The 71,895-nt window shown below is 46.6% G+C and overlaps 1 protein-coding gene across 1 annotated transcript; it reads left to right on the plus strand.

Moving 5' to 3' along the window:
- The first annotated feature begins 16,744 nt into the window (after positions 1-16,744).
- LOC132586347 (CCN family member 2-like) lies at positions 16,745-34,828 on the plus strand. Its single transcript, XM_060258381.1, has 5 exons — positions 16,745-16,965; positions 27,638-27,851; positions 29,042-29,293; positions 30,136-30,353; positions 31,373-34,828. Exons 1-5 carry the CDS (start codon positions 16,879-16,881, stop codon positions 31,682-31,684), a joined length of 1,083 nt encoding a protein of 360 aa, XP_060114364.1. The 5' UTR covers positions 16,745-16,878; the 3' UTR covers positions 31,685-34,828.
- The last annotated feature ends 37,067 nt before the right edge of the window (positions 34,829-71,895 follow it).

Raw genomic sequence — 71,895 nt, forward strand, 5'->3', positions numbered from 1 at the left:
ATATAGGAATGCAGGAAAATCAACAGTGTTTAGGCAGAAGGCAGAGAAGTTTTGCGAGTCTAATAAGTGCACAGTACAGTGAGGCAAGCATCCACGTCTCCCTTCATCGAGGGGCGGTTTCTTTAAGCTTTTCCCCATGGCTCCCAATCACCGGCGAACCCACAGCGACCCACACATGTTTGATAATTTCGTTAGTTCGAAGTATCGATATTACGCAGGGAAATAAAGGTTAAAAAGACATTATATATTATGGCTCAGGGGCACTGCATCGCCTGGATACTCACCTGGAGGTGACACAGTGATGTGCGCCCGGAGATCAGCAGCGTTGATTGTTTGGAGGTCAGCGGAAAAGATGTTATCTGATCCTTGAATCGGCAGGTTTTCCTTGTTTGCCTTGTAATACTTCGCCGTCCAGCTTCTCCTCATGTCGGGGGGACGCGCGGACTTATCGTCCTTAAGGATGCGGTGCAGCACATCAAAGTGAGCGCAGTAAAATGGGGATACTCCAGTCTTTGCATTGTGGCTAACGCATCTCCGGTAGTCCGCACGCAAGCCCTTGGTCTTTGTTCGGCACTCAAGCGCCGACCTCTTGTGTCCCATGGCATGCATGGCCTTAGATATAGCCTCGTAGACATAGGTGTTTTTGCGGTTAGAGGCCAGCGCATTCTGGATCTTATCCTCAACCCAAATGGACAACAAGGCTTCTGTTTCGGGCTCCCGCCACGAAACTCCACGAGCCCCCATTGCCCTGCCGCTGGATGCCATTGCACGTAGCTGCTGTGCGGTGGAGGCAGTAAGCTGATCAATGCCGGCCAGCCAAATCTGTCCCTTCTTCCTCCCAATGTCCAGTTCGGCTCATGCAAGTTGTGACGATAGCTGCTACTCGCCTCATGATTCGCCACTAGCATTTGCAGCCTCCAAGCATTGGCTAATTAGCAGTGATGTGGGCGATTCCCTGATCCTCATTCAGCAGTCGCAATTCTCGCGAGACCCTCGCCACAACACCCATGAATTTCTCGCGAGACCAAACACCATTATCAACCATAATGTATAATCCATAATGTATAATGTATACTGGATAATGCAATCACGAAGTAGCGTAATAACGCAACGGCGGAAAGGGGGGGGGAAATCTAGCCGTGAAAGTGTGCCGCATATACAGTTGTATTGACGCATCGCCGCGGCGAAATTACGCAACTGCAGTCAGTAATGTGTGGCAGCTTCTTCCCTTTGCTCCCTCCCGGGTGGCGAAGCTGGGATTTCCTCCGCTCTCCTTCCCCTCTCCGGCTGGCGCTTCCAACGGAGGACCTGACTGATTCCCCCCCCGCCCCATTCTCTCCTTCCCCTTCTGTGGCGGGTGTAAAGAGCGAGCTCCGTCTATTTTCCAACCGAGCATTCCTGCATTCTTCTCCCTGGCTACATTCCCGAGCGGAATGTAGCCAGGGAGAAGAATGCAGGACTCCAACTTCCCATGCAGGTCCAGAAATCCTGGTGGCACAGCTGAGGGAGGCATTCCCTTTTTAAAACACACACACATGAACGCTTCGGCCCGCACCGGCACTAGATCCCCCCCCCCCCAACAATGGTCGTTTTCACATTATCGAGAGTACGCAGCAGCGAAATTACGCAACTAAAGTCAATAATAATAATAATAAAAAATTCCAGCGAAACCAATTGAAGTGGCAATTGAGGCTATTCCAGGGTGTGTGTGTGTGTGTGTTTTTTTTCCCTTCGTTAATTTCGAAATATCGCTATTACGCAAAACTGCGAAGTTTAAAAAAAAAATGGCCGCGCCGGCACTTCGGGGAAGCGCCGCGAAAGGCTGATGATTGGCCAAGGGGGTGGATGGGGTGGGAGGACGGAAAGGGAGAGGGTGCCGCCCACACAGCAGTCGATCCGGCGTGGATGGATTTCCCACTGCAAAGTCCGCGGAGTGGATCCGGCGTGGATCCGGAGGTTTTCAAAAACTCCGGCAGCATGCTGAAAAACATACTCCGGTGTATTTATGTATTTTATTGTATTTTATGTTTTTTTAGGAGGGTATTTTATACTATCTTAGGTATTTTAGGAGGGTTTTATATGATGTGTTATAGTTTTTATATTGGTCATACTCCGGTGTAAAACCCATGAAGCGCCGGAGCAAAGCGCGGCGCCGGAGCAAGAGGTGCGAAATCCAGGGAAAGATCCGGAGGTAAATGGGGCGCTACGCTGGAGCAAAGGCTAGTGCGAAAACGGCCATAATGTTTTACTCATTGCAAACGTGGAACTTGAAAGTCTAGAGACTTTTTAAAAAATTCCAATACAAATTGTGAGGAGCACTGAAACAACAAACTATGAGTCTCCCTACCCCCTTTTGGGATATGTAAACTGCTTTTTAAGACCAGGTTTTCCTCAATCAACAAGTCTGGATAAATACAGAGCAGAGATCCATCAGCGGCTATTAACCATAAGGTATAGATGGAACACTATCTCTGGGGCAATGATGCTTTGTATTCTTGGTGTTTGGGGGAGGGGGCAACAGTGGGAGGGCTTCTGCAGTTCTGGCCCCAGTAGTGGACCTCCTGATGGCACCTGGGTTTTGGCCACTGTGTGAGACAGAGAATGAGAGAATTGGCCTGAGAGTCAGTTTGGTTTAGTTAAGTGCACAGACTCTTATCTGGGAGAAGCGGGTTTGATTCCCCACTCCTCCATTTGCACCTGCTGGAATGGCCTTGGGTCAGCCATAGCTCTCACAGAGCTGTCCTTGAAAGGGCAGCTTCTGAGATAGCTCTCTCCACCCCACCTGCCTCACAAGGTGTTTGTTGTGGGGGAGGAAGGTAAAGGAAATTGTAAGAGACTCTGAGATTCAGACTGAAGGGCAGGGTATAAATCCAATATCTTTTTCAACATGGCTTCTCTTCTGTATGAAGAAATCTGAGTCTTTAAAAAAAAATCTATTGGATAAACTGGGAAATTTAGGGGAACAGTAAAAAAATGCTATGATTTTTTTCCCCTTTTGGAATGAGTGAAATGTACTAAAATGGTATAGGATGCAGCCCTTTACAACTTCCTCTTACTTTAGAATTTGTTATAGTTACAAGTTTGCTTGTAGAATACCTAGGCATTTGTGCTTCAAACTCCACAAATACACCACTAAATACAGTTTTATGTGCTAAGTTATGCAGTGCAGTCTATGTTGTTAAAGCGGCAAAACAGGTTTAGGCTTGATAGGAAAGCAAATATTGCATATATTTAAATTCCTTCCCCAATCACATGAAATTGGGGGAACGGGGGCAAAAATTTGACAGAAGACGTTTCTGCCAAGCATTGAAAAGATTGTGTTCACTCTTAAAGAGTCTCCAGTGTGAGGATTCCTGAGTACAAAATATGCTACATATGAAGTGCATATGTATATGGAGGAGGAAGGATACATGGCTGGACAGTTTGGTGTAGTGCTTAAATGTGCAGACTTTTATCTGGGAGAACCAGGTTTGATTCCCTACTCCTCCACTTGCAGCAGCCATAGCTTTCACAGGAGTTGTCCTTGGAAGGGCAGCTTCTGGGAAAGCTCTATCAGCCCCACCTACTTCATAGGGTGGCTGTTGTGGGGGAGGAAGATAAAGGAGACTGTGAGCTGCTCTGAGATTCAGAGAGTGAAATATAAATTCAATATCATCATCATCATCATCATCATCATCATCATCATCATCATCATCATCATCATCATCATCATCATCGTTCTTATGATAAAGAACTTGGATTGCTGTCAATCACAAGCTGAACCTGAATCGGCAGTGTGATGGGGCTGCAAAAGGTAAATGTGATTTTAGACTGCATTTGTGGAAGCACAGTTTCCATGAGAAGTCACAGTAATACTCCTTGCTTGCCCTGGCTTCATTGGGAGTCTTGTGTCTAGTTCTGGGCACAGAGCCAGCTCAAGGAAGCTCCCAAGCTCCCTCCTCCCTCTGAGAGCCAGTTTGGTGAAGTGGTTGAGTGTGTGGACTCTTATCTGGGAGAACTGGGTTTGGTTCCCCACTCCTCCACTTGCACCTGCTGGAGTGGCCTTGGGTTAGCCATAGCTCTGGCAGAGCTTGTCCTTGAGAGGGCTGCTGCTGTGAGAGTCCTCTCAGCTCCACCCACCTCATAGGGTGTCTGTTGTGGGGAAGGAAGATAGAGGAGATTGTGAGGCGCTCTGAGACTCTGAGATTCGGAGTGGAGGGTGGGATATAAATCCAATGTCATCGTCTTCTTCCTCCTGGAAGCTGGATGATTGCACCTGTCTTCCACGTGTCCTCCACCCACACCCTGCTGGAGCAAGAAGCCACCCCTTCTCTCCCTCTGACTATGGGAAAGTGTCTGTTGTCCTCACAGTGGGAAAAGAGGGAGGATAGGAAGAGAGCTGACCCCCCCCCCCCCACAGGAGGAAGCAGGCTCCCCTCTGGCTGGCCACCGGGGCCAGGGAGGTGCCTTCCAGGGCAGACCCCAATGCCATGGGCAGATGGGCAGGGAACAGTCATCCTGCTTGGCACCCTAGGCAGTCACCCCCTGCCTGGGCCTTGAACTTTAAGAAAGATGTAAACAAATTTGACTGGGTTGAGAGAAGGACAACAAAGATGGTCAAAAGACTGGAAAACAGGTCTTAGGAAGGGCTGAAAGAAATGGCTATGTTTGCCTGGGGAAGAGATGATTGAGGAGACATGATGCCACTCTTGAAATCCTTGAAGGGCTGTCACAGGGAAGAGGGCAAAGACTTGTTCTTCACTAGCTCCAGAGAACAAGACTAGACCTAATGGACTTACAGGGGGTAGTTCTCTATCAAACATTAATACAAAGTTCCTATCGGCTTCCTCGTGTAAGAAAACCAGCGCACCAAGGGGACAGTGCCAACTTCTTGTGTTCAGTGATGATTTTTTACTTGCAGGGACATGCATGTATGTACATATGTGTCATCAAGTCACAACTGACCTATGGCCTACCGTAAGCTCTTGGAGGATTGGCTACATCAGGGATGTGTGGCCTAATATGCAAAGGAGTTCCTGCTACAAAACCCCCCAACAACCCTGGGAGCACTAATAGAAATAGCAGCCCCTTCCCAGTCCAAAGTGATGCATTTTGTTTTTACTTCCTCATTTTGCCACCTGGATTGACAAGGCATAACACTGGATGGTATACGTGGCATTCATTGCGAGTTTATTTGACACTGTTGCCCTTGCTGCCCTCAGGATCTCTGACTGGGCTCTCCATTTAAAATCCCAAAATAGACCTTTTTCGTAATAGAGGAGACAGACACATAACGCATTCAGCAAAGCTCATTAAACTCAAAGTGAACCTCAAGCCCAGCTGATAGCTATGATATTTATGGAGCAAACACTTCCTGGAAAGAAGAATAGGGTCTCTGTGTTGCCCTGCTTCCCCCCGCCTTTCTCTCTAATGCATGTTCTCAAAGTCTTATTCATTCAAGAAAGACGATGGATCAGATCCAACATAATGTACCTGGGAAGAAATGACACCTTCCAACATCCCTTTGACTTGCTTGCACCCTGGGTGACCAAATGACAAACCAGATGATTGGGAAAAGTATTGAAAAGCATTCATCAGTTAATAGTCATAATGTGTATGTTAAGTGCTGTCAAGTTGCATCTGATTTATGGTGACCCTATGAATGAATGGCCTCCAAAGCATCCTGTTGACAACCTTGCTCAATCAAGTCTTGCAAACTGAGGGCCGTGGCTTCCTTGACTGAGTCAATCCTTCTCATGTTCTCATATTCTTTTCCTGCTGCCTTTGACTTTTCCTGGCATTATTGTCTTTTCCAGTGACGTCTTCTTCTCATAATGTGACCAAAGTATGATAGCTTCAGTTTAGTCATTTTAGCTTTCAGGGAGAGATCAGGCTTGAATTGATCTAGAACCCACTTATTTGTCTTTTTTGGCAGTCCATGGTATTGACAAAACTCTCCTCCAACACCACAATTCAAATGAATTTCTTCCTGTCCACATTCTTCATTGTCTAACTTTCACACCTATACATAGTAATGAGGAGAACTAAGGCATGGATTATCTTGACTTTAGTAGCCAGTGATGCAAATTACTGCCCTCAAATCTCCAGGATTTTCCTAAGCCAGAAGTGGTTACCGTAGTCCTAGGTATATGCAGTGCCAACATAGCAAAGCTTATTATGAAAGAGAAAAATTCCTGACATGTGACATTCCCCCCAGCATATGTTATGAATACGGTCCTTTACAAAGGAAAGGAGGGGAGTCCCTTGCACACTCTGAACTCCCAAAATACATGGTAGTCTGATAAGAATGTTTTGTATTGTAGCATAAGGTTGGCAGGCCAGACTCCAGAAATGGCTTTCTGAGATCTCCATATTCACAAGACTTTTTGGAAAATGGATATTAATTAATTGTGAATTAACTAGGAATAAGGTCTGTTGTGGAATAAAATAGAACAGGTTCTAGAAAGAAACTCTGGGCAAGTACCCTGGCTTTAGGCACTTAGCATCAATTTGCTGTGGCACTGATCATGCAGACTCTGAAGCTCAGCATTCCTTTTGTCTGCAGTGCATTGTTGCCATCTTTTTCTGTTGTATTCGGCCTTGCAGCTTTTAGCATCAGCATGTGCTTGTGGTATGAGCTGTCTTTTTTTGCCTGGCATGGTTGTGTTATGGTATACCATAGAGTATGCGCTTCAAGCCATTTTCTGTAGGGGAAGTGATGTGACTTCAGCTTTTCATCTTCTCCCCCCTCCCCGCAGCCTCTACCTAGGAAAAGTACAGTCTTTCTCCACAGTGGGAACCAAAGCAGGAGGGAAGCCACCTCCGCAAGATATAATTACACCATTTTCTCCAGGGGAAGTGATCTCTGCCATCTGGAGAGCAGTTGTAATTCTGAGTGATCTCCAGCCCTCACCTGGAGACTGGCAAAAATAGTTGCCCAGGAGGAAATACCTGGTCTGGAGGGTGGAGTCTATAGCATTGAATCTGTCTGCGTTCCCATCTGTCCTCAAACCCCACCCTCTCCTGGCTCCATCTTTCAAATCTCCAGGAATTCCCCAACTTGGAGTTTATTTATTTAATTTATATTCCAGCCTTTCCCGAAAGGGGCTCAGGGCAGATGACAACATAGATAAAACAATTAAAACTTACAATTAAAATAAAAACAGTATAAGGCAGTACAATAAAACAGTAGGCAAGTTATAGACCTTAGATGGCAGTTTCAATTGGGCATATTCTACAATTCAGTCTAAAAATGGTTTAAAATGGTCTAAAAATACAATGGGTGATAGTATAGCAATAAGATGGTATCACAGCAAAGAAGGCCAGCTGATGGGATAGGACGCCCATTGCCTCAACCAAAGGCCCAGTGGAGTATCGCCTTCCCAACCAACTATCAACCTACCTTTATCTGTCCCTCTGACTTCAGCTTTCCATCTCCTCCACCACCTAGCCTCTACCTAGGAAAATATAGTCATTCTCTGCAGTGAGGACCAACACACCTTACATCATTCTTGTTTCTCTCTGCATAACAACTTTGTGAGGTAAGTTAGGCTGAAAGTCTGTGACTGGTCCAAAACAATCCAGTCAGCTTCCACAGCAAGAACCTAGGTCTGGCAGCCCCTGCTCTGAAGCACTAACTGCTACACCACACTGGCTGTCATAGGGGGACTTCTGCTGAACAGTAGTAAGCAGCCAGGCCTAGTTAAAACATGCCATTCAGGTGGCATCAAGGCACCCAGAGGGTGCTGCCAGGCCTAGGATAGCCAATCTCCTGGTATTACACCTAAACTCTAGACAACAGATCCCTCTCCTGGAGAAAATAACTGCTTTGGAGGCTGGACTCTGTGGCATTATATCCAGCTGGAGTCTCTCCTCTTCCCAAAGTCTGGCTTCCATAGACTGCAGCACAAAAACTCCAGGAATTTTCCAACTTGGAGCTAGAAACCCTAGTCAGGACTGGTCCCAATGAGTTCTCCTTCAACAGCCAAAATAGGCCGGGAAAGGGCCACCCCCCCCCCAACACTTTTACTGACAGAACCAAGCTTGGATTACTATGGTTGCCTAGCAACAGCCACAGAGGGAAAATGGAGGACTCGGCAGGATGGGCCATTAGGGCATGAGGGCAGCTTCCTCAGTGGCCCAATCCTCATCTGTCCTGGGGCTGGAGGAATTGAGTGACACGTGGCTCAGTCAATGGGAGCGTAAGTGAGTTGTCACCAGTACGGCTTGGCTTTTATATCAGGTCTTGGAAGCTGAGGGCCGTGGCTTTCTTAACAAGTCAATCCATCTCATGTTGGGTCTTCCTCTTTTCCTGTAGCCTTCAGCTCTTCCTGTCACTGTTGTCTTCTCCAGTAACTCTTGTCTTCTCATCATATGACCAAAGCACAACAGCCTCAGTTTATAGCTTCTAGGAAGAGTTCAGGCTTGATTTGATGTACAGCATTAATACTTCTGTATATATCTATGATAAAGCTACATTTGGCATATAGCACACTGTTGTTGTTGGCACATCACAAAAAAGAAATTGGGAGAGGTATCTGAAATGGTTGAAGAGTTGGAACACTTTCCTTGCAAGGACAGGCAAAGGAGTATGAGACTTTTCAGTTTAGAAAAAGGTCAGTTGAAGGGGCAGGCTATAATAGAGGCATGCTGCAGGAGAGAGAATTTTGTCTTTCTCCCAACCACCTTGTCTCTACTCTCTCTCATGCCCCTGTTTGTTATGGAAGTAGCACTCATACAGTCCAGGCATGTGGATGGGGAAGTGGAGTGAGCCCATGCCAGCTACATTCCCATTTCCCCTCCAGCATCCTGAAAAAGATTTGCAATCACACTTTTCTAGGTTCTGTTTGAGGGGAGGGGGGCATTGACTCTGGCATCACAGGAAACTCAGCTGTGGTTGGCAGCAGTGCAAGACCAAGTGGCAATGAACTTATAGGCTGCACCTGTCACTTCTGTCCCTGCTGCCAACAAAGCAGGTGGTTCTACCAGTTTTGCAGCTGCTGTAAGTTCTATCCCAGCTGCTGTTAAGTCCAGGTACTCTAAGGTGCTGCCGTCTGCTATTGCGCTGCTAACAAACACAAAGGAACACGGTGTGATGAAGGAAGATGGATGGTGGAAAGTGCTGTCAAGTTGCAGCCAACTTATGGAAACCCTGCAGGGTTTTCAAGGCAAGAGAAGTTCAGAGGTAGTTTGCCATTGCCTTCTTCTACATAGCAACCAGGGTCACAACCAGGATTTTAAAAGTTAGGGGACTTTTTAAAAGGGGGGGCACCCTTTCCTATCCACTGTGGGGCTTGCCACTTCTCAGAAGCTTTCTGGGGTGGAGTAAAAGCTGGAGGCCCTGAAAGTGGCCAAGTCAAGGCAGCCAACCCTAACACTTTGGAGTCAAGAAAGGACTGCACCTTGCATGCAAACAGGGGGTTTCCTTTCACCTCCCTCTCCCCCACCCCAGCGCTTTGCAGCCAGCAGCTCTATCCACCCCCCCCCCAGCCCATTCCACAAGGGTTCCTCTGCCTCCCGCTCCTCCACCGCCCTCCTCTCCACCTGCTGCTTTTGCTGCTGCAGTGCGCTGTGCCCAGCTCAGCTCTCCCAGCTCTGGCTGCTGATGCTGAAAGGGGGGGGGGAAGCAGGCTGTGCCCCAGAGGGCCCCCCTGGAAGTCAGGGGCCCCACATGGAAGTTGGGAACAGTGACCTCACAGGCCCCCCCGCCCCCGCCTCCATGGCTGTGGGCCTGGTAGCAATCCTCGGCTTTCTTGGTGGTCTCTCATTCACAAACTAACCAGAGGCAGCCTTACTTAGCTTCCAAGATCTGATGAGATCAAGCCAGTTTGGGCCTTCCAGGTCAGGGCAAAGCTACCCTACCAAATGCTAATAACCACCATGCTGTAAACAATTAGTGAATGTATTAAACATGGTCTCTGAAAAGGAGCCTCAATAACATAATGTGTAATGCCAAATAATATGTGTTTTAAGAATATATTATTTTAATAAAATTAATATATTCTCCTAACAAAATATATTTAATATCGGTTGTTTCATATATCTGTGTTTATATATGACATATGCAGCTGTTACCTATCTTGCTTTCACTATTATTTTCAGACACACACACATAATAAGGACTCACATTTTAGAGATGCAGACCCTAGCATATAGGAATGAGTTCGCTGTCCTTTTCTCATAGCAACGGAGACAAGCATTTGTTCAGCTTTTGACCTTGCACTCATCTGATGCAGAAAACCACCAAAACAGGGCAAATGCCAGATGATGTACACATGAAAATAGCTGTGGAGGCAAAATATGTGATCTTTGTATGCTTCGTATGTAAATACACATATTTGGCATTACATATTATGTTATTAGGACTCTCCTTTAGATGGAATGAGTTCATCTAGTTAATACATTCACTAATCATTTACAGTGTTCTGCTTATAAGGATTTTTTAATCCTTCTTCCCTGTTGCGCTGCTGGCACCTCGGGAAGGGGGTGAGTTCAGCCTCTGCGCTGCAGGGCCTACAGGGTGTGGGCACCCTTCCTGTTGTGCCTCCCTGAACCATGGTTTTGGTAGTTTGTACAGAGAAGACTTGAGAGTCCCTTGGACTGCAAGAAGATCAAATCAGTCAGTCCTAAGGGAAACCAACCCAGACTGTTCCCTGGAAGGCCAGATGCTGAAGCTGAAGCTCAAATACTTTGGCCACCAAATGAGAAGGGAGCACTCCCTGGAGAAGATCCTGATGCTGGGGAAGACAGAAGGCAAAAGAAGAAGGGGATGGCAAAAGATGAGATGGCTGGACAAAGTTACTGATGTAACAAACACAAATTTAAGCAGACTTTGGAGGATGGTGGAAGACAGGAGGGCCTGGCGTGACTTTGTCCACAGGGTCGCAAAAAATCAGACTTGACTGTCCAGCTGAACAACAACAGACAAGCAGCCCTGTGTGGACTGTTTTTTAAACCAATCCCACTCTCTGGCTTCTGCTTTTCCCTTCTCATCCTGGCTGGCTTAGTATCCTGTTTCTACCTTTGCTTCCTGCAAGTTCTTCTCCCAGCCAGCTGCATTGCCAACTCGCAGGTGAAGCCTGGAGATCCCCTGGAATAACAACTTATCTCCAGACTACAGAGATCAGTTCTCCAGAAGAAGATGGCTGCTTTGGAAGGTGGGCTTTATGGCATTATGTACAGTTAAGATCCTGCCCCTTTCCAAACCTAGAGTTGCCAACCTTAGCCTGGAGATCTCCTGCTATTACAATTGATCTCCACATGACCAAGATATGTTGCCTTGGAGAAAATCTCCTTTCAAGTGTGGACTATACAGCATTATACCTTGATGGGATCCCTCCCCACACTTCACCTCTAAAATTGCCAGGTATTTCCCGACCTGGAGGTGGCAACCCTATCAAAACCCCACCCTCCCCAGGTTCCATTCTTAAATCTCCAGGAATTTCCTGGCCCAGAGTTGGCAACACTATGAGGCAGCCTTGTTCCTCTTCCTCCCTTTGTATAGCCAAGCTCCACCCTCTCCTTCTCTGTTGCCTGCCAGCTCCTGGTCTCCATAGCCATTCCCAGCCTTAAAACACCTGTGCCCAGGTATTTATTGCTCCCTTGCCCAGGCTCACCTGCTACTTCCATGCCTTCTGAGCCACCCTGTGGAAAACTGCTAATGCAGCCCTGTTGCTGAGGCAACCCTGGCTGCACTCCAGGTTTGCAGCTCTGGGTGGGGGCATTCCTGGAGATTTGTGGGTGGAGAGGGTAGGGACTTCTGCTAAGTATAATGCCATAGAGTCCATCTCCCAAAGTGGCCATTTTCTCCAGGTGAACTGATCTCTGCCACCTGGAGATCAGTTGCAATAGTAGGAGATCTCCAGCCAGCTCCTGGAGGTTGGGAACCACAGGTCAGGGGTGGCCAAACTTGCTTAATATAAGAGCCACACAGAATACACATCAGATGTTTAAGAACCGCAATACATGAATGTCAGTTGTTTGAGAGCCGCAAGACAAGAAGGGAGGGAGGGAGGGAAGCTGATAAATGGGGGAAAGATGAGGGAGAGAGAGGTGGAAAGAAAGCAGCTTTAATTTTAAATGCATTCTCCAAGCCACCAACTGGCTTGGCTTGGAGAAGTGATTTAAGCCTTCTCCAGGATGGTGAAGGCTTCAAGAGCCACAGACATGTGTGAAAGAGCCACATGTGGCTCCCAAGCCACAGTTTGGCCATCCTTACCCTAGGTGAACTGGTTAGGGTTGCCAGCTCTGGGTTAGGAAATTCCTGATGATATTGGGAGTGGAGGCTGGGGAGGGTTTGGAGCAGAGAGGGACTTCAGCAAGGTATAATGACAGAGACCAGCATCCAAAGCAGACATTTTCTCCAAGGGAGCTGATATCTGTTCCCCTGACTAGAGCCCAAGAGGTCTCCAGCCGCCACCACCTGACAGCTGGCAACCCTCCTGCTTCATCCACGTGGGGCCCAGGGGTGTGTCCTCCCCACGTACCTTCAGCTTTGGCATGACTTTCCTGGTGGTGGAAAGTGCCGTCAAGTCACAGCTGGCTTATGGTGACCTCATAGGGTTTTCAAGGCAAGAGATGTCCAGAGGTGGTTTGTCATTGCCTGCCGCTGTGTCACAGCTCTGGTCTTCCTTGGTGGTCTCCCATCCAAATACTGTCCAGGGCCGACCTTGTTTAGCTTCTGAGATCTGACAGGATCAGGCTAGCCTGGTTTATCCGGGTTGGGGGGGCGGGAGTTATGATTTTCCTAAAAGCATCAAAGAGTCTGTCTCAGCCGCCCTGTTAGAACCAAAGCCGCAAAGCCTATTAGAACTCCCACTTCTTTGTCTGTTTCCCCCCCACAGAGTGATGCTAAATAATATTTTGCTTTTACCAACAGCTGAAATGGGGCGTGTGTGGAATTTAATAAAGCTGGTTCAGGAGACACTGCTGGCAAGACCCAGGGGAGCATTAAAATGTGAATTAAGCACAGAGCGTTTCTTGCTCCAGGGAGATTGTAAGCAGGTTTGACATCCGTATCTCTTTACCCTCTAAAACCACTCAGGCAAAAAGAATTGAGAGATGCCAATAGCCCCAAACTTGGGTGTTGTCTCTCTTTGATCAATCTGAGTCACTCAGCCTTATTTTTGGCATCTTTTGGCTAGTAACAAGGAAGGGAAGGGCAGTTGATGTGGGACCCTCCCCCCCAATTCACCATGCCAGGCAGGGCTTCCTCTCATGATACCATGGAAGACCTCCAGTCTTCATGGAAACTGTCACTTGTTTGCCCTTTTTTGATGTCCTTTCCCTTCCACCTGTGCCTGCTGGCCTTCTTCCCTCTTTCAGATAGTACAGGTGGCAAAGAAGCTAATTAGGGGTGGCCAAACTGTGGCTCGGGAGTCACATGTGGCTCTTTCACACATATTGTGTGGCTCTCAAAGCCCCCACTGCCCCATCAGCTGACTTGGAGAAAGCATTTCGCTCTTTAAATCATTTCTCCAAGCCAAGCCAGCTGGTGGCTTGGAGAATGCATTTAAAGTTGCTTTCATGCCACCTCTCCCTCCACATCTATTTCCTTCCTTCCAGCTCTCAAACATCTGACATTTATTCTATGTGGCTCTTACATTAAGCAAGTTTGGCCACCTCTGAGCTAAACAGCTTTGTAGGAATGCCACGCAAAAGAACACAGGGGGAGGGTGGAGAGATAGGTGTTCCGCAAACTATGTAAAACTGAATGATCCAAGAGGGGTTTTTGTACAGAATAGTTCACAAAGTTGCTTGGGTAATGGTCAGAGACTGTGCTCTATACTGCTGTGAATAGCTTGTAAGTAGAACCCTGCCACGTAATGTATGTGTCATGTAATGTGTCGTCTTAATACTTATGCATTGCTTTATCTCTGGTTTTACTCAGTGGGTTAATGAAAGATGGCTTAGGTGATTTCTGTTTGGTTCCTGATTTCTGCAGCCCACACCACATCCTATTGTACTGAATGTCCTATCCTGTTGATCGTGATTGACTCGGTTGAGTCCCTTTGAGAAAAGCCGACTATAAATGAGGGACGGTGGCTCAGTGGTAGAGCATCTGCTTGGTAAGCAGAAGGTCCCAGGTTCAATCCCCGGCATCTCCAAAAAAGGGTCCAGGCAAAAAGGTGTGAAAAACCTCAGCTTGAGACCTTGGAGAGCCGCTGCCAGTCTGAGTAGACAATAGTGACTTTGATGGACCCGGGGTCTGGTTCAGTATAAGGCAGCTTCATATATGTTCATAAATGCAATTTTGGAGAAGGCCAAATCACTCTTCCTATATGTTGAACAAGCAGAGAAAACGTCGTTTCTGGAGTATGACCAACTCATGCAGGAACATAACAAGAGTCCTACCAGATCAGAGCAGTGGTCCGTCTAGTCCAGCATCCTGTTTCATGTGGCGGCCAACCAGAGAATCTGTACAGCCAAAACAAGAACAAATAGTTTGGACATCTTCCTAATCTGGGACGTTGGAAGTGGTATCATCACCCATTCCATTCCATGGATTGTGCCGCTGAAGCCCATGCAGTTGCCTATTACTGAATTAGACCATTGGTCCATCAAGCTCACTATTGCCTGGCGGGGGTGTCCAGTGGAGATCTTTTGCATCATCACCTACCTGAGCTTTTTAAGGGGAGATGACAAGAGCTGAACCCTTTGAACCTTTGGACATTCAACGCATGTGCTCTACCACTGAGCCACAGTTACTCTTGGAATGAGTAGATGGACTTCATCACAATAGCTGTCATGTTTCTTGCATGGGACAGATATGCTGGTTCAGCCCTTCTGAAATTCAGCTTAAGAACTGACATCAGCAAAGGACTCAAAGAAGAAACACTGTTTTAAAAAAGAAAAACTGTTTTTAAAAAGTTTCCCAAAAAGTCTTGTGCATATGAAGGTCTCATGAAGCTGTCTCTGGAGTCTGGCCTACCAAACCTTATGCTACAGTGCAGAACACTAGTTTATACCAGACTACTGTGTATTTTGGGAGTTCAGACTGTATGAGGGACTCCCCTCCTTTCCTGTGTAAAAAATTGTATTCATAAGCCCTACTGGGTTGGAATATCACATGTCAGGAATATTTCTCATCTTGTAACATGCCTTTTGGACTGCATTTACCTAGGACTAAGGTAACCAATTCTGGTTTAGGAAAAGTCCTGGAGTTTAGGGGACAGTAATTTGTATCATGGTAGCCAAGGTAATTCATGCCATTGTATTTCCCCATTACTATGTATGGGTGTGAATGTTGGACTGTGAAGAATATGGACAGGAAGAAAGTTGATTGCTTTGAAATGTGGTGGTGGAAGAGAGTTCTATGGATACTGTGGATAGACTACCAAAAAGACAAATAAATAGATTCTAGATCAAATGAAGCCTGAACTCTCCCTAGAAGTTAAAATGACTAAGCTGGGGGGGGACTTGTTTAATGTAAAAGCCATATAGAATAAATATGAGAAATTCGAGAGCCGCAAGACACGAATGTCAGATGTTTGAGAGCTGCAAGACAGGAAAGAAGGAGGGAGGGAGATGTGGAAATAAAGCAACTTTAACTTTAAATGCATTCTCCAAGCTGTCAGCTGGCTTGACTTGGAAAAGTGATTTAAAGAGACAAATGCCTTCTCCAAACGGGAGCAATGGGGGCTTCAAGAGCTACACAATATGTGTGAAAGAGCCACCTGTGGCTTCCAAGCCACAGTTTGGCCACCCCTGCCTGAGATCCTTTGACTTTATTACTAAACTGAGACTATTGTTCTTTGGCCATATCATGAGAAGACAATAATGCTAGGAAAAGGTGAAGGCTGAAAGAAAAGTGGAAGATAAACATGAGATGGATTGGCTCAATCAAGGAAGCCCCAGTCCTCAGTTTGCAAGATCTGAGCAAGGCTGTTATTGACAGGGCGTTTCGGAGGTCACTAATTCACAAGGTCACTGTAAGTTGGAAGCAGCTTGATGACTCTTAACACACACAGTTTGGGGAAGCGAAGGAGCTGTGAGATGGGATGCCATAGAGTCTGTGTTCTGGAAATCCCATTTCCTCCAGGGGAGCTGATCTTGGTAGTCTGGAGATCAGCTGTCAAACTAAGAGAACTCCAGGTGGAGGGACGGTGGCTCAGTGGTAGAGCATCTGCTTGGGAAGCAGAAGGTCCCAGGTTCAATCCCTGGCATCTCCAAAAAAGGGTCCAGGCAAATAGGTGTGAAAAACCTCAGCTTGAGACCCTGGAGAGCCGCTGCCAGTCTGAGAAGACAATACTGACTTTGATGGACCAAAGGTCTGATTCAGTATAAGGCAGCTTCATATGTTCAGGTCTCACCTGGCTGTTGGCAACTCTCCCCAGGACAGGTGATCACACCCTGCAAAAATTTTGGCACCTTTGCAGCTTCACATAGCCCTGGGACACACCACTGCTCTTGGCACCAAATTGCTTCCCTGGCAGCTGATCATCCCATCCCTTTCCTCCTCCTCTGAGACACAGAAGGTCCCTTTGCATTTCTTTAACAGTGCAGCTCAGAGAACCAATAGAAACGAATCGCAGGGGGGGGGGGGGGAGAGGAGGGGAAAGACCTTGCGAAAATCATTCCATGCAACATGCTTTCAAGATGAAAGAAGGAGAGGAGAGTGAGACCCTCCCTACTTCTTCAAAAAGGGCTTGGCTGATGGTATTGATTCCTCCCATGGAGAGGGTTATGTCTGTATCCCAGACTCTACTGCCAGGCCCACAGGAATTCTGAAGGGGGGGGAGTTCCCCCCCTTTCCTCTGGAATCCAGCGCATTTTCTGTTGCACCCACTTTTGGGCTGCATTCCAGGTTGTCACTCATGTCAGGCACACACCCCTTGGAGGAGGCTATTTAAAGATGAGCTGGAGAAAGCTGCACCCTCCCAAAGACGGAGAAGGAAGGATATGCAAGGCAAAAAACTCAGGATGTACGACCGTGCTGGGGCGATCTTAGCGTCCACCTTCTTCCTCGGCCTCCTTGAGCCTGGCTGGGTATGTACAAAGATACCCTCTGCTGGCAGCTGATGACTTGTGTGGAATGAATGGGATCAGGCAGATGCTGAGCAAACTGAGCGAAATGCAGCAGAATTACTGGCCTGGCTTGGAAGGTTGTCACCCCCCCACTCCCCACCAATGAGAATAATTTTGTTTTCTGTATGCATCATCCAGAGAAGCAGCACTGGGTTGAGGGTCCTCTCCTCTCCCCTTCCTTTGGTGCATTTGATCAACACTCAGAGATCAACATTGCAAACCTGAGCAGAGTTGCACCAATGGACTTTGAAGCAGTAACTTTTCTTAAGATGAGTGCTCAGAGCTTTCCTGTCCTTTTTACTGCAGTCCTAAGAACACTTTTCCAGAAATCAGCCCCATGGGGGGAAATAGTGGGACTTCCTTCTGAGTAAATCATCTTAGGGTTATTCCTTCGGTCTCTTGCCTTTTTGTCTTGCATTTCCTCCAAGGGGCTCATGACAGCACCTGTGGTTCTTCCCGCCCCATTTAACTGTCACAACAATCCTGCAAGGTAGGTTAGGCAGAGAGAATGACTGGCTCAAAGTCAGTGAGCTTCGTGGCAAAATGGGGATTTGAACTCAGGTCTCCCCAGCTGTAGCCTGACATTCTAACCCCTGTCCCATATTGCTTCTCTTCCTGGTATGCTGCAGGAGATGAAAACAATCAAGTGGTTAGAGGAGCATTTTTGTTGAAAATTAATAGGCACAGTGACTTACTCACTCTGGAAGGCAGAGATCCAGAGGAGTTAGCAATGTTAGTCTGTTACTACAAAATAGTAAAGAGTCCAGTAGCACCTTTAAGTCTAACAAAATTTATTGTAGCATAAGCTTTTGAGAAACAAAGCTCTCTTCATTATGATGTTAGTCTTTGTTAGTCTTAAAGGTGCTACTGGACTCTTTACTATTCTGGGAGGTACCAGTCAGATCGCTTCCTCTTGGCATATGCTGCGTTTCAGCCCAGGATGTCTCAAAACAGACACACAAATATGTATGACAGAGAAGTGTGAGAAGCATTGTTGTGTATGGGGAGGGTAAAAGAGAACCATTATTGCTGTTTTAGCAAGACTGTCAGACTAAGCCCTGGGAAACCCAGGTCTGAATCCCCCCATTAGAAATATACTAAATAATTTCCATGGAATGGGGTAGGCTGGGGCCACTCACACACACTCAGCCTAGCCTACCTCACAGGGTTGTCATGAGGATAAAAAGAAGGCGAGGAGAATGCTTTGGATGCCCCCTGTGAAGAAAAAGCTGGAATTAAATAGCTACAGTAAATGAATAAATGATAGTCCTGGTGAGCTTGCAAGAGAAGAGATTGCAACAGATATCCCCACTGGATAGTGTGGGTGATAGAAACCAGCAGTTCTGGAGTGACACCTGGTGCTCCTCATTTGGAGATTTAACTTCCTGAGCTCTTGGAGGGGGGGCGGGAGTGGAGCCTTGAAACTCTAGCTGTTCACAGACATTTTGACCAGTTTTTCATCCCTAAAGATGAAGAAAATAGGGACTAATTTTCCAGAAGAGATTCCAAAACTGTCCTGCTCAGTTGGAACAATGGAAGCTTGTTGGCTATTCATGACGAAAATAGCTTCATGCACTGGGAGCAGCTGCTTGCCCTCTTCGCTTCCAAGGGAATCTCTTGACTATCCCCTTTGATTGTCTGAGTGACTCATTGATGAGATGCCTGCAGTGTTTTATCCCCTTTAGAAATTGTTTTCATGTTGGTTCTTTTAATCCATATATTTGGATTCAGCCAACTTTTCTGCTGCATTCTCATCCTATTCCCCTCACTTCACCCCTTCCATCCTACATGGATTTTGTCTGGGCATGTCCTGAATCAGGGTTGCCAGTCTCCAGGTGGTACCTGCAGATCTCCTGTTATTACAGGTGACCTCCAGAGGACCAAGATCAGCTCCCCTGGAGAAAATGGCTGATTTGGAGGGTGGACTCCATAGCATTATACCCTGCTGAGGTAGGATGGCCAGCCTCCAAGGGTGGCCTGGAGATCTCCCACTTTTGCAACTGATCACCAGCTGGCAGAGATCAGTTGCCTGGAGAAAATGGCTGCTTTGAAGGGTGGACTTTGAAGGCATTGGACCATGCCAAGCCTCTCTCCTCCCCAAACCCCACCTTCTGGCTCCACCCCAAAATCTCCAGGTATTTTCCAACTCAGACCCAGCAATCCTAGCTTGCTGTGGTCCCTCCCCTCCCTAAACCTTGCCCTCCCCCAGCTCCGTCCCCAAATCTTCAGGCATTTCCCATCTCAGAGCTGGCAACCCAGGTATAACCTTTCTGGTGTTCCAAAGGACCCTCTCCTTCCTTCTTCATCAGAGGAAAAGTTGACTGGATCCAGCTCAATGTGTTGGCCCTCTCAGCTTGCCATACTAGGCTGTCCTGGAATTTTTCTGCCTTGGAGCAGAATCTGGCTCTTGCAAGCTGCCACTTTGGGTTCAAAGTTTTCTCCTAATGAAGTTCTTTTTGGTCAGGTATGGTACTTTCTGTGCAGCTGCCTCCAAGTGACACTTAGCAGCTTTGATTGTTTTGATACTTTTAATGATATGCTTTTGTTTTTTTGTAAGCTGCCGTGGGTACTTTGGATAGAAGGGCACCACCAAAACCAACTAAACAAAATCTCACTGAATTAACCCTGCTGAGAAGGTGTTCATAGGGGGTTGCAATTTTTCAGGCCTCACTGAAATGAATGGTACAAATAGAAGAAGAGTTGGTTTTATACCCTGCCCTTCTTTACCCAATGGAGTCCCAGAGTGGCTTGCAATTACCTTCCCTTCCTCTCTCCACAACAGATACCCTGTGAGGTAGGTGGGGCTGAGAGAACCATGACTGATCCAAAGTCACCCAGCTGGCTGCATGTGGTGGAGGAGTGGGGAATCAATCCCAGTTCTCCAGATTAGATTCTGCCACTTTTAACCCCTACACCAAACTGACTCTAAGTGTGTAAAGCTGTCTTCTAGAGAGTCAGATCTCTGGTCTGTCATGGTCACTATTGTCTACTCAGACCGGCAAAAGGTCTCAGGCTGAAGTCTTTCACATCACTTGATACCTAATTCTTTTTACTGGCAATATCAGGGGTTGAACCTAGGACCTTCCCCATGCAAAGCATGTGCATTAATATGATGTCCTAAATAAAGCTGTCTTATACAGAGTGAGATGCACCCTTGCTTTCTCTAGGTCAGTGCTGTCTACTCTAACTGGTAGCAGCTCTCCCAAGTTCTCAGTTTGTGGTCTTGTGCATCACCTCCTACCTCCTTCTAAATGGAAATGCCAGGAATTGAGCCCAGGACTTCCTGCATGCCAAGCGGACACCCTGTTCCTAAGCCACAGCTCCTCCCCTAATGATGCCAGCCTTCAGGTGGGACATGGGGATCCTCCAGAACTATAGCTCATCTCCAAACTAATGCTCCCTCTAAATTGTGGTGTCTTGGGAGCAAAAATTCTACTTGGTGAGCTACTGGCATTAAAGTCTGTGAACTACTGCATAAATTAGTTCGCTCTGGGGCCATTATTCCTGAGCCAAAACAAAAATGTGTGAACCAGAGGCTAAAAAAACCATGAACTAGCTCACACTAACAGCTTAGAGGGAACACTGCTAGTCCAGACTACAGAGATCAGATCCCCTAGAGAAAATGCCTGTTCTGGAGAGTGAACTCTACGGTATTGTACTCCACTGAGGTCCCTGTCCCCTCCAGGCTCCACCCCCAAATCTGCAGGAGTTTCCCAGCCTTCATCTGGCAATCCTAGGCTAGGCTTAATTAAGTGCATTTGGCAGAACTTAACTCTTTCTTTCTTTCTTTCTTTCTTTCTTTCTTTCTTTCTTTCTTTCTTTCTTTCTTTCTTTCTTTCTTTCTTTCTTTCTTTCTTTCTTTCTTTCTTTCTTCCTTCCTTCCTTCCTTCCTTCCTTCCTTCCTTCCTTCCTTCCTTCCTTCCTTGTGAAATATAGACCTAGGGTCAGTTGAAAGGATTTTGTGCCCCCCCCCCCCCCTCAAGCAAAGTAAACTTTTGAAAGGGATGGCACCAGGGCCAGACTTTAGGTCCTGCTAATGGGTTCAGCAGGCCATTTGAAGGTTTCCTTACGATCTGAAAGGGGATCCCCTATATTGGGCCAGTCAGATGTAGTCTTGGAAGCTAACAGGGGTCACCTCTGATTGACCTTTGTTGATAGCAGTGAACAGCCAATGTTATCATCAGAGGAATGCTCTTTTGAGCCTTTGCAATGGGTAAAGGTGCAGCACAAACAGAAGCGAGGGGCCAGCTGCTCAGTCCTGAATCTAAAATTATCTGACTGTCTTGTGGCAAAAAGCGTTTTCCATGTGCATCACCTACGGCTGGGCCATGCCACTGAGGGATGGGACAAAGTGACTCTCTGCAAAGTGTAAGCACCATCTGCACAGGGGCTGCTTCTCCAAGCCACTGCTTAGATAGCTTGGCCAGATAGCCAATTCTGTGTAGGTCCAAGGTAGAAAGAAGCCCTGGGTGCTACTGGCTAACAGTAGGCAAAACAATCTGGGATTTTACAGTCTGTGGGCCAGTCCAATGTAGTCTTGGAAGCCAAGCAGGGGTCAGCCCTGGTTAGTACTTGGATGGGAGACCAGCAAGAGATGTTGCACAGAAGAAGGCAATGGCAAGCCACCTCTAAACATCTCTTGGCTTGAAAAGCCTGTGAGAGGTCGCCATGTTCTTGCTGTGCTTTGACCACACTTTACATACACAAATCCAGCTGAGTGAGAGGATTGTGAAAGGCGCCAGCGAATGGCACAGGATTTTGAAACAGTGAGGTAGGTTTTGTTTTTGTTTTTAGCAGTGTCAGACTGGGAACTGTCAGGCATGGGCATAGCGTCTGCTTCCTGCTTTCATGCCAACCTGGATGAATGCAATTCCCTGTAAAATGAAGCATGGCACAGAAGAACCACAAACAAACACTGTGCATTCATGTGCTTCCACCTTTCCGTGTTTATTGGAGAAAGTTGCTCTTATTGCTGGTGTCTGTCCTGGGTAAAACACTGACCCTGTTGTGCCTTTTGAGGACAAAATGTTGACGATAACTGTTTTTTTTTTTTTAAAAAAATTGTTATTGTGGACAAATGTACTAAAGTTCCTCAGATTTCAGCCCCATTTCTTGGGTCTGAGATGTTAAATATCTAATTGGGACTGTTATATCAATTAATATGAGCTATATGAAAGTATTGTGACCACAGAAGCTGACTGGGTGATTTTGGCCAGTGGCAAACCCTCAGCATAGCCTACCATCGTGAGAGAAAATGTTGTAAGCCAGTTTGGGTCCCCATTGGTGAGAAAAGTGGGATATTAAATGAAATAAAATAAATAATAAAATTTTACTTGTGGGGGCACACGCATATAAATAAATGCATGCGCACCAGCAGGGCTTTTCTGTAGAAAATACCCAGCAGGAACTCATTTACATATTAGGCCACACCCCTGATGGCGCCATTGTTTCACATAGGGTTTTTAGTAGAAAAGGCCCAGTGGGAACTCATTTGCATATTAGGCCACACCCCCTGACACCAAGCCAGCTAGAACTGCAATCCTATGCATTCCTGCTCAAAAAAGCCTGCACATCAGCATAAAATGTCAGTTCACCATTTCCCTTCTGGTAGTAGAGGAAAGTGCCATCATCACAGCTGACTTATGGTGACCCCATAGGGCAGGGGGTGCCAGGCTCTTTCATATATGTTGTGTGGCTCTTGAAGCTCCACTGAACCATTGGCCAGCTTGGAGAAGGCAATTCTCTCTTTAAATCACTTCTCCAAACCAGCTGGTAGCTTGGGCAATGCATTTAAAGTTGTTTTCCTTCCACTTCCCACATCTATTTCCTTCCTTCCTTCCTTTAGCTTGGAGAAACGTCGACTGAGGGGTGACATGATAGAGGTTTACAAGATTATGCATGGGGCGGAGAAGGTAGAGAAAGAAGTACTTTTCTCCCTTTCTCACAATACAAGAACTTGTGGGCATTCAATGAAATTGCTGAGCAGTCGGGTTAGAACAGATAAAAGGAGGTACTTCTTCACCCAAAGGGTGATTAACATGTGGGATTTCCCTTCTAGACCCTCATAACTATCTGCTGGCTTGTGCAGCCCATTTTTCCTCACTTCATCTCACCCAGCCCTCTCCGCATTGCAGCCTCATATGGCTTTTTTGCAGGTCCCCTCATCCCCAAAATAGACCTTTTCATAGTTAAAGGGAATTCCCCCGTGTCCCTTAAAAAAAAAAAACAGTGAGAAAGATGGCTGGATGCAGCCCACTGAGATCACACAGTTGCCAAGTTGATGAGCTGGAGCCATTTTTAGAACTAGATTAGCCCTGCAATTAAATGCTCCCTTCCACATTCTTGAAGGGGAGCAGGGAGGAAACTTTTACAGACAGTTTACTAACATCCTGTTTGAGAAAGCAGATGCCAGGACAAGCAGTGTCAATAAATACAGCATGCTGCAGATGGGGGGGTGGGGAGAGGGATTCAGCAAGAGATGCTTTGGTACAAGGTTCATAAACACAATCTTTCCATGTATGAAAGACTGAAGAGAGATGTGGACACGTTCGCTGAACACTGCAGTGCATTCTGATACAAGGGACTCAGCCCTTAAAAATGGGCCAGAGCATAAAGACAAACAATTAAGAAGACAAAATATTAAAAATAGCATCAATATAAAAGACAACCCTGAAGCTAGAAAAGTTTGTGTGGCATAGTGGTTAGATAGAGCACTCGATTAGGAACTGGGAGACTCCAGTTCACACCCCCACTTCTGCCACTCAAGCTAGTTGGGTGACGTTTGGCCAGTCACAGACTTGAAGTTTAAGCTACCTCACATAGTTATTGTAAGGGTAAAAGAAAAGCAAGGAGAATTATGTAAGCCATTTATACCTCTCCTTTCTCCCCACACTGGGGAGAGAAGAGAGGTATAAATGAAGTAAATTAATACATCACTTCGTTAAAAGCCTGGTTAAAAAAGAAATGTTTTGGCTTTGCACCTAGAAAGGACATGGGTAGGCATCGGGTGAGCCTCAAGGGAGACAGCAATAATAAATAGGGCTGTTGCTGCTTTTTGAATTTTTAGATTTGAAATCAGAGCTGGATGACACTGTAGCAGTACACCGAAAAAGCACAGAATCACCAAGAACTTATCAACTTCTAATTCTAAAGGGTCTCATAGTGGGAAGGTGTGCTGCTCATTATATGGAATGTCACAGCTACTGTCCAATACATGCTTGTGATGCTTTTGCAACCTCACTTCCCATGGTTGTCGCAACAGCAATAGATACACTAGGTGGAAGGAGAATTTCCCCCCAAATAACCGTGAAGTTTGAGTGCCAGAGAAATACAAACATCTGTACAAACAGAAAAGGATACTTTGTGAGGATTTATATATTTATTTATAATATGTCAGAGTTACATGCATGAAGTATATAATAATATAAAATATGTAAACAAGTTGATACAACGGGAATTAATATCTACATTATCAATCCACTCAATTGCAGCTGGGGAGAGTTCAAAGAGCTCCATCACATCTCCCTGGAAAGCACGATGCTCACATTCCTGTGACAGATGGAAAATAGTTTGGCGGGCCACGCCACAATTGTATTCTGGCCCTGGTATTTTGCCCCATTTAAACAGGAGGTCTGCACAACTGCCAAAGCTTGTTTGTATTCTATTAGCCATCTGCCATACTTGGTGTAGCAAGTCAAATCCTGTGGGCCTCTCAATGGTGTTTACCAGGCTATGGATATTGGGTGGAATTGATTGCATCCATGCTTGCAACCAGTCAGTCACTAGATCAAAATTTTGTAGGATTTGTGCAGATCTTATTGCTGGGTGTCAGGATCTTAGTCTGGATAGGCCTGCGTCAGCCATGTCTTTGTCAATGGGAAACTCTCTGTTTTCAGTTATCTTTGTGCGGGAAAACATTTTGATAATGCTTGGATAGCCTAGGCTAGCCTGATCTCATCAGATCTTGGAAGCTAAGCAGGGTCAGCCCTGGCTAGTATTTGGCTGGGAGACCACCAAGGAATACCAGGGTCATGATACAGAGGCAGGCAGTAGCAAAACCACCCCTGAACGTCTCTTGCCTTAAAACTTAAGCCTCGTGTGGCTGCCCTAAATCAGCTGTGACTTGATGGCTAAAAGAAAAAACCCAAAGAAATTATTATTTCCTATAGATTTATGGCAATAAACTGATTGTCTGGAAAATCTCCAAGGGGTTTGAAACAATGCTGTTAATGTGTCTTGCTGTAGAGGACATCCAATGATGGTGGCTATAGGAATGCTGCCAGTCATGGTGCATACAAGTTTTTCTGGGCTTACCTCTGGTTATGAGCATCACAGAAAACTTCTGTTGGTCCATCTAGCTGAGTACTCTGCCTGGTAACAGCTCTCCAGGTATTACCTGAGATTGGGGTGGCCAGACTTGCTTAACGCAAGAGCTACATAAATAAATGTCAGATGTTTGAGAGCTGCAAGGAAGGAAGGAAGATAAATTGGGAGAGGAGAGAGGTGGAAAGAAAGCAACTTTAACTTTAAATGTGTTCTCCAAGCCGCCAGCTGGCTTGGCTTGGAGAAGTGATTCAAAGAGACAAATGCCTTCTCCAAGCCAGCCAATGGGGCAGTGGGGCTTTGAGAGAGACACAAAATGTGTGAGAGAGCCACATGTGGTTCCTGAGCTGCAGTTTGGCCACCCCTGCCTGAGATCCTTTGACTGGATTACCAGAGATTAAACAAAAGACAATCTCCATTCATGCAGCACACTCTGCCACTAAGCAATGGCCCCTCCCTTGCTTCTCATCATCAGAGGATGTCTCTGCCAGGTTAGTATATCTCTAGTCTACTGATTTGTGCCATAAACCTGCTCTAAACAGTATTCCCTGCCTTGACAAAGTGTCTTGTGACACCTTAAAGGCTGTTGAATGTCTTGTTAGTCTTTGGGTGCCATTAAGTTTTAGCTGATTTACGGTGATCCCATCAAGGCAAGAGTTGTTCAGAGGTGGTTTGCCATTGCCTGCCTCTGCATAGCTATCCTGGACTTCCTTGGTGATCTCCATCCAAGTGCTAACCAGGGCTGACCATCTGACAAGATCTTGCTAGCTTGGACTATCTGGGTCAGAACATTGTTGGTCTTTAAGAACATAAGAGAAGCCATGTTGGATCAGGCCAATGGCCCATCCTGTCCAATGCTCTGTGTCACACAGTGGTCATAACACAGGTGCCATCAGGAGGTCCACCAGTGGGACAAGAACTCCAGAAGCCCTCCCACTGCTGCCTCCCAAGAACCAAGAATACAGAGCATCACTGCAACAAAGCTCTTTGTCATTCTTGTTCTAGCAGATGAACCTGGTTCCCCTGTTAGCGTAATGGCTAAGTAGGGATTTGAACCCAGGTCTCCTTGTCTGACAACCTAACCACCGCACTGACTCTGTGTTGTTTGTTTTTTTATCTTCCACTCCAAAAACCTCATCCCAGAAGAATCTCCAAAACTGTACTGTGTTTCATAATAGCTACTCTGCTAATCCCCCTTGACCTCATATAATGAATCATAAAGCAGCAACTCGATGCTTTTGACACGGCTTGTTAACACTTCCCCGAGGTGAGATCGGTGTGGTTCAGTGATCAGATTTGAGGCTCTCTTTACAGCTGCAGAGAAGAGAGCTGGCTTCTCTTTCTGGAAGCTTTGGTGTTGACGAGGGTTATCTGAATCAGAAAGAACATTAACTCATTTAATTTCCCAGGTACCCAGGTTCAGCCTGCAGTGTTAGCAGGTTGGGGGAAGGGGGAAGCTTGTTTTGACTTGCCGGCTGAACAGATGGAAATGGATTCATCCAACATTTGCATAGAGCCCCCAAACTTTGGCATTAGAAATATGCTGGGCAGCACCTGCTAATAAGGGTACTGCGAGGACAGCTGTGCAAATACGTTGTGCAATCTGCACACGGACAGACAGTCCGCAAACCGTGTGGAAGGAAGGAGAGGGAAGCACAGGTGGGTGAAACAGGGCTGGTGTGTCAAAAATCTCCTTTTCAGGTTATGTGTAGGTAAACTGCAGGTAATGTGCACATGCAATGTGCAATCCTCCTGATATGCATGGTCAGAATGGTGTGTGAACAGGGGCAAATGCATGTATTCACCATAAATGAATGCAAACCCTGACAAATACAGTGGTCTTCACGTGTACTGAAGCAGCATGTATGTGGTAAACACACACGTCACTCCTGTTCACACAAATTGAGGATTGGACATATTGGGAGAACTGTGGCTAGCACATGCTCCTGTTGTGCATGACTGTAACACCTGAAAGGGACTTGTGTGTGTACACATATGTGTTAGATGTATTCGGTGCAAATGGACTCACTTCCCAGATTGAATCCAGACTTCACACAGAAACAGCCAAGCTTAAGGAATAGAACTCTTCTCTGCTGCTCCTCACTCCAGATGTAGTAGGAACACCGAGCTTAGTTTCTAACACCCAGCCAAAGGACTGTGTCCAAATCTGAGTTGTTCTCCTGTCGGGGATGGTGTTGGAGGAGAAGCTGAGCTCCAGGTTCTTGGCTTCCATAGACTTCTCCTCTCTGGCTGATTCTGCAAAGGACCTGTTCCTTTTTTTTTTGGGAAATGTTTTTAATTCATCCTGCAGGCGGCATCCCGGGCATGTTCATACCCATGCCAGTGTCCCACGCAGCCCCTCCAGTGTCCTGTGGGCACCAGCCTTTTGCTGGACAGCTGTGGATGCTGCAAGGTGTGCGCCCGCCAGCTTGGTGAGATGTGCTCCCTCTGGAAGCCCTGCGATCATCATAAAGGGCTCTACTGCAACTTCTCCAAAACCCACAGAGACAGCGGCGTCTGCGTAGGTGAGCATGGAGGAGTTATGGATGGGCCGCGGGCCACTGCAGAGTTTTCAACTCTGGCTTGGGAAGTTCCTGGAGATTTGAGGGTGGGGCCTGGGGCAGAGTTTGGGGTGGGAACTCAGCAGGGATATGATGCCATAAAGCTTGTCCTCTGGAGCCGCCATTTCCTCCAAGGAAACTGATCTCTGTAGTCTGGAAATCAATCATGATTCCAGGAGAACGTGAGGGACGGGGAAAGGCGGGCAAGCTCGGGCTCCCAGGTCCCACAGCTGCTGCTCACTTCTGCAGGAGCAAAATGACAGGGAAGGTGAGAAATAATGTTGTCCAATATCACAGCTTCACTTCCTGTTGTACCTGGAAGCAGGCCTGTAGCCACGGGGTTGCATTTGGGTGTGACACCCCCCTACACATCTGCTCTGGGAGGAGAGGCAGAGATGGAGAAAAATTCCCTTTTGTAGGTTTTCATTTCCCTGCTAGCTGTCAACTTTTAGCTGGAGGTGTGATAGGGTTGCCAAATCCCTCTGCTGCTGCGGTGGGGGACTCCTTTCTCACATGCAGAGTGCACGCAACATGATGACATCACCTGGAAGTAATGATGACATCATCTGTGTGCGTCTCACCTGCCATGCTCTTTTCGAAGTGGTTCTTCACAGATGAGCGTACTGGGGATGCTCTAGGATTTTTATAGAGTTTTATAGGATGCTCTAGGATTTTTATAGAGTTTTATAGCATCTGTGGTGCAATGTGCCCAGCGCTTCACTTCTGGGTGATGTCATTGTGCTGGGCACATCGTATGACGATAGGGTCCTTTGGGGGCGAGGATCCCCCTGATCTGCTCCATGCCTGTGGGTTGGGCGTCACACTGGGAGATCCACTGCCCCCAGCAGGAGCTTGGCAGCCCTAAGGTGTGAACTGACCATTTCATTGTCTCTGGCCAGCGAGGTCATTAGCATTTCTAAAGTGTTGTCCATTCCTTTGCTCACCTGCCTGCCCCCTCGAGAAAAAAATCCTGCCTATGATGCTGCCAGGAAGTGATATCATGATGTCACCCCACCCTCCCTTTTTGGAGGAAGGCTGCCAATCCGATTGGGGCATCTTACGCTCCTCAGGTCAAGAGCTTCCTGATTTAACAGGTGATATTTTTGTTGATTCATCTTTCCGCAGCTCACAGCCTTCTTTCTCATTTTCTACAGCTCATGAAGGGGCTACCTGTGATCTGCTGGGGAAGATCTATCTGAACGGTGAGACCTTTCAGCCCAGCTGCAAGCTGCAGTGCATCTGCATGGACGGGGCCATCGGCTGCATCCCCCTCTGTTCCGATGGTGTGCGGCTGCCTTCCCCAGACTGCCCGTTCCCCCACCGGGTGAAGGTGGAGGGCAAATGTTGTGAGGAGTGGGTCTGTGAAGGAGGCAACCAGAAGAACCACTTTGAAAAGGGCATGGCAGGTGAGACGCACACAGATGATGCATGAGAGACAGCCGGAGTTGGTGGGGTGGGAAGAAGAAGGGGTCTCCACTTCTTCACCTCTGGTGGGTAAACAGAAGAATCCTGGATGATAGAGGTGGAAGAAAGGCTAGCAAAAAATAAACGCTATAAAGATAAGGCTAATTTCTGGGACCCCGCCCCCGCACTGATAACATCACTGAGTCACATGAGGGATGCCCAATCCAGTACCTCCAGAAGGCCAGCGACCTAGGCAGTCATCTAGTTTGCCTAGTGGCAGAGTCGGCCCTGGCAGCAGGAAGCAGAAATTGGTGAGAATTGCACACCTCCTTCCATCACTGGAAAATTTACTCTGGATGCAGCTCACTGTCTTTTGTTTTACCACATCTCCCTCCAGCAATCACCAACTTTCTAGAACTGTACACTTCCAGGCTGTACACGTTCTCTTAGTAACATGTACAGGCACTTTGGTAGCAGAAAGCCCCATATGCGCATGGTGCTCCCGGGCTAAGCTATTGCACATGGAGCTCCATGTGTGCTCTGTCCCTTGCTAAAAATGGGATTTTATGTTTGCACATGTAACAAGATTTGTTGCTAGATCCATTCTTTGCAACCTTTGGAAGTTCACATAACAAAGCTGTTAAGGAAATCACCATTATTCCTAGCTCACAGACCAGGAACTGATTCTCTAAGTTAAACTCCTTGGTTGTGGCCATGTAGGGATTTGAACTTGTACTCCCTAGTTCCTTCCCAGCCTGTCACCCACCATAACCACCTAAGCAGAACTTCCAAGAACCCTCCTGTTTGGGAGTTGCATGTGCTGCATCAAAGTCCCCCATCTCAGTTTACAGGGACAATCCATCCCCCAAACCGAATCTTCAGCTCAACAACCTCCAGGAAAACTGTTTGGTGCAAACCACGGAGTGGAGCCCCTGCTCGAAGACCTGTGGGATGGGCATCTCTATGCGGGTCACCAACAACAACCCTCAGTGCCAACTGGAGAAAGAGAGCAGGCTTTGCATGGTCCGATACTGCAATGTCCCTTTGGAAAAGAGCATCAAGGTAGGGTGGGAATTGGGACATGGGCATCTATCACAGGGTAGGAGCTGCAAAGAAGGGGGTATCTAGGCATACTGGAGGAAGGTAGCCATTTTTACGGTTCTTACCTCTGCATACTGAATGAAAGACCATTGTCAGAAATCCTAAGATCCTGTTTTCCCTGATAGCAAAACCATAACATTTTAAAACCCGTTTTTCCCTTCTGGGGCACATATGATCTCTATGGGGCCTGATTTATATTGGTGGTGGTGGGGGAAACCATGGTGGATTTTTTTTTAAAGATTATTTTCCCCTTCCCCTAGCAGGGTATTCCAGGGGTGGTTTGCCATTGCCTGCCTCTGTATAGCAACCCTGGGCTTCCTTGATGGCCTCCCATTCCAATTTCTAACCAAGGCTGACTCTGCTTAGCTTCTGAGATCTGATGATATCAGGCTAGCCTGGGGCCATCCAAATCAGGGCCCTGCACTTATTATTGATGGAAATTTATAGAGAGAGGAGCTTCCATTAGAGATCTCCAATATCTTGCGTAGTTCAGCTCTAACTGAAGTCACAAACCTTTAACTGGGCTGTGCACTTCCGTTTGAAGGTCTGGATCTTGTATGAGTGTACATATTTTCCTGCACAAGAAACTAGAGCTCTGTTTGCAACTCACAGTGCGTGGATATACAATCTGTGTACAGAGTACTCTTGATTTTTCTTTACACGTGTGTTTTCTTTACGCTCATGTCATATTCAATCTATGTGCAAGTCAACGTGATTTATTCAGGGACTGTTCCCCAGCTTCATTAATAATGTGAAAGTGCATTGTCTCTTTCTTATGAACGGGTGTATTCACATACATGCAGGATATACATATACGTCAGTGAAACAGATTATGTATTTGCATCTCTTCCTGACATGCTAGTTTTCTATGTGCGAGGATTTTTGTTTGTATGATGGAGTCTTCAGCCCTAGCAGCCGAGACACAGGTTCACCAGCTCAAGAAGAACTGAATCACCTACCACTTTGTCCTCTCTTTTCAGAAGGGGAAGAAGTGCGTGAGGAATCCAAAGCCACGCAAGGCGATCCACTTTGAGTTCACAGGTTGTTCCAGCACCCGTGCCTACCGGCCCAAATTCTGTGGTAACTGTGTGGATGGGCGCTGCTGCACTCCGCACACAACCAACACTGTAGAAGTGGAATTCCAGTGCCCGGAGGGAGACTCTTTCGTGCGCAAGATGATGATGATCAAATCCTGTTCCTGCCATTATGACTGCCCAGCAGACAATGATATCTTCCTGGCTGTCTACCACAGACGGATGATCGGGGACAATGTGAAAACAGAGATGCAGTAGGTCTTCCCCATCATGGGGAGAGGCTGAGGCTTATTGGTAGAACATCTGCTTGGTGTGCAGAAGGTCCCAGATTCAACACCAGGCATCTCGTTGAAAGGATGGCAGTGGGTGATGGGAAAGACCTTCCCCTTAAATCCTGGACAGCCACCAATCTGAGTAGACAATACTGATCTTGATGGACCAAAGGCAGCTTCATGTGTTCATGTGTATTCAGGCTTCCCATTAAGAGAACAGATCAAGACACTTCTGCAATTGATCCTTTGGACAAAGCTGAGACTGATCCAGAAGTTTCTTAGGCACAGAAGGCTTTGTAAGAAGGACAGTAGCCTGGAAGGGCTTGGTGCTGTGTGCTATTGTTCACACCCAATATTTCTTGTTCTTAAAGGTGAATCTAAGGCAGTAGCCAAGTCTCAATGGAGAGTCCAGATCCAGTCCTGTCAAATGTTCAGGAAGCTTGATATCCAGCTCTCTGTATCCCTGCAAATCAGTCACCCTGCTTGCTTATGCATAGTATGGATATCCCCTCACTTCCCATGATCCATCTGTATCTCACCACTGCCACCAGTTGGTACTTCTACCACAGACTTTAACAAAAGATGCCACTCCTGAGGCCAGATTTCCATGGACACAGAAGTGGAATCCAGGGCCAGCAAAACATGAATATGTATCCAGTCCCTCATCTCTGACTTTCTAATCTGTGCTTGACTCGAGGAGAAACCCATTTTTGGGATTGCTTGCTCCGAATGCTGCAGGCTACTTAAACTGAACATATTGAGCGTGTGCTACAACGTACATACCAGAGGGAACCAGCAAAGGAAAACTTGGGGGGCGGGGGGCAACAGAAGCATAAAGACAGTGACGGAGCGTGATAACTTCTAACGTAGAGTTATATGGGCCTCAGTGAGGCGTTCTGAGGGCAACATTGATTTGGGTTTGTTCTTTTTGGAGAGCAATGGAGACTTACAGTGTTTTTGTAACATTTGCCTCATTAATATATATATATTTAGAGTACAGGGCAAGGGACAGAGGCAGTCTTATAGGCCAACAGCTCTGCAACCTTACGTGAGATTCTGAGAGAGAGAGAGATCCTGTTCCTTAAGATGTTTCAGCCAACTATGTTTTCTTGCCTTACCTTTTCTGTCCCAGAATCTAAACTGCTGTTTTGCCACACAAACATGCACATTTGTACCTTCCCCCCAGCTTCTCCAAACTCTAACAGTTCATTCAACTAAGCCATCTAAAGAATGTCTCTTAGTACAGAGATCCCCAACATCGTTGGGCCTGTGGGCCTTTTGTGAATCACCACAAAAATGGCTGCCACAGGGGTAGCAATCACAAAATGGTTGCCATGGAGTTCTGGAGCCAATCACCAAATATTGGGAGATTCCAACCAATGTTCCCTCCAATTTCCCCTCCCTACTGAGCAGAGCAGTTCACATCCTGAGCAGAACATAACTGCTGTAATTTTAAAATGGGCAATGGGCAGTGCAAGACCCTGGGTGGCTTCAGACTGCTGCTGAGCAGGGATTCCTGTGTTAATGAGTGGCCACTCATCTGCACAACTTAGAGGGAACACTGGTTCCAACTCACGCATCCACCTTTAATAGAGGCAACTGTTTCTGAATAAGTGCTCCTTGTAGACACAAAGGTGAGTCTTCTGAAGCACCTAATGCTCCATTGAGGTGGAGAAAGGATGCTTTGGAAAAGAAGGAAGTGAGCCTCTGGAATTGCACTGATGGATACCAAGGAACCTGTGGGCGCCATGCTCGGTGGGGACCAGTGTCCTAGAAATGCTCACCTAGGGTTGTCAGACTCCAGGTGGGGCCTGGAGATCTCCTGCTTTTACAGTTGATCTCCAGCTGGCAGAGATCAGCTCCCCTGGAGAAAATGGCTGCTTTGAAGGGTGGACTTTGTGGCACTGTACCATGCTGAGGCCCCACCCCTCTCCAAACCCTGCTCTCTCCTGGCTGCACCCCCAAAGTCTCCACGTATTTTCCTACACACACCTGGCAACCCTAGAAAACACCCACAGCCTTAAAAAAAAATTGCCATTTGTAGGCCTGACTCCTCTCAGACATTCTGATACAGGTCAATACATACTATGGAACCATCTTCAGTAGCCAGATTGTAGACCCTCCACATCTAGAGCATGGCTGCTGGATATCTGGCCCCTGGGACATGGGTGCTCAATGATGCTTCTTTTCCAGATGGCAGTAATCACCATGAAATATTCACATCCGCAGACCCTCCTCCCATTTTCCATCTCCTGCCTCAACAGAAGATCAGAAACTCTCTTTAAGAGATGGGTTTGGCAATGTAGGTTTCATGGCTTCCACTTTCAGCTATAAATACCATTGTAATTGTTGTTATTAAAAACCTTTGTATAGTTACTTATCATAAGCACACTTTTAAATCACGAATTAACGCCGTGTGTGTCCTGGTTTTGAAAAACTGTGTGCTCCCTGGTGTGACTTGGCAAAGCAGTTTTAAGACAACGGTGCATTGAAAGCTAAGGATAATAATTTTTTAAAGGGAAAAAGTTAAACACTTTGGTAATGTGGCAGCATCAAGGATTCCAAGAAGGTTGGAAATCTAGGAGATGTGGCTTAGTGACAAGAGTGGAGGTTTTCCATGCAGAAGATTCCAGGTTCAAATCCTGCCATTTCGATTTGAAAGATCTTGAGTCACTGGTGCTAGGAAAAGTTCTAAAGAGTCACAGCCAGTCTGAATGCTGAGACAGATGGACCAACCATCTGACTTTGTGACCGGCAGCTTCATTTAGTTAAGACTTGGCCATGCATGTGTTTTTGACAGCCCATCAAAAATACCACATCAGCAGTGAGTAAGCTTTATTGTTCTGCAGAACTCTTCATTGGGCTAGATGGTCAGAATGGGAAAAATGTGGACAGTAGGGAGGGGGGAAAAGATGTTTCAGAAAAAATGGAAACTTCAGTATGCAGATGGTACAGGCTTAAAATTTAATTGGATTAGATGGTGATGAGTGAGGATGTGTTAAGAACAGAAAAAAACAACACTGCCTTTGTTTCTTTGTCTCTTGGAGTTTCCAAAATGTTCTGTGGAACTCCAAAGCTTGCTCCTTATTTTGTGACATTTTGGTCGATCATAATAAAAAGTGATGACATAGGTCGTTTTCGCACTTAGCGTTTGCTCCCCTTATTCCGCGGCGCAATTATGTCCGGATCATTTTTCTCGTTTTCCCACTAGTGACTCTTTGCGGAGTCGCCTTCCCTGAAGCCCCGGCTCAAATCGTTTTCCCACTGGCATCGACTTGAGTTCGATGCCCTGTCAATCATTTTTTTTTTAAGCGCAAGTCTGGTTGCGTAAGGACGTACTAACGACTAACGTAACATCGAGCTGTTCCCTCCCCTTCTTTTCGTGGACAAACCGCATCACGTGTGCTGCTGCTGCTTATGGATTGGCTGCAGCTGTTGAATCCTCCACAGCCCTTTATGTATTAACAGAAGCATTCACAGTGGAGAATCCTAGCACTAGATTCCCCCCCCAAATTCTGAAGCATTAGATTCCCCCCCCCAAATTTCCTCCGCTCTCTTTCCCCTCCCCGGCTGGCGCTTGCAACGGGGACCTGACTGATTCCTGCTGCCAGAGCTCCCCCCCCCGCCCCATTCTCTCCTTCCCCTTCTGTGGCGCGTGTGAAGAGCGAGCTCGCGTCTATTTTCTAACCGAGCGGAATGTAGCCAGGGAGAAGAATGCAGGACTCCAACTTCCCATTTTATACATGGCGATTTTGTGCAGGTCCAGAAATCCTGGTGGCACAGCTGAGGGAGGCATTCCCTTTTTAAAACACACACACATGAACGCTTTGGCCCGCACCGGCACTAGATTCCCCCCCCCAACAATGGTCGTTTTCGCATTATCGAGATAACGCAACAGCGAAATAACGCAACTAAAGTCAATAATAATAATAAAAAATTCTAACGAAACCAATTGAAGTGGCAATTGAGGCTATTCCAGGAGGGTTTTTTTTCCTATTTGTTAATTTCGAAATATCGCTATTACGCAAAACTGTGAAGTTAAAAAAAAAAATGGCCGTGCCGGCACTTTGGGGAAGCGCCGCGAAAGGCTGATGATTGGCCAAGGGGGTGGATGGGGTGGGAGGACGGAAAGGGAGAGGGTGCCGCCCACACAGCAGTCAATCCGGCGTGGATGGATTTCCCACAGAAAACTCCGGGGAGTGGATCCGGAGTGGATCCGGAGGTTTTCAAAAACTCCGGAAGGAGGTGGATCTAGATACTCCGGCGTGAAACCCCTGCAGCGCTGGAGCAAACCGCAGCGCCGGAGCAACAGGTGGGAAAACCAGGAAAAGATCCGGAGGTAAATGGGGTGCTACGCCGGAGTAAACACTAGTGCGAAAACGGCCATAGCTTCACTTTCTGGATTCTTTTTTCTCCTGTGAACTAACACAGCTACGGAAAACTTTTGTGTAGATTCCCCCCATTTCAACATGCTGTATTTAAATGTCATCATGAGTCTGTCTGGAATTCCCAGGAACTCAGGTTCCCTGAGGAGGCCAACTAGTCTCTAACAGGAGATGTAATAAAAACTGTGCCTTGGAGGAGCCAGGTCAATAAACTCTGTTGAAATTTGTGGTTTAGATGTTCCTTCTTTGTAAAATAGGGATAAAAGTGACCCCGCCAGGAAGGATTCTTGTGGGGATGTACAGATTAAAAGGAAGGAACAGTTTTGCCTATTAAATATGCTACAGAAGGGAATAGTAGTTGTTGATAAACACAGATGATAATTTATTGACAAATGTCCTAAATGTCCTTCAGCCCCCTGGTGGTCAGGGCAGGGAATGCATCTCCATGCATTTCCACTACAAATGTAGTGGAGGCTCAGTGTTCACACGGGAGTTCCCACTGCACTTACCCCATGGCAGTCGTCCCCCCCCCCCCCCCACTGGAGAGCTTTTGTGTTTTTAGTACAATGTTGACAAAACTCTTGGTTTGATTCGGCACAGACTAAACCCTAGTTGCCCCTCTGGAATTGTTGCTCTCTAGAGCAGGGCTCTGGGACTGTTTATAATTTAAAGAGCCAAACCATGTCAACACTGAGAGAGAGGGCCAGCTGAAGGAAGCCCATTGGCATCACTGAAAATACACAACTTAAACGTGACCGGTACTTGACATGTGGATTAATAATCCATAAAGTCTGTCAAGGCTGAACACTGGTTGCTGTAAATCCTTTCCTAGGAACTGACACACACAGGTTTTCACGATAAGTAATAAATATACACAGGAGCACCGGGTAACATTGTTTTAGGGCACTGGCATAAATCCATGCATGGTTCACACTGGGATTCCTGGCACCTGCTCCCATCTATTGCTCTCCTTTCTATAAAGCATCTCTAAGAAGTCTTCTAGTCTTATAAAAATCTTTTCCTGCCCATTCCCTCCATATACTGAATAAACTTTTGTTGGTCTTAAAGGTGTCACTGGACTAAAAATTTGTTCTATAAAAACTGTGTTTTTAAGAGCCATAGTTGGTTCCATATTGCACAACATTTGGCTGTCTTGTCAAACTTCAAGCCCTTGTACTCTAACATTATCCTCAGTGAAGAGGTTTATTTGTAGCATGAACTTCTTTGCATATTAGGCCACATTCCCCTGATGTAGCCAATCCTCCTGGGGCTCCATGCATTTCCACTACAAGCTCCAGGAGGTGTAGCCTAATATGCAAAGGAGTTCCTGCTACAAAAAAGCCCTCCCCCCAGCAGTGCTCCTTTTGTGAGCATTGGCCCCCAAGAATTCTGGTGCATGGTTTGACAAAGCTGCAGGCTTATCAAAAGAGATCTACAGAAAAACATAAGGAGTTAAAGATTAATAATAAATAAAGATTAATTATTGACTCTTAAAAAGATACTGTACAGACTTAATAAAGGATAAGAAGGAGAACTTGCGTAGGAACATTTGGCTGCAGCTTCAAGAAAGGGTGTTGAAACATTTAGAACAGCAACTTCAGTATACATCTATGCCGGGGTGGCCAAACTGGCTTGGAAGCCTCATGTGGCTCTTTCATACAGACTGTGTGACTCTTGAATCCCCCACCACCCCATTGACCAGCTTGGATAAGGCATTTCTCTTTTTAAACCACTTCTCCAAGCCAAGCTAGCCAGCAACTTGGATAAAGCATTTAAAGTTAAAGTTGCTTTCTTTCCACACTCTCCCTTCCCTCCCATCACCTATTCTTCCTTCCTCCCTCCCTCCCTCGATGTTCTGAAACATTTACCTTTCATGTCTTGCGGCTCTCAAACTTCTGATGATTATTCTGCGTGGCTCTTACATTAAGCAAGTTTGGCCACCCATGATCTATGCAAATATTTTATAACAGGAGCCCCCCCCCCCCAGCAACCCACCCACTTACCCTAGTAAAACAAGGACAAAATATGGATTTAGCGTGGATTGATTCTAGAAATCAGTCTGATGCTAGCAAGCAGGGAGGAGCAGATGATGTGAATATGACCTGGACATTTTGGTTCCATCCCTGAAGAAATTAAAAGTGAGCACCTAAGTATCAGGTGTCGTCAGAAACCAAAGCCCCTGATCCTGGGCTACAAATACCCATAGAACAGGTGTATAATGCAGCCAGAGTTAATGGGGCCTGATTGCAAGAGCAGCTTTAGAGTCTCCCTTGCTTGATCTTTCCAGGATATGAGTTGCTTCCTTTCTGTCCTCTGGGTAAATCTCTGATGACTGGGGCATCAACAACAGAGTAGGGTTGCCAGACTCCAGGTGGGGCCTGGAGATCTGCATTTACAACTGATCTCCAGCTGGCAGATCAGCTCTCCTGGAGAAAATGACTGCTTTGCAGGGTGGGCTCTATGGCAGTGTACCATGTTAAGACCCCTCCCTTCCCCAAACCCCACCCTCTTCCAGATCCACCCCCAAAGTCTCCAGATATTTTCCAACACAGACCTGGCAACTCTAACCCAGAGCTGGCATGCCCAGTAAAAGAACTGACCATATTCAGATCGATGCCCACCACATTGAATTTGCTTTTAATAATTCAGCTGGAATCAATAATTTGTTTTAATAATTCAGCTGGTTAATAATGCCATTTTAAAGGTTTAACATTGGTGGAATTTGAATATGAGAATGCTTTTATGTAGTCAGAAATTATGGTCTGTGACTATGAGATTTTGTATATTGTTATTGCTGGTCAATTGACTGTAATAAATTGAAATTGGAAATTGACCATATTCAGATCAAGTTCTGCCTGATCCATCCAGGAAGAAGGAGGCTGAGGAAGTGGGGTGGCAGACCCATGAGGCTGGAGAATGGACTGTGCTCCTTCAGACTGCTTGTGAGGATCACATTTTTAAAATGCTCTCCAAAGTTTTTAAAAAAGAAATACTTTGCAAGTAGCAAATTAGGTGGGCCCAACTGGTGCTCCAGGTGGGATGGCCCCACCACGCCTCTAGCCTTTTGGCAACTAGAGGCTTGTGTCACCTTGCTGAAATGTGACCAGAGCTATGGGCCAGGGCACATGAAGATTGCTGTCTGGATCAGCTGTGTCTGGGAGAAAAGTCACATGTGTTTTGGCAGAAACTACTTAGGACATCAGGGCACTACAACCCAGTTCCCTGGACATTCAGTTGAACTGCAAAAAGCAGTTATGGGCGGGGGACTGTATAGAGCAGCGCTGTGGTGCTGAGGAAGGAGCAGCATTTCTTGGCCCCCTCCTGTGTTTCAATTTTCACAACTGAGAATGCATCACTAGGCTGCTTTAAGCCTTTGTATGGAAAAAAAGACCAGCATAATTAAGGATACTTGTCTTTTTCTCCTTCCAGCAGTCCAACAGGGGGCATTTTCAACCAGGGAAACAGCATAACAAGGAGAATTAATATCCTGCTTCCCCAGTACCGAGAGGGATTTGTTAACTGGCTGAAAGGCTGTGATGGCTCTCTGCAGTCCTGTAGCAAAGAATGAGCCAAGCAGTCAGTCTTCAGGTCACAGCATGAGCTGACCTGCTAGGGTCTTCCCCTGGCCTTTTATTGAGTCATACAAGATAATCATGAATCATTGTCTGAGGGGGAAAGCCGACATATACAAAACTGTTTAGTCAAGACCTGCAACATGCTCGAGAGCAGAGACCAGATTATCATATTTACTGAACTTAGTATTTTTCCATGGGCGATCACAAAGTCCGCTGTGCCTGGTTCCCTATTAACTTTTCAGGTGTGCCTGAAAGGTCAAGGAGCAAGGCAGAGCCACTTCATTCCACCCTTTTTTGTTTTATAAACTGATGGTCCATCTGCGCAAGAGCTTTATATACACATGGCAATTGTCGTGAAATAGGATTTGTGGGAACTGTGCTGCAAATAGAAAGACATTGCTGCAATAAGGAGGGTACACACTGAATTAAACAGCAACATAAAATCAATATGACAAAAACTAATATTCCATACATGCAAAGAGTTCAGAGCCAGGCTGCTGAGGGAAGCCAGGACCATAAGCTGCTCCACCAGGAAGGGAGGATGTCTTGCTTGATTTGCTGTGTCAGTTGTTTGAGGGCTTGTATTTCATTTTCGATAACATGACTATTGTCAGACAAATTAAAGCAGCACATCTGCTGTACAACTTCACAGCCTTCATGATGCAATAACAACAAATAATCGATTGCAGCTTGATTGTCTAAAATAGCATGACGAAGCTGTCGCTGTTCTACGTTGAGAGCGGTCACAGCAGCGGAGGTATGGTTCAGTGCTTTAGCAACTTCACAAGCAAGTGCATTTATGTTACGAGAGTTTCGGGTGGCGAGGCCGGGGACACCTACAAGTGAGGCAGCGAGGGCCACATATTCAGCCTGAGATGATAATGCCATATCAGAAGAATCACAGGTAGAGTCTAAGGGGACAGTTTTCCTACTAATGCATGAGGCAGAGGGTTCCATAAGCCAGGATCTTTGAGGCAACACTACAGCAAGGCGACTTAAACAACATACAGAAAGGGATATATTAGCAGGAATATAACTAAAAGTCCGACGGCCGCAAGAGAAAAACCACCCAGGTGGTAAGGGAATATGGCCATAATTACTGGTTACATTAATTGTTGTATTACATTTCCACAAGGGGGCACCTGTTTGCAGGCAACCATGCAATGGCTTATGGTGGGAGCAATTTACCATCTGTGCACAAGTAAGATTTTCATGGTTAGCCACATATGGGGTATACAGAGTTAGGGCATCTGCTGGAAGCTTATAGGTGGGAATGCCCCAGTTGGGTAAAGTTGCATAAGAGATCTGGGATTCATTTAAAAATTTACCAAGAACTGTATTGTTTCCTACAGTCCCTGGAGCCTTGCAAACGGGAATTAGACAGGTTCCTAATAACATATGTAAATCAGTGTGCTGTGTCAAACAAAAATGGGAAACGTTGTTAATGTTAGCTAAGCGTTCCCAAATATTAAACTGAAGACGATCTCCAAAACTAATCGCCTTGACAGGAGGCAAAATACATAAACACAAACAACAAAGAACAGTCATGGAGTTCATTGTTAGCTGTGCAAAAACAGCGGCCACCAAGTTCTCTGGGGATGACTCTCGTCCAGCCTCTTCCAACGTTTTTTGAGCTTGATTAGTTAGATGCTTCACATCCCCCCATGTGATATCACAAGCCATCTGGGTCTGCGGGCATCGCACCATCTCCCTTTTGAGGCGGAGACTGAAATTGGGAATCGGATTTGGGAGACCCTGATGCCATGCCATCTTTAGCAGGGCGAACACAACGTGCCAGAACCCACAAAGGACCTGCAAGAGAGAACACAGCAGCATGCCCGTGCCCCCAGGTAATAAGGGGAACCAGACCATGCCAAGTTAATTAGACCAAATTCAATTGTTCCTGAACTCGCATTTGGGTAGGAACCCTCATTTTCACTCCTTTTAATTGTTTTTGAAGAGTGGTTTTCAATGTCTGATTAGTGCGTTCCACAATAGCTTGACCCGTGGAATTATACGGAATGCCATGCCATATCTGAATGTTCCATTGTGTACAAAAAGCAACAAATTCAGAAGAACTATATGCTGGGGCATTATCAGTTCTCAACAGTTGCGGATGACCCATTACCGCAAAGGCAGAAATAAGGTGAGCCAGGACGTGTTTGGTGGCTTCACCCCGATGGCCAGTAGCCCAAAGATATCCAGAGTACGTATCTACGCAAACATGGACACAGTACCAGGGTTTCAAGGAAGCTATATGGGTAACATCCATTTGCCAAAGCTTGTTAGGGAACACTTTCCCTATGAAGAAAGGTTAAAATGCTTGAGGCTCTTTGGCTTGGAGAAACGTCGACTGGGGGGTGACATGATAAGAGGTTTACAAGATTATGCATGGGATGGAGAAAGTAGAGAAAGAAGTACTTTTCTCCCTTTCTCACAATACAAAAACTCGTGGGCATTCAATGAAATTGCTGAGCAGTCAGGTTAAAATGGATAAAAGGAAGTACTTCTTCACCCAAAGGGTGATTAACATGGAATTCACTGCCACAGGAGGTGGTGGCGGCTAGAAACATAGCCAGCTTTAAGAGGGGACTGGATAAAAATATGGAGCAGAGGTCCATCAATTGCTATTAGCCATATATATATATATATATATATATATATATATATATATATATATATATATATATATATATATATATATATATATATATATATATACACGTGTGTGTGTGTGTACACACACACATATATTTTGACCACTGTGTGATACCGAGCACTGGACTGGATGGGCCACTGGCCTGATCAAAAGGTAATGAGAACTGCTTGGCAAGTGTTTGGCATTTAGGTGAAAATAGCTGTGACTGAGAAAGAGATCAGTAAATTGAGAGGTAATACCTTTTAAAGCCTTATCAGCATATGCATTGCCCTGAGCAATCACACCAGGAAGATTAGAATGGCTTGGAATAGTAGTAAAACAAAAAAGGGTAATGCACTTTAAATTAAATTAAAGACTGCAAGGTTAAAAAAATACAGCCAACAAATCAAGGTCAATTTGAGGAGTGATACATGCACCAGGAAGTTGATGAATCAAATTAAATGCATATAAGGTGTCAACTATTAAGTTGAAAGGCCTTTGTGAATAGAGCTGAAAGGCCATTATTGTAGCAGAAATTTTAGCCCATTGCACTGAGCGCTGTTGCAAAGTAAAGTGAGTCTTTTACACTTTCTCCCCAGCAAACTGGGTACTCATTTGACCGACCTCAGAAGGATGAGTCAACCCTGAGCCAGCTACCTGAACCTAGTTTCCACCGGGATCGAACTCAGGCCATGAGCAGAGCCTAGGACTGCAATACTGCAGCTTTAACACTCTGCACCACGGGACTCTTTCTGAATCCAAATTAGCATTTTCCTTGGCCAATTTCATCATCAATTCTCCTGCTGCATCAGGATTATCAACCTGTCTTCTGATTGCTGCCTGAAGATGATTGATAAAGTCTAAATAGGGTTCTTGTGGCTTTTGACAGACAGTTGCAAAACTATGGGTTGGTCGCCCTTCTGTAGGTACCTAGGCAAAGGCCCGTAAAGCACATTGAAATACAATAGAAAAAGTTGCAACAGGGAGTAGAGATTGAGCTTCAATAGTGCTGAACTGTCCAGATCCATATAGTTGTCCAGCAGTATAAGCCCCATTGAAATCACGCCCTTGAGCATCAGCCAAATTATGATATTCACTGTCCCATACTACTTACTGTCCAGGAATTAACATCATCCTCATCATATTTTTCCAATCTTGAGGAATCATAATGTATTCTTTAGAGAGTCCTTCTAAAAGACCTTGTGCATCGGTTCCCCCTATGCCCGTGTCTCTGATAGCCTTTTGAATTTCACGCAAAACAAAGTCGGGCAACGCAGTATAGTTAACAACCTGTTGCCCATTCTCATTCTGTGCATATGTTACCGGGCATACTGATAAAAAAATCAGCCAGCTCTTCCCCCATTAACGCACCCTTGTCCTGTTCCTGTCGTACCTTTTTTTTGAAAAGCACTTTCCACAGGTTTTTGTTCCTTCTGTCCAGTATCTGCCAGTGGGACAGGAGGAGTGGCAGCAGGAGGATGCAACTGAACATTAGAATAGGAGGGAGGCGGCTGAGTGCTAAGTTGAGAGGGGGAAAGAGTGTCAAGGCCATAGGTACCAACAGCATGATAACAGTGGAACCACAATTGCAAGGTCTCCACCAGAGCTCGTGGTTCAGCATGAAGAGCTGTGCCAGTTCTCTGCCAGTCAGATACCCTGAGGGACCCGCCCTCCGGGTACCAAAGGCATTGCTGCCCAATTTCTTTTACCAGTCCCTGACTTTAGATTCAGAACTAGCCTGCCCCACCTTTATAAGGAAATAGGTCAATTCCCTGGCGTGTGCTTTCTGTCTCTGAGAAAGCAAAGCCCCCATACTCACCCTGAAGGGGATTCCCGAAGGAATGAAAAAGGTGCACCAAAGTCTGTTCCAGACGGAGTGAGTAGGGTGTGGTCCCTGTTCCCGGGCGCCACATGTAGCAAAAAACGAGCCAAGCAGTCAGTCTTCAGGTCGCAGCATGAGCTGACCTGCTAGGGTCTTCCCCTAGCCTTTTATTGAGTCATACAAGATAATCATGAATGATTGTCTGAGGGGGATAGCCGACATATACAAAACTGTTTAGTCAAGACCTGCGACATGCTCGAGAGCAGAGACCAGATTATCATATTTACTGAACTTAGTATTTTTCCATGGGCGATCACAAAGTCCACTGTGCCTGGTTCCCTATTAACTTTTCAGGTGTGCCTGAAAGGTCAAGGAGCCAGGCAGAGCCACTTAGTCCTGGAAAAACTGAACCAAAAAAAGGCAGGGATTTGCAATGCATTGCAAGTGGTTAAAGTTGTCAGACTAGGATCTGGGAAAGCCAGGTTCAAATCCTCACTCTGCTATGGCGGTTGGCTAGATAACCTTGGACAGGGTATTTTTGTAGAAAAAGACTAGAAGGAATCATTTGCATATTAGGCCACAGCCCCTGATGTCACCATTGTTCTTGGGCCAGTCGTGCTCTTTCTCAGCCTAACTCAACCTCACAGGGCTGTTGCTGTGAGGATAAAGAGGAGGATGGGAGAATGATGCTGTAATTCAGTTTGGGTCCCCTCTGGGGAGAACAGCGGGGTATGAATAAATGTAAAATCAAATCAAAAGAAGGGTTCTTAAGAAACCTGTAGCTGGATTGCTGGAAAGTATTTTTTCCTCTACTTGCTTTACTGGAATTGGCCACTAGATGTCAGGAGGTGCCACTGTAACAAGCGCAATAGAGCAAAACCAACCCAAACCAATCAACCTGACTCTTTAAAGAGAGTTCTTTAAATGGGGGTCTGAGAATCCTTGACTAGCGTGTTTTGAGAGTGATCCTGAGGCCATAGGTGAGCTCTCTGTTGGGGCACCATGTGGGCCCCTTCTCCTGCTTCCCTCTTTCAGGAGAAAATGGAGCCTTCTCCATTTTCAAGGAATTCGGGCTAGGAATTCTGCATTTCAGCAGTGAAGGCTATTTTCCATTCAGAGACAATAATAACCAATGGCGTTTTTTCAGCTGAATACTGGAAATTTAGGTGTTGAACACATAAAACTGCTTTTGGTCACAGCACTTCTTTACCCAAATAGTAATTAACATGTGGAATTCATTGCTGTAGGAAGTGACAGCAGCTACAAGTACAGACAGCTTCAAGAGGGGATTGGATCAACATATGGAGCAGAGGTCCATCAGTGACTATTAGCCACAAGGTATAGATGGAATGCTAGGGCTGGGACAGTGATGCTCTGTGTTTTTGGTGCTTGGGGGGCAACAGTAGGAGGGCTTCTGGAGTTCTGGCCCCACTGGTGGACCTCCTGATGGCACCTAGGTTTTGGCCACTCTATGACACAGGGTGTTAGCTTAGATGGGCCATTGGCCTGATTCAACACAGCTTCTCTTATGTTGTTACTTGGTCTATCAAGGTTAGCCTGACTGGCAGCAGATCTCCCGGTCTTTCACATCACCTTCTGCCTTGACCTGTAAGAAGAGCCCTGTAAACTCTTGGAGGATTGGCTACATCAGGGCTGTGTGGCCTAATATGCAAAGGAGTTCCTACTACAAAAAAAAAAGCTCTGCTCCTGTCTATCCTCTTAACTATACCCTTCAACATACATTTTGCACTAGCAGACACTGCAAGAATACCATCTGCCAGGAATCCCCAGCTCTGTTGGCGCCCTCCATGCAGTTCTTCTCTCTGCCCTGCCAAGTAGCAGCTGTTCCCCATCCTTCATCTGCTTCTGACACCCACATTTATTCTCCCTGCTCCAGGGGCAGTTATTGCATGGGAAGGATTTGACTGTTCAGTTACCCAGCTTGGCTAATGAGTCACATGGGAGGTGTTCTCAGTCCCTGCAAGCTGTGATCGGGACGTCGCCTCCCCAGCCTTTCTCACCGTGGGGACCTGCTCACAAACAGCCGTATCGCTCAGTCCCGAACCATTCCTGGCCTGCGTGTATTTGGCTGATAGGGCCCCAGCTGCTTCTGAATGGATAAGAGAACCTGGAGGAGACCCTTGGCACTTCTTTGCTCGAGACAAGACAGGAGTCCCTGGAATGGGCTCTTTCCTCACAAGTAGAACTGCTTATCAACCAGGCCCAGCTGCTTCTATGAGAAGAGACACAACCAACCATATTGCACTGTGTCTGTGAGAAGAGAGGCTTTTCAGGTGCGGTCTGCATCTCTCCAGAGCAGGGAAGAGACACTGTTTTTCTGTTTTCCCTTTCAGCGATCCGGGCTGTTTGATGCACTGGAGGCCCTGCGCCTCTCAAGAAACACAAGAACACTCCTTGGTCCTGGACTTACGTACTTCCCCTTCCCACCTGAATCTTGGACACGGAGACATAAAGCCTCAGTTATACCAGAAGGACCAAATGAACTATAATCAGCTATGCTTTTCTTAACTGGGTGACAGTCCCACTTGGCAAAACACAGAGTGGGTCCTGTTGCCATTGTCATAGCTTTTAATTATCCCAAAGCAGTGATCCCCAACTGTCTTTCTTGGTGCCCACTTCCTTCTTTCTCCAGGCATCTGTTCCCCAAACTAAACAACCAACCCTGGTTTTCCTCCTTTCCACTGGAACAGGAAGGGCTTCAGAAGGCTCCAGGAGGAAGCATTTTAAGGCTGCAGGGAGGGTCCTTTTGGAAACAATGAAACCATCAGAAGAGGACAGTTTGGAACCCCCAACATCCTTTGATTGGCTGTTTGGCAGCCATGTGGTACCTGGAGCTCTCCCACTATTGCAATTGATCTCCAGTCAACGAACATTAGTTCCCCTGGAGAAAATGGTCGCTTTGGAAGATGGAATCTGTGCCATTATACCCTGCTAAGGCCCCTTCCCTCCCTAAACCCTGCCTCCCTAAGCTCCACCTCCATAACTCATAAGAACAAGGGAAGCTATGTTGGATTAGGCCAATGGCCCATCCAGTCCAACACTCTGTGTCACACAGTGGCCAAAAAACCCAGGTGCCATCAGGAGGTTCATCAGTGCGGCCAGGACACTGGAAGCCTTCTCACTGTTGCCCTCCAAGAATACACTGTTTCCACCAAGAATACAGAGCATCACTTGCCCCAGACAGAGAGTTCCAACAATACACTGTGGCTAATATCTTTTTTGAGGTGTGATGACCAGAACTGCACACAGTATTCCAAATGAGGCCTCACCATCGATTTATACAGGGGCATCTCCAGGAATTTCCCAACCCAGAGCTGGCAATCCTAGCTGCAACCCACAGTTTTTTGTGATGGTACTGTTCACACGTCCTATTTTCAAAATCCTGAAGTGCCCACAGTACAGACTCCACAAAGTTGGGAAGCTCCTGCCTGCCCTAAAGGATACAATTCAGTTTTAACCTCTCTGAACTGACAAACTCATTTTGTTCTTCCCCTCCTCAGACTAAATAGGCCGGCCAGCTCCTGACTGAGAAATCCTGGAGATTTGCGGGGCAGTGTCTGGAGAGGGCAGGGTTGGGGAGGGAGTTTCACAGGGTATAATCACATTGAGTCCACCCTCTAAAGCAGCCATGATTTTCTCCAGGAGAACTGATCTCTGTAGATGTAATTTTGGGGGATCCCCAGGTCCTGCCTGGAGGCTGGTAACCCTTCTCCTCATGCAACCTTCCTAGTTTGCTGATCCTGCCAATACAGTTGCCATTTCAGATTTCTTGTGTTCCAGATGGACTTGTGGTTTATTGCGGAACACCTTCAGTTTTGCAATAAGACCTTTGTATCCATCACTACTAGGATAGATCCAGGTGGACAGCCGTGTTGATCTGAAGCAGAAGAACAAAGTTTGAGTCCAGTGTCACCTTTAAGACCAGCCAAGTTTTATTCAAGGTATAAGCTTTTGTGTGCATTCTACCTTAGGGGGATTATTTATACTCAAAGCTGCAGCCAACTGAAAGTGGAGTGTGTGTTGTGCGGGGGGGGGGGACATAGAATCATAGAGTTGGAAAGGACCTCCAGGGCCATCTAGTCCAGCCCCCTGCACCACAGGAAATTCACAAGTATCTCCCTCCCACATGTCCTGCACAGCATTCCCCCCCCCCCATAAGGCTGTTGGATTTCCACCCTACTTTCACGGTAATAATTCCAGATGTGGAAATACTCTCCACTGACAACGCATTTCAAAAGAATCCACTTTGAAATGCCTATCTACGGGACCTGCCTATCTTCGGGACTGCCTTTCTCCATATATTCCCCAGAGAGCACTGCGTTCAGGGGCAAAAAACTTACTGTCCGCCCCCGAACCAAAAGAAGCCAGGTTATGTGTGACAAGATCTAGGGCTTTTTCGGTGGCAGCACCAGAACTTTGGAATACCCTTCCGGAAGCCATAAGGGCCCTATGGGATCTGTCTGCGTTCCGCAGGGCCTGTAAGACCGAATTGTTCAAGCAGGCCTTCGATGCTTGACGGAAAGAGGGCTGCCACCGGACATCACATAGAATGCTGGTGATCACTGTTCGGAAATTCAACGCAGCCTATATTGCACGGCTGCAGCACTATAGAATGGTTTTTAAAATTGTAACATGTTTTTAAAAATTTAAATATGTAAATTATGGTTTTATATGTTTTATTGGTTTAACTGTATTGACATGATATTTTGAGCCGTCCTGAGTCCGCTTGCGGAGAGGGCGGGATATAAGTTGAACGTAATAAATAAATAAATACATTTCTTCCTGCCCGCTTTCTTTATTGTCCAACTTTCACACCCATATGTAATAATGGGGGATACTACGGTATGAATTATCTTGATCCTGAGACTCCAGAGAGCCACCACTATTCAGAGTAGACAATACTGACTTGGATGGATGGTCCGATCCTGCATAACAGCAGGCCCCAACCTTTTTGGCACCAGGGACTGGTTTCTGTGGAAGATAATTTTTCCATGGACTGGGGGGCGGGGCAGGGCAATGGTATTGTGATGATACAATTGTGCACTTTATTTCTAAAGTGTTTGGTGTGGTGGTTACGTACATGGAGTCTTATCAGGGAGAATTTGGTTTGATTCCCCACTCTTCCACTTGCAGCTGCTGGAATGGCTGTGGGTCAGCCATAGCTCTTACAGAGTTGTCCTTCAAAGGGCAGCTTCTGGGAGAGCTCTCTCAGCCCCACTTACCTCACAGGGTGTCTGTTGTGGGAGAGGAAGGTAACGGAGATTGTGAGCCACTCTGAGACTCTGAAATTTGGAGTGGAGGGCAGGATATAAATCCATTGTCGTCTTATTATTATTATTATTACTACTACTTTGTAGTATATAATGAAATAATTATACAACTCATGGCCTGGTTGCTAACAGGCCACGGACCGGTACGGGTCCACGGACCGGGGGTTGAGGACCCCTGATGTATAAGGCAGCTTCATGTGCATTCATGTGACGTGAACTCTGACTTACGCAAGCTGATTTCAGAATAAACCTTGTAAAGTGCTGCTGGACTTTTGTTCTAGTTGGTGGCTACAACTTAGCTAGTTGTAGAAAATGCCTTCAAGTCACAGCCAATTTATGGTGGCTCCATAGGGAGAGACCAGACACTAATTTTTAAAAAACCCTTTCCTCCATGTAGAGAAGGCGTCATTGACTGGAGATAAACATCTTTTTTCAGCATTGACTGATGTGTGCTACAATGAATTCCTTCTGGTATATATTAGGTCTACTATCAGTTGTACCCTGGTGCAGAGTGGTAAAGCTGCAGTACTGCAGTCTAAGCTCTCTGCTCACAACTTGAGTTCAATCCCGGTGGAAACTGGGTCCAGGTAGCCGCATCAAGGTTGACTTAGCCTTCCATCCTTCCGAGGTCGGTAAAATGAGTACATAGCTTGCTGGGGGGAAAATATAGATGACTGGGGAAGGCAATGGCAAACCACCCCCTAAAAAAGTCTGCTGTGAAAACGTTGTGATGCGACATCACCCCAGAGTCGCAAATGACTGGTACTTGCATAGGGAACTACCCTTACCTTTATCAGTTGTAAACATCCTGCATTTTAAGTACACCTGCCAAGATGTGGGGGCGTGTCAACCTGTTCATTTCGAGTTGTCCATTAAAAGTTATCTCAGTGAATTAACTGTGTGCATTTTTACAATGCAATCCTAAACAGAGAGTTATCCCCTTCTAAGCCCATGGACTTCAGTTGGTTTAAAAGGGTGTAACTCTGCTAGCTGGTTAATTGATTATATCTGCATGTATTTGCATAGGATAAGTGGCATTCCTTCCTGCTTACGACAGAAGGGGAGGGGAATGCATCTGCTCAGAATGATATACAGACACATATAATGTGAATACAAAGCATGCCTTCTTACCAGTTTTTCTCCTGTGCATACGGAGGCAGATATATTATTTTTTTTTAAATGTTATAAAAATACAGATGACTTTTAGAGAGGTTCTCTCCCCTGCAAGAAAGAAAGGTGGAAGGCATTCTCTGTTGGACATCTGCAATTTGTATAAGAGCAAGAGCTTGTATTAAAATAGTTAAGGCATTTTTAAATAATCTGCAAGCCAATTAACCTGAGTGTGTGTTAAGTGCTGTCAAGTCGCTTTGGATATTTATGGTGACTCTATGAATTAATGTCCTCCAGAATGCCCTATTGCAGGGTGGTCAACAGTAGCTCTCCAGATGTTTTTTGCCTACAACTCCCATCAGCCCCAGCCAGCATGGCCAATGGCTAGGGCTGATGGGAGTTGTAGGCAAAAAAAAACATCTGGAGAGCTACCCCTGCATTGTTAACACAAGCCCTTAGGTCTTGTGGGCAATTCATGGAGGGTAATTCTTTCTCCTTAATGAATCTAAACATTTTTTCATGGAGTTATCCAAATGATTAGTTAAATGTGGCAGCTTACTGCATAGACTTCCTTGGTTTATCAGTCCATGCTTTCTAAAACGTTTAAATATCATCACTTCCATAAAATGTCCCCATGACTTCAGAAAAAGAAGATATTGGATTAATACCCCGCCGTACACTCTGAATCTCGGAGTGGCTTACAATCTCCTTTACCTTCCTCCCCCACAACAGACACCCTGTGAGGTAGGTGGGGCTGAAAGAGCTCTCCCAGAAGCTGCTGTTTCAAGGAAAGCTCTGTGAGAGCCATGGCTGACCCAAGGCCATTCCAGCAGCTGCAAGTGGAAGCGTGGGGAATCAAACTCAGTTCTTCCATATAAGAGTCTGTGCACTTAACCACTACACCAAACTGGCTCTTAATGTCGGGCAGTAAGTATTCCCTCCCCCCCTCCCCGACTTTTATTTTCAGAGGCCTCTGTGGGGCAAAGAAGGGGAGGTCCATCCTATTGGAAAAGGCAGTGTCTGGTGTACAGGGAAGAAGAGAAGAAGACTCTGCAGGGGACAGCAAGAAGACAGATAGGATAGTGAGGTCAGCATCTTCTCTCCTGTTAAGTGTCATTCCTTGTCTGCTAGAGCAAGATTCTTCTCCTCAGAAGTGCTACACTCAATCTTACCCCCTCTCTCAGCTAGAGATGTAGTTAGGAACCTATCTCTCTCTCTCCTCTTTCCTATCAAGTATATTAATTCCTAAATAAACCTTTATCTACTCTTTAATCAGGTTGTGCACCGTTGCTGTGTGAATTACTCTGCCAACATGTCCATACTAACTCTGTACATGATCTTTTCAATCTCCCACAGGCGTTTGGGGGGCCCCATCTTTGGTCACACGTTGCTGTCTCTATTTTGAGATCTAGGAGGGACTTGCATCTCAGGACAGCATTCCAGGTGAGGGCAAGCCTCCGCTGAATTTAGACAAGCCTGATTTAGCATGGCAGGCAGTGTCCACCCATAAATTAGCAACCTTCCAAGGGCGTTGTGTGTTTATTGAATTCTATCTGCTTCTGGTCTGAGTGCTTTTTCATTCCTAGCTGTGCTTCCAAAAGATTTCCCCAAATCCCCTTGCCCCCCCCCCAAGTAGACTTTCCCAATCAATACTTTTTGGCTACATCCCCTCTTCACCTTGCCCCCCAAAACATTATTTGGGAATTATACCCTGCCATTTGGAAACCACCCTGTCTTTTCAAAGTAGCATTCCTCTGGGGATACAGAGTACAGGTGCCAGCCTCCAGGTGGGACTTGGGGATTCCCTGGAATTATAACTCATCTCCAGACTACAGAGATCAGCTCACCTAGAGAAAATGGATGTTGTGGAGGGCATACTCATGGCATTGTTCCCCACTGAGGTCCCTGGGGACTACCCCAGGCTCCATTCCTTGATCTATCACTGCTCTATCCAGGACTGGGGCCAGGCTTTTTGGCACCCTAGGTGAAGCACCCCACCCCACCAGCCTCCCCCTCTGCTGACAGCCCCCTTGCCAGCCCCCACCCCAACCTCCTGCCCCACACACCCACCAGGCCATGCCCTTCCTCCCCCACACCCACAGGCAAAGCCAGGCCAGGGCCCTGCCACTGCCCCCTCCAATATGGTAACTGCTGGCCCTGTGCGGCTCAGCCCAAGAGGCAGGCAGACATCCTCTGGTGCACCTCCTCCCCCAGCTGCTGCTGTGCCAGTGAGGGAGCCAAACAAGGCTAGGCAGGCAGAGTGGCTGGCCATGAGCTCAGCTACTCCAGCAGGGCTAAGCGGATGGAGCGGCCAGTTGTGCACTCTGCGCACTCCAGTGGGACTGGGCGGGCGGTGCTACACTGCACTGGGCGAAGTGAGCCATGGTCAGTCTTTCCCCATGCTGGCTGCCTGTCCCCCGCTGCCATCACCACCTCACCTTGCCTCACCTGCCACCACATCACTTTGAGGTGCCCAAGTCTGTGCCCCCAAGGGCCACCAATGTAGGCAATGGCCTAATGTCGCCTAGCGGGTGCACTGGCCCTGGTTCTATCATGAAGGCACAATGGCTCTGATTTGGCACTTTCACTTGTACTTTCTGGACCAAAATTGGAAGGCATACACCTGTAATATTTTCCAGTCTGTATGCATCTGAAGTTTACATAAGCCTAGTTTCAAGGAGGCATCACAATATTTCCCCTGTGTCATTTGATCTCATATTGGAAATTCCTCTTTTGGTCCTATATCACCTTGTTTACTGCCTTTTTATTGTAAGAGGAGCCTTACACACCTCATAATGTTTGATCTTTGAGGAAGGCCCTACTGGGCCGAAATGGGTTAGGCCATAAGTGTTTTCTCTTGTTCTTTTATCACTTTCGTTATGTCCTGAGCTTGAATTGGGCCCTTCTATGTTTTTAAATGTTTCTGGAATAAATACATGCATTTTTACTTATAATCAGGGCTTTTTTGGTAGAAAAAGCCCAGCAGGAGCTCATTTGAAGAAGACATTGGATTTGTATCCTGCCCTTCACTCTGAATCTCAGAGCAGCACATAATCTCTTTTACCTTCCTCCCCCACAACAAACACCCGGTGAGGTAAGTGCGGCTTGCAGAGCTCTCACAGAGCTGCCCTTTCAAGGACGATTCTGCGAGACCCATGGCTGACCCAAGGCCATTCCAGCAACTACAAGTGGAGGAATGGGGAATCACTCCCAGATAAGAATCCGCACACTTAACCACTACACCAAACTGGCTGTCTAATCTGCATATTAGGCCACACCCTGATATCACAATTGTTTCACAAAGGGCTTTTTTATAGAAAAAGCCAAGCAGGAACTCATTTGCATATTAGGCCACACCCTTGGATCCAAGCTAGCCAGAACTGCATTCCTGTACATCCCTGTTCAAAAGAGGCCCTGCTTATAATTATTCTATATTTATGTTCTTAACTGCTGGCCCTTGACTTTTTCCCCAGTTAACCTTTTAGGTTCTTCATTCCATCCCCAAGGCTCCAGGAGTTTCCCAACCTGGATCTGGGAATCCTACCCAGTGGTCAGGAGGGACCTGACGACCCAAATACAGAAGGTTGGCTGAAGCCCACTCTCTGTGTGCCCTGCAGTCCTGATCTGAATTGGGCATCAAGCACATGGGAATTAAGGAGGCTCTGACTTGTGCCTGACTGTCACGCACCTGTGGGCTCTGAATGCGTGAATGGGCTGTGGAAAGTTGGGTTCAAATCCTTGTCCAGCTGTGACACCCGCTAGGCCAATCACTCTATCTTAGCCTGGTCTTTCTCAAAGCGCTATCATGAAAATAAAATTGGTGGAGGGAGTGGGAAGAATGATGTCTGCTCCACTGACATTTTTGGAGCGAAGGATGGGACAGAAATTAGGCAAGAAATTTGACCATGGAACTAGGAGGCAAGAATGCCATTGATCCTATCTCTGTAGCTTAGAAGAAGAAGAATTGGTTTTATACCTCTTTCTTAACTGCCCGAAGGAGTCTCAGAACAACTTACAATCTCCTTCCCTTCCTCTCCCCACAACAGACACTCTGTGAGGCAGGTGGGAGCTGAGAGAGCTCTGAGAGAGAAAATTGCTTTTGAGAGAACTGCTCTGAGAGAACTGTGTGACTGACCCAAGATGACTCAGCAGCTGCATGTGAAGGAGTGGAGAATCAAACCTGGTTGTCCCAGATGTGAGTCCATGCTCTTAGCCACTACAAGCAAACTGGCTACACCAAACAAGTGTGGTTTTCTTGAGTCACTCCATTCGGCTGAACCCCCTGCAGAGATGGTCTTGTCCTGTGGCCCAACAACTGTTAGAACAATCACACCACTCAGCTCAGACCAGTCAGAATGCTGAGCTGTGTATCTGTAGATTGTACGTATGGCCTGTGGGCACACCCGCTCTCTCAGGCACACGCATGCTTGGCCATTCTGTTGAAGCTGTGTTTGCTTTCAAAATAAGCCTTTTCACCATGCCCTGTCCCTGGCAGAGCTGTGACTCAGCTCCTCTGAAAGTGCATGCATGCGGCTGATAAGTCCTGAGGAGGTGGCTGCCATTAGCATAAGACCAGATTCACTTTCACAAGTGTTGACCTGCTTCTCCACACAGTGTGCTTGGGTCTTCTTGGAAAAGGGCTGGCCTTTTTCACTTCTGGAAGCAGAAGCAATACAGACCTTTGAGTCTCTCCAGCACAGTCTGTTGTAGGGGAGGAGGGGCTATGGCATTATACCCCTTCAAGGTTCCTATCACCATCCTGCCCTCTCTTCAGTTTGGTGTAGTGGTTAAGCCAGTCTGGTGTAGTGGCTAAGAGTGTGAACTCTTAATCTTGGAGAACTGGGTTTGATTCTCCACTCCTCCTTCATATGCAACTTGGATCAGTCACATGTTCTCTCAGAGCTGTTCTCTCCAGAACAGGTCTTGAAAGCGCTGCTCTCTCAGCCCCACTCATTTCACAGGGTGTCTGTTATGGGATGGGGAAGGGAAAGGAGATTGTAAGATTCTCAGAGACTCTGAGTGAAGGGCAGGGTATAAATCCAATCTCTTCTTCACCTCCAAATCTCCCAACCTGGACCTGGCAACCAATCAACAAGTTGAATGGGAACAAGCCTTGAACAAACTGGATTAGAAGTCCGAGTGGAGTTGGGTGAAAGTATATACAATGTATTATTGTTAAATGTATATGGCTTATATGGTTTTCTGGACTCTGGCTTTGTTTTCTCTTAGATTTAAGATTTATTACCTGACCCAGGGCTTTTTTTTAGTTTAGTTTTTTAGTTTATTTATGATTTATATCCCGCCCTTCCCACCAAGGTGGCTCAGGGCGGCTCACAGCACATAAAATCTAACATAAAAATATTAAGTTTAAGTATTTTAAACAGTTAAAAACATTAAAACATAGCAGAAATCTAATAGAACTACACTCAGTTTCCTATGCCGGTTAGTTATAAGCCAGCCGGAAGAGGGTTGTCTTACAGGCCCTGCGGAACTGAGCAAGGTCCCACAGGGCCCTCACCTCTTCCAGCAGCTGATTCCACCAGGAAGGGGCCATTACAGAGAAAGCCCTGTCCCTGGTAATAATAATAATAATAATAATAATAATAATAATAATAATAATAATAATAATAATAATAATAATAATAATAATAATAATAATAATAATAATAATATTTTTTTATTTCTATCCCGCCCTCCCCGCCGAAGCAGGCTCAGGGTGGCTCACAACATAAAATGCACTGTACATCAGTTATACTTATAAAAACATAGTTAAAACAAATTATAAATTATTAAAATTAACATTTAACAATATGGCGTTAAAACATTAGGTCTTCAATGGAATTCAGTGACTAAAAGCATTTTCAGCAGCATTTCCTAGCTTTGTCACTAGTTGAAGGCCATCCTGAAGAGGTGGGTCTTACAGGCCCTACGGAATTGATCTAAGCATCGTAGGGCCCGCACCTCCTCAGGGAGTTGATTCCACAGTAGTGGAGCTGCAACAGAGAAGGCCCGATCCCGGGTGGCCTTCAATCTGGCCTCCCTTGGCCCAGGGACATTCAGCTGGTTTTTTCCAGCTGACCTCAGTGCTCTCTGGGGCTCATATGGGGAGAGACGGTCCCTCAGGTAGGTAGGTCCTCGGCCATATAGGGCTTTAAAGGTGATGGCCAGCACTTTGTAGCGAACTCGGTATGCCACTGGCAGCCAGTGCAGTCCGCGTAGCCCCGGCTGTATGTGCTCCCACCTTGGGAGCCCCAGCAACAGCCTAGCCGCCGCATTCTGCACCAGCTGCAGCCGCCGAGTTCGGCACAAGGGCAGCCCCATGTAGAGGGCGTTGCAGTAGTCCAGTCTCGAGGTGACCGTAGCATGGATCACCACTGCTAGGTCACGGCGCTCCAGGAAGGGGGCCAACTGCTTCGCCCGTCGAAGATGAAAGAATGCGGACTTGGCAGCGGCCGCTATCTGTGCCTCCATTGATAATGAAGGCTCCAGAAGAACCCCCAGGCTCTTGACCTTATGGGCTGCTTTCAGCAGCGCACCGTCAAAGACCGGCAAGGGGATTTCCCCTCCCAGGGCACCGCGACCCAGGCAAAGGACCTCTGTCTTCGTTGGATTCAACTTCAGCCCGCTCAGTCTGAGCCAACCTGCCACGGCTTGCAGTGCTAGGTCCAGGTTTTCTGGTAGATTTCAGGCGGGCTTCCTTTGGCCCGGGGACAACGAGAAGATTTTGGGTTCCCGATCTCAGTACTCTCTGGGGAACATGTGGGGAGAGACAGTCCCTCAGGTAGGCAGGTCCTAGGCCATATAGGGCATTAAAGGTAATGACCAGCACCTTGTACCGGACTCAGTATATTATTGGCAGCCCTCGGTATTATTTTTTGCAGCAGGAACTCCTTTCCATAATAGGCCACCACCACCCCGATGTAGCCAATCCTCCAAAAGCTCTTAGTACAGGGCCTACTTTAAGCTCCAGGATTGGCTACTTCAGGGGTGTGCGGCTTAATATGCAAAGGAGTTACTGCTACAAAAAAAGACCTGACCCGACCCAAATGGCTACAGAAGATGATTCTGAAATGTCTGGCAATTTAAAATGTAGATGCCACATCCCATTGTTTGAAAGGAAGAGATACTCTGGAGTGATTTATTTTCAACCACTTCTCATAATTGATGTGTAGTAGGTTCCTTAAGACTGTGAGGTGTCTCCCCTTGACTTTGTGCTTAAAGAGCTCATAAAGATTTGCCATCCTCCTTATTGGTTTTTTTTTTCAGGAGGTGTTTGTACTTTTCTTATTGAGGAGAGTCTGTTCTGAAGGTATTTCATATATTAATTGTATTATTGAAATCATGGATGTTAGCACCTTAACAGCAAATAGCAGCTTTGTATTGTTATTTACAAGCAATCACCCAAATATATGTATTTTTATTGTGATAGTTATATAGCATTTTTATCACAGTATATAGTTTTTGGTCAGATAGTTCTCAGCACTGTGATCCTCAAATTTTGCTTCCTGCAAGAACAAGAGCCTGGATTTGCTGACAATATAGCTTGAGTTGGGAAAAGGAAGACCTGGTGCTTTAGGCTAGAACTAAGGAGACCAGAATGCTGGACTAGATGGTCTGATCCAGCAGTGTGGTGTAGTGGTTAAGTGTGCGGACTCTTCTGGGAGAACTGGGTTTGATTCCCCACTCCTCCACTTGCAGCTGCTGGAATTGCCTTGGGTCAGTCATAGCTCTCTCAGAGCTGTCCTTGAAAGGGCAGCTTCTGTGAGAGTTCTCTCAGCCCCACTGCCTCACAGGATGTCTGTTGTAGGGGAGGAAGGTAATGGAGATTGTAGGCTGCTCTGAGATTCAGAGTGAAGGGCGGAGTATAAATCCAATTTCTCCTCCTCCTCTTCAAATCCCCTCTCATCCATGAAGCTTGCTGGCTGACTGTAGATCAATCCCACTTTTTTAGCCTTATTTACTTATTTAAAACATTTACATGCCACCTCATTTTCTTGGACTCAAGGTGGCTCCATGCAACACCAGGCTACAAGGACAAACAAAAGTTAACAAGGCATTTTGAAAAATGCTCAGATTGAAAACACCCTGAATGTTTTTATCAATTGCACATATTGCAGATTAAAAAGCACCTAGAATGACTAGGCTTACATAATAAAAACCATACCATTATCAACTTGCAAAATTAAAAATGCTCCCCCCCATACACACCCCGCACAACTTTTTTTTTTAAATGCAACTTTAAAGAGAACACAGTTGAAAATGCTGAGACTGTTATTTATACAAATCTTCGCTTACCTTGCAGGGTGGCTGAAGGGATAAAAGTGAGATGGGAAGAACCTTGTATAACATCTCTTGGAGGAACAATGGAGATACGAACAAATGAAATAAAGCAAGTCTTAAATACAGTGATGGATCTCCAATCTGTATCACGCTCTGCTCCAACAGCTTGTTAGAACCTAGTTGCACAACTGTCATTCTTGTCATGGAAATCCAGGGTTCCATGTAATGCTGCCCTCACTGAATTCCTTTTGCAATCCTGTTCCCCTGCAGCTGCTGGGTTTGCTTTTATGCCGGCAAGCAAATATTCTTGTAGAGGGTTCCTTCTGACTGATGTCACATCCCGATGGCGCCACGGGTAGTTTGGGATGGTTGAGCAGGTATTTGCCCAAATGAATGCACATGCTTAAATGATTCTCTGAGCTGGAGGGCAGTCCTGGCTTCCTTCTTCCTGCCAGGTTTGCAAGGGAGATAAAAAAAAGAGGCATGTTAAGGATGGGGCCTGGTTGGTAAACCCGCCTTGGTCAGTTTCTGGCTCTCTGATTGCTCTCCATTCTACATGCTAATATGAACTTCCTCCACTTATTTTGCATTGCTTTCCTGCAATCCTGTATTGCATTGACTTGTGTGTGTATGCCATCAGGTTGCTTCCAACTTATGCCACCCTGTGAATTACCGACCTCCAAAACATGCAGTCATTAATACTTGCTTAAGCTGTGCCTTCCTTGAGTGATTGACTGAATCAACGCATCTCCTGTTGGGTCTTCCTCTTTCCCTGCTGCCTTCAACTTCTCCTAGCACGATTCTCTTTTCCAGGGACCCTTGTCTTCTCATTATGTGATCATAGCCTAGTCAGTTTAGACAGTTTGGTTTAGTTATTTTAGCTTCAAGGGAGAGTTCAGGCTTGATTTGATCTAAAACCCGGTGATTTATCTTTTTGGTGGTCCTGCAAAGTTCTCTTCCAACACCACATTTCAAATGAATCAGCTTTCTTTTCTTTTTTGGTATTTTTATGGTGCATGTGTGTGTGTGTGTGGGCATGTGCACCTGGAAGTCATGGTGACCTCTGGTGACTGACCCCTACTCGGGACCTGGAGGATATTCAAAGAGGTGGCTGAATGAAGGCTGCCCCCACCTCCTGACAGCTGGTATTTCAAGGAAGTCACTCATCCAAATACTAGCCAGGGTTGACCCTGCTTAGCTTCTGAGATCTGGGCTTGCCTGGGCTATCCAGGTCAGGGCAAATGAATTGGCTTTCTTTACTTATGCTGTATCTCTGTGCTGAATTTCATTGTGGAAAGACGGACTACAAATACTATAAATAATATATAAATGGCAGCTCAGGGATTTGAACCTGGGTCCTGCAGGTCACACATTGGAACCACTATACCACCTGTGACTACAGCCACCCATCTGGAATTATCACAATATATATTTGCAGCTGTCTTGCATTTTCCTTAGCCTAGTTTGCAGGGCCAAAACCATCCTGTGAGCCAGGTTAAGCTGAGATAGGATAAGGGGGCCAAAGCCATCCAGTGAGTTTCCATAGCAAAGAGGGGATGTGAACACTAAGTATTCTGGTTCCTGCTCTGATTTGTATGGCTCAGGGTAGCCTGATCTTGCCAGATATCTAAAACTAAGCAGGGATGGCTCTGGAGAAAACTTGAATGGAAGACCACCAAGAAAGTCCAGGGCTGCTACACAGAGGAAGGCAATGACAAACCCCCTCTGTTCATGTCTTGTGTTGCCATAAGTCAGCTGTGACTTGATGGAACTTTCCACAACCACCAATCCAGTTTCTGCCCTGACCTGGATCAGTGTTCCCTCTAAGCTGAGTTAGTGTGAGCTAGCTCACAGTCTTTTAACCTCCACCTCACACATTTTTGTCTTAGCTCAGGAAAAATGGCCCAGAACAAGCTAATTTATGCAGTAATTCACAACTTTAATGCCAGTAGCTCACAAAGTAGAATTTTTGCTCACAAGATTCCATAGCTTAGAGAGTATTGACCTGAATGGCCCAGGATAGCCTGATCTTGTCACATATTGGAAGCTATGCTTGGGTGGCCCTGAGTGGAACTTGGATAGGAGATAGGGTTGCCAGTTCTCCCCTGCCACCAGTATATGTGTGTGTGTGTGTGTGGGGGGGTAGGGTTGCCAGATCTAGTTTGGGAAACTCCTGGAGATCTGGGGATGGAGCCTGGGGAGGACAGGGACCTTAGTGGGGTACAAAGCCATACAGCCCATCCTCCAAAGCAGCCATTTTCTCCGGGGGAACTGATCTCTGTAGTCTGGAGATGAGCTGTAATTCCAGGGGAAACCTATGCTTTTATTCATTTGTACTCCTCCATGCATCATGTACGGTTGCCAGTTTCTAGGTGGTGGCTGGAGATCTGTTATTGCAGTGGTCTCCTGGTTATAGAGATCAGTTCCCCTAGAGAAAAAGGCTGCTTTAGAAGGCGAATGTGGCATTATAGGCTACTGAGGTCTCTCCCTGCCTCAAACCTCACCTTTCTCAGGCTGCACCCCTAAAATCTCCAGGAATTTCTCAACCTAGAGCTGGAAACCCTAGCCCAGCCCCCACCCCCAATCCTTACTTGTTTTAAGAGCAAAACCTGCCACAAATATCTCAAAGGGATAATCTACAGACTCTCCTCTCTTATCTCTTCCTGGAAATGTCTCCCCAACTGTATACAGAAACAAGGCTGGCAACTTAAAATAAAATTAAGCAGTCCAGGAGTTCCGTGTGTTTTGGCAAGGCTTGGCAAGAGCAAAGTCCAATTTGTTTAAGACAGCTACAGCCTCCCACAACAGCCTTGTGTACCATAAACCAGGCCACAAGAGATTATCCCACAACCGTTGGTGAAACCGACTTTGATCACAATCCATGAGGTTGCCAGCTCCAGGCTTAGAAGTTCCTATTGGTTTGTGGCTGGGTGGGGTTTGGTGCGGAAAGGGACTTTAGCAAAGTAGATGCCACAGAGTCCACCCTCCAAAGTATCCATTTGCTCCAGGGAACTGTAGTTCCAGATTTACAGGGCCCACCTGGAAGTTGGCAACCCCATAAGGTGTTAACCATTTTGGTGGACCCCTAGACACATCCACAACATTTCACTGTATTTGTGCCTTGGGTTTGAATAGTTGAGGGACGAAACTCCCATTCCTAAAAGCGGCATTGGGGATAGTTTATGATGTCACATCAATGAAATCTTGTTGCATCACGAGCCTTCTGAGCCAATCAGCAACCTGAAATCTGTTTGAATCTTTGCACAGTATTGTTTTGCTAGCACTAACCCCACGTCACCTTTTCCAATACACGCTTGTCTTCCTCTCTGCCTAGAAGGACATCACAGCGCCACCTGCCACCCCCCACCCCTTGGAGCCAACTCAGTCCCAGGACTCAGTCCCTTTGGTCATGATAGGCGGGGCGGGCAACCAGTCACCACGGCGAATGGGGAACGGGGGCGTGGCCGGAGCGCCGGCGTGACATCAGAAGAGGCCGGTCTCCAGCTTGTGCAGGTGGAAAGGGGGAAGAAAAAGAGCGAGAGAGGAGAGCGCCTTAAAGGGCGAGGACTCCTTAACTCTCCCGGGAGTTTCCTGGCTTGGGCTGCGGAAAGGGCTGCCTTAGGTAAGGCTAGGTTGAGCCTGGGGTCTGCGAGGGATTCTTGCACTCTTTAACAAGAAGCTGCCTCACTCTTGGAGTTCGAAGGTTGTAAGGGACTAGCGGCTTGAATTTGCAAGCCCCGGGTCCCCATAGAGGCGGGCGGGAGGCGATTCGTCCTGCCCAGTCAGCATGCAGGGAAGGACGAGCGAGTGGACGCCCGGGGAAGCCTCCGCAGTGGAGCCGATCACTTTGGAGGAAGCGGGTTGGGGCATGCGCTCGCCCTGCTTCTCCTTCCAAAAGGGATCGCTTTGCAGCTGCTTTTGAGTAGCATAACCGGGTGGGGGATGGGAAACTCGGGAGGGTCGATTTCGGAGGTCGCCCCCACTTTCTCTACTTGTTGCCTTCGAAGCTGGAAGGAGGAGGCGGAGGGTTTATGGTTCGTCTTATTATTGTTTTGGAGAGCGTGTCGGGGCTGGGATGACTTTGCATTTCTGAGCTGGGGTTGCTGCTGCTGGTGACGTTTTTGCGATTACTCAGCAGAGAGGGAGAACGAGGCTGTTGGGGAACTTCCTTGCAAAAGCGGCGGCAAACAAACCTTCCCTCCTCTCCGCTTGCAGAGGACTTCCCGGTCGGGCGAACTTCTGGGGCCAGGGCGGGAATGTCGCCGCGTGCGCTGCTCAGAGGGCAGCTTGGAAGAGTGCAGAGGCACACGCCCTCTTCCTGCACGCCGGGCACCTTCTACTCCCGCTCGGGTTTCGTTTGGAAAAAGAGCTGCTCTGCGCGAAGGACGGGGAAAGGACCCTGCCTCTCTCCCCCCTCCCCTCCCCTCCTTGTAAGACTGCAGTCCTTAACCAGGCTTGCGGGTCTCACAGAGCTCTGAGCCAAGGAGCGGCAGAGTCCAGGCGGAGGTTCGTGCCAGCACCGGCACTGCGGAATTTCTCTGTCTGTCTCTCCTGGATGACATCCACGCGCCTCTCGACTTGAGTGCCAGCAAAGCCGCGCAGGTTGCTATGGTAGTGCGGCCTAGGGCAGAGTGACAACGCAAACTTTCCCTCCCAGGCCTTTACCAAAAAGCTTTGTTGCCTTTAGCTCAAAGTTTCGACTAACTTCTCATCGGTTGTAGTGACAAGTGGGGGTGGTGGTAGAAAGCGCCACCATGTTGCAGCCAACTTATGGCATGAAACATTCACAGGTGGTTTGGCCATTGACACCTTACCATAACCCTGCAAGGTAGGTCAGCATTACCACTGTCTTCATGTTGCAGTCTTCAGAGTGTCTGAAGAGCTGCTTTGCTTTGGACCACAGAATGGCTTCATCATGGTAGAGAGAGGCAACTCAGCCTCCCAGATGTCAGGAAATTGCCTTGAACTGAATTAGACCATTGGTCTGTCAGAGAGTGGTGTTGTCTGGCTCACAGTGGTCTTGCAGGGACTCAGGTGTAAGTCTTTCTCATCACCTGCTACCCAGTCCTTTTAACTGGAGATGCTGGGGATGGGACCCGGAACCTTGTGCGTGCCAAGCAGATGCTTCACCACTGAGCCACAGATCCTCCCCTTACACATGAAGCTGTCTTATGCTGAGTCAGACCTTTGGCATATCAAGACCAGTATTGTCTACTCTAGGAGGAAGCTCCGTGGCACAGAGTGGTAAAGCTGCAGTGCAGCAGTCCTAAGCTCTGCTCACGACCTGAATTTGATCCCGGTGGAAGCTAGGTTCAGGTAGCTGGCTTGAGGTTGACTCAGCCTTCCATCCTTCCGAGGTCGGTAAAATGAGTACCCAGCTTGCTGGGGGGAAAGTGTAGATGACTGGGGAAGGCTGTGGCAAACCACCCCATAAAAAGTCTGCTGTGAAAACATTGTGAAATCAATGTCACCCCAGAGTTGGAAATGACTGGTGCTTGCACAGAGAACTACCTTGACCTTTTTTATTGTCTACTCTGACTGGCAGCAACTCTCCAGAATGAACTTTTGAATTGGAGATGCTGAATATAGGGCCCAGGACATTCTGCATGCAGAACAGCTTTTATGTTGCTCTGCATGCAGGATGTCCATTCCAACTCACTCTCTTCATCTCTCTATGAAGACAGATCCAGGTCCATAGCTGTGTTGGTCTGAAGCAACAAAGCACAGTTTGAGTCCAGTGGCACATTTAAGACCCACAAAGTTTAATTCTGGGTAGAAACTTTCATGTTCATACAAACTTTGTTCTTCATCCCTTGGGATGGGAATAAAAAGAGCATCTAGGGGAGGTGATGTGCTAATGAACATTGCAGGAATGCAGAGCACTTGAATGAAAAGTGCATGTCTTGCAGTAGATTCATGTGGGCAGTCATGTTAGTCTGAAGCAACAAAACAAAATTCTAATCCAGTGGCATCTTTAAAACCACCAAAGTTTTATTCAAGGTGTAACCTTTCATGTGCATGCACACTTCTTTAGATAATTGTGGAATGCTGAGAGTAATTAACTGAGACCCTGTTGTTACACTCCATCCACCCATCTCCCACATGGCTACTGCAGTTCCTGTTGACTATAAATCACACCCTGAGACTCAAGAATCCGGTGAAGAAGGATGTGGTTTTGTACAGTTCATCAAACCAATGAGATGCACGGAAGAGTAGTAAAGGAATGTGGTGCCTATAAAAAACAGTGTTAAAGCAACCTGTTCTTCCTTCTCTGGCCACTCCCCTGTTATGTTTCGTTGGTGATGGTGGAAGTCAGAGGAATAAGTAATAAAATAACTGGAGGTGCTTTTGCCACAGGTGGGGTATTCCATACATATGAAGAGCTTTGGGATAGGCTTTCTGGGAGTAATTAGTTAACTGAGAGAGTCTGAGAGCCTGTCCTGCATAACCTGTCCTAGTGGATTGGGTGTGGGTAAGAAAGACCAATTAGTGTGGCCTACTGTATGCACAGCTTAATGATCAGGTTAATAATTAAACCTTGTTCCTTATGCAGTTGTGTTCAGTGGGCAAAATAAAGTAAACAGACATGTCCTCTGAGGGGAATGAAATCCTGATCCGCTCCCCAGCTCTCAAAGTTTACCGCAAACACAATGTAGAAAAGCAACCGCAGGGCTCATTCCATAGAAAAGAGATGCCAGAACTCATTAGCTCAACCCACTTGCATAACTCATTTGCATATGCCATACACCCCTGACATCACCGGAAGGTGTTCTAAATTATATCAGTGTCTACCTTAAAATGCTCCTACCCAAAATGAGGCTTGAGCAACCCTAATAACCCACCCTGACCTGATCCTGTCAGAGCTCAAAAGCTAAGCAGGGTGGGCATTGGTTAGTACTTGGATGGGAGTTTCTTTGATTGGCTGGTTATACAAGTTATATGGCCCTCCTCCCCCTAGTGTCTTTTGTGTCACTTCCTGTTCCAGCTAAGTGGAGGAGAGGAAAGTGCTTTGCTTTGGAGAAAAAGGCAGTTTGAGTGTACAAGCATGTGGGCACCAGGAAACACATTGGATAACCTCATGTCCACAGGCACCATGTTGGAGATCGTGGACCTAAGTGAACCTTGTATGTAGTTATGAGAGGAAGTAACAGTGGATGTATGTTTTATGTTTGATTGTTTATATGCTACTGCTCCTCTAAGACTGAACCAGTAGCATTCTGGGAAAATGGAGACAGCAGTTAGCAGACTTTGGTTCTAGGGTTGGCAGGTAGCCCCTGGCAACTGGCAAGGAGAGTGGGATTTACAAGCTGGGAAACTAGATCTGGCCTACATTGCCTGTGACGTCGTTTCCTGCATGCACCAGAAGTGATGTCATTGTGTTAGTGGCAACACGGGGATGCTCCGGTTTGTGGGCATAAAGAGTGTTGCTAGCATTGGAAGTGATGTCACCAGCGATGCAGGCCTAGGCCTACTTTCCCACCGGCCACCTGATCAGCACTTAGGGGAGGGGTCTGGGATCAGGAGATGCCCCTAATAAGGGTCTGTCAACCCTATCTAGCGCTGAAGAGATTTGGGTTCTGAAAGTGTTTTAGTTAATATTTGGCATGTTCTTATGAAATAAAAGTCGACATTTCTGACACACAACCTACCTTATCCCCTGATTGGAGCATGACAGTCAGCATATCACTTGTAAGGGTAAATCAGTGGATTTGGGGGTCAAGCTGTCTTTCACGTGAGTAATTTCAAGGTGTCTTTCCCGTGAGTAATTTCATGGGTTTGAATACAGACCCATACGAACAAGCAAACTTTGCAAATCAATTGTGCCAAAAAAGCAGAAAGCCTACGGAAAATGTGCTTAAATATTTCATAGGTAGAGTGCTTCATCCAGCAATCAACAAAAGAAGTATAATCCATTGTGCTCAGGAACCTCGCTTAGTGACCTTTGGCCCTTTGCTTTCTCTCAACTTAGCCTACCTCACAGGGATGTTGTGAAGATAAATTTGAGGTGGGCAGAACCCTGTCTGCTGTTCTGAGCTCTTTGGGGGAATGGTGGGCTAAAAATACCTTTGGTAGTAATTATCTTTCCATGAGGGATGTAGCATTTGGTATTGGATGATTGTTTAAAAAAAAAAACTGGAGGAGTAATATCCACCATTAAGCTATCCTGTTAGGACACTTTTAAATAGCCACTAAGAATTCTGGTATCTGCTCAGACATTTTCAAATCATGAACAACAGAACAGATTTGAAAAACAGCCCCTGCTAAGGAACTAGGAAGTCCCAACCTGAACTCAGATGTGGCCAATCGCTGTCCCAAGATCCTGGCAGTGGCATGTGATAAAAACAGGGTGCCTGGAGCCACATCTGTGCAATGAGGGACTCATGCAGTTGGCCTTCCAACTTCTGGGGAGAGCGCTGCACACTGATCTCAGTGGAGCGGGTCCAAAAACAACACACCCTGTTGGGCAGCAGAAGTTCTGCTTAGCTGTTTGGCCATATTCTGAGCTATTCTCCTGCAGCGACTTATAACAGTTTCAGGTGCCACAAGACTCTTGTGCATGTTGGGCATGTGGAGTTTGCATTTTAAGGTCCCCGTGGGTGGAATTCGGTAAAACCGAAAGCTTTTGCAAAGAAGAGAAAAATATTAGCTTGGAAATGTAAGTTCCAAATGAGATGTGGCACATGCAGTCAGTCTGGGATGTAGAATATATTATGACTGTGATCATTGTGAAGTGCTGTCAAGGCACAACTGATTTATGGCGACTCCGGGAAATCCTCATGGGATTTTTATGGCAGGAGGTGCCTTGCCATTGCTTACCTCTGGATAGCAACCCTGGCCTTCCTTGGTGGTCTCCCATTCAAGTACTGACCATGGCTGACCCTGCTTCCAAGCCCTGTGAAACTCGGGCAAATATGACTATAGATGAATTTGAGCAAAACTCTTAGCAAAGACAGCTGAGTGTCTTGGCCACTTGCAAGTCAGAGCAGCAATCTTCCTTCCTTCCTTCCTTCCTTCCTTCCTTCCTTCCTTCCTTCCTTCCTTCCTTCCTTCCTTCCTTCCTTCCTTCCTTCCTTCCTTCCTTCCTTCCTTCCTTTTAAAATATTGACATCCTTTCTCCCAGATTTCCTGGAACCCAAGATGAGAAACAACAGAAAAAAATACAGAGCATAAAAATGGAATAAAATCAGCATTGGAAAGACAAACTAACCAGTTTAATGCACCAACCAGTTGGTCCTGCCCCCCTTTTATGGGCTCATGCTGTCCCCCCCTCCCCAAAGCACTCTGGAACAGCCTATCTTGCAGCCTTGCTAGAAAGTCTGGAAGGCAGGAGCCACTCTGACCCCTTCAGGGAGGCTGTTACAGAGACATTAACATACTACCTTTAATCTTCTCAGCTGCATCAGTATGTAAAACTGTTCTAATGTAAGCCTAGATCTATGAACGGATCTTCAGTATTCTTTTTACTAGTCAGTGGAGACTGGCAGGTGTGGTCATTGTGGACTCAATGCATGTGAAGAGGAAATGGAACCTGTCCCTAGCTCACCCCTCTGGGCTGTTTTACTGCCTTAATTCCACCTGTCTGCCTTTCTCCTATGGGGTATATAGTAGCTCAGGATTAGGAAACAAGTGGAAAGGGAAAGAATTACCCCTCCATCTCCCTTGATGCAGTCCCTGTCTAAAAGGGGTATGTGTTAAAAAATGTGCTGCAGATCCAAATGTGAAAAGTGTGCTGCAGATCCAAATGTGGGGCCAATTCCCCACTAGGCTTGTTCCGGCGTCAGAACTCTCCCCACACACACACACTGCTGTGGGGCTGCGACTCGCCCCACCTCTTTCCCATGGCAAGCAGAAACCGATTTTTAGAGGATCTTGCTTGCCGTGAGAAAGAGGTGAGGCAAGTCACGGCCCCGCAGCAGCTTGTGCGAAATTGGATGGAAGCGTCAGGGGGAAAGAGCTCTGATGCCGGAACAAGCCTAGTGGGGAATCAGTCTGGGTCTTCTAATGTTACTTGGAGCTGCCTTATCAGTGTAAGGTAGATGACTGGTTTATCAAGGCTGGTATTGTCTGCTCTGATTGGAAGTGACTCTCCAGGGTCTCAGGTGGAGATCTTTCTCTTTGCCTTGTACCTGATTCTTGGAGATGCTGGGGACTGGGCCTGGAAAGTGGATGTTTCCCAAACCATGACTCCTCTCCAGTCCTGGCTGGTTTGGTCTTTGTATTTATCCACATCAGCCAGTAAGTAAGTAATCTTGTCAGAATCTAAGGGATTGATTGCTAGGACCCTGATATAGCAGGCAGAGCAAAAGAGCATGCAACCTGATTTTTTTCTGCGTATGTATCGGATTTGCAGGAACACTTAAAGCATCGATCCTCTCAATCGGCTGAAGGCACAGTTTGGAACGCTGACCTCCTTGGAATGATGGATTTGAAAAAGAACATTTTGTGCAGGTTTTAAACACTCCAGGTTATGTTGCCACACAGTTCTTGACCTACCTGCTTGTTACAGCAGAGGCCTTTGACCTCTGACCTCTATCTACCATTTTCCCTGTGGACACCTGCTTAAAGTAAACATGCATGAAAAGCAAGCTGTGCCAGTTTTTGCTTTCTCCCTGGGTGGAGGAACAAGTGGACAGTAAGCTGAGGATGCTTGGTAGTTTATTTATGCTTTTACTTCATTTTGACCTTGCCTTTTCCTACCAAGTGGGAGCCCAAAGTGGCTTGCATTGTTTGCCTGTCCTCCATTGTGTCACCACAACAACCCTGTAAGGTAGGTTAGGCTGAGAATATGTCACTGGCTCAAGGTCACCTAGTGAGCTTTCGTAGGAGAGTTGGAATTTGAATCCAAGTCTTCCATATCCAAGTCTGACACTGTAACCACTGCACCATACTGGTTCTCTTGTTGGAAAGATTCCTCCATCTCTTGAATCCTGGCTTGTTCCTTACTATGGTCCATCTCCTTTATCTGTTCCTGTCCTTGGGCATTCTTGGTCTGTTACCTCAGTTCTAGCTTTGAACCAACTCCGGCCTTTCCTTTGAAGACTACTGATGTTGAGCACTTGACCTGGTTGGCTGGCCTTTGTGTCAGTCACAAAGCTGCTTCCTCCCCCTTTCTTGGAGCACTTTTTCAAGTGCATAATAACCCTGAACTGGAGAGCCCAGGCTAGTCTGATCTCATTGGAAGCTAAGTGTCGGCTCTGGCTAGTATTTGGATGGGATGCAGGATCGTGATGCAGAGGCAGGCAATGGCAAGCCACCTCTGAAGGTCTCTTGCCTTGAAAACTTTACGGGATCGCCAGAAGTCAGCTGTGACTTGAGGACACTTTCCACCACCAGTAGATAGCAGAAAATGTGCTAGGCCAGTTACTAGTCCTTAACCTGTAGCATTTGTTCTTTCCCTGCATGTGTGAACCAGACTTCAGATATGGGAAGGAAGGGAGTGCAAATGGTGAGGATGTCACAAACCTCCATTGGCACAGCAGAGAATTCAGAGCTGTGCTCTCAGTGCGGCAGGCAGGGCTTTTTTTGTAGCAGGAAGTCCTTTGCATATTAGGCCACACCTCCCTGATGTAGCCAATCATTCTGGAGCTTACAGTAGGCGCTGTAAGAAGAGCCCTGTAAGCTCCAGGAGGATTGGCTACATCAGGGGTGTGTGGCCTAATATGAAAAGGAGTTCCTACTACAAAAAAAGCCTTGGCAGGGAACCAGCAGTGTTATTGAATTGAATCTGCACACAGCTTCAGCTGGGATCTTTTGAATGGTGCATTGCATGCTTATTGGGCTTGCAGGGCTCAAGCTAGCCACAACTGGAGGAAGTCTTTTCTCCCTTGCGGTAGGACTGGCTGAATTAATTGGTCATGCTAGTTTAGCTCTGAGCCTGGATGGGGGATCCCTCCTGTCTCATATATTCAGAGTAGCTGGGTGTGTCCTGCTTCATCATGTGAAGGCGGGGGGGGGGGGGGAGAATTCTAGCCAATGTAAGAGAATGGTGATCAGAGAAGAGGGTTCAAATGACCACAGCTCAGGAGCAAAATCTGTGTCATGTCTTTTATTAGGGCCAACCAAATTGACGCAGAATATTGTGCAAGGCTTTGAGCTTGCTGGACCACTCCATCAGGCTGGCTGTTACAAAATTTTGTATGGTTGGAAGCAGATTTTTCAGGCCATGATATAATGATCTGATATTATCGGCATCCTCTGTGAGACAAATGCAGGCAGAGTGCTTTACCTGCTGGTGTTAATATGTGTTCTGGGAAGACAGATCACAGTCCCAAAGCCCCAGTGGGTTAGTTGGTTTGCCTTGTGAGTTATGCTGTTAACCTTTTGGATTTAGGCTCAGCTACAACAGAAGAGTTCCTGCTCAGACTGGCAGCCATTTGGTAAACTCTGGAACTTGCTTTGCTGTGGTTCACGAAGGAAAACCTGAACATGATTCACAGCAGTGGCTTGCAAATCAGGGAGGAGCAAATGGAGCTGTTGCAACTCAAGCTGTGATTTTCTGCATGCTCACCGGGGAGAGTAAATCCTGATGATTTTAAGTGAGGCTTGCTTCTGAATAAACACACACAAGGTTGGGGTGTCCTGCCAGTTGCATAATGTAAGGACTGTGAAACTTATGTGAAATAATATGACCTGAATGAGTAGTCACAGCTGTGCGGATGTAGCATAGTGACTAAGAGGCTATGAAATGGGAAGTCATGGGTTCGAGTCTTCCCTCGGATGTGAACTTTCTAGGTGCCTTGTTTCTTTTGACCTCAGACCTCCCTCTGTAAAGGGGGGTACCAGCCAAAGGCTCTTGCAAAGATCAGAAGATAAAAGTATCTTAAGTACATAGAACTCTAAAAGTGCAGTGTACACCTTAAACCAGGGGTCCCCAACCTTTTTGAGCCTGTGGACACATTTGGAATTGTGGCATGGTGTGGTGGTCGCAGCAATAAAATGGCTACTGCAGGAGGAGGAGGAGGAACCAGCCACAGAATGATGGCCTCAGCTTACCTTCGGTCACACAGTGCAGGTCCTTGTGCTGTGGTGGCACCTGCTGCCAGAGCAACATTTTGAAGAAATCTGCACAGCCAATCAGGAGACTTGCTGGGCAAAA

This window comes from Heteronotia binoei, chromosome 17 (genome assembly GCF_032191835.1).
Source record: "Heteronotia binoei isolate CCM8104 ecotype False Entrance Well chromosome 17, APGP_CSIRO_Hbin_v1, whole genome shotgun sequence".
Classification (NCBI taxonomy): Eukaryota; Metazoa; Chordata; class Lepidosauria; order Squamata; family Gekkonidae; genus Heteronotia; species Heteronotia binoei.

Excerpts from the sequence above, each read along its gene's own strand:
- LOC132586347 (XM_060258381.1), top strand. The coding sequence starts at position 16,879 with ATGCAAGGCAAAAAACTCAGGATGTACGACCGTGCTGGGGCGATCTTA. Across the intron at positions 16,966-27,637 it reads GCCTCCTTGAGCCTGGCTGG|GCGGCATCCCGGGCATGTTC; the intron begins GTATGTACAAAG and ends TTCATCCTGCAG. Across the intron at positions 29,294-30,135 it reads CTTTGAAAAGGGCATGGCAG|TTTACAGGGACAATCCATCC; the intron begins GTGAGACGCACA and ends CCCCCATCTCAG.